The sequence below is a fragment of the Periplaneta americana genome, chromosome 5 (assembly GCF_040183065.1).
Source record: "Periplaneta americana isolate PAMFEO1 chromosome 5, P.americana_PAMFEO1_priV1, whole genome shotgun sequence".
Classification (NCBI taxonomy): Eukaryota; Metazoa; Arthropoda; class Insecta; order Blattodea; family Blattidae; genus Periplaneta; species Periplaneta americana.
This window is the reverse complement of record NC_091121.1, coordinates 38,093,874-38,165,962: the sequence shown is the minus strand read 5'-3', so window position 1 is coordinate 38,165,962 and position 72,089 is coordinate 38,093,874. Positions and strand designations below refer to the sequence as shown.

The following is a 72,089-nucleotide window of genomic DNA, read 5'->3' as shown; positions in this document are numbered from 1 at the left end:
TTGCAATAGAAAAAGCATATAATTTTCGACCCAAAATCCGTAATTTTATGGGAAATGAACCTTAAAATTGAAACTTGTGTACTCATGTCTCAGAAAATCGAAAAGTTAAAATGTATGCAATTTTCGTATAGTCATATGTGATATAAGTTCGACTACCATTTTAAAGAGGAAAATAAAATAATAAATTGCAATAGAAAAAAAACATATAATTTTCGGCCCAAATTCCGTAAATTTATGGAAAATGAGCCTTAAAATGGAAACTTGTGACTCCTTTCTCAGAAAATCGAAAAGTTAAAATGGATGCAATTTTCGTATAGTCATATGTGAAATAAGAGGAAAAGGAAATAATAAATTGCAACAGAAAAAGCATATAATTTTTGGCCCAATATCCGTAAATTTTTGGAAAATGAGCCTTAAAATTGAAACTTGTGCACTCCTTTCTCAGAAAATCGAAAAGTTAGAATGGATGCAATTTTCGTATAGTCATATGTGATGTAACATTTTAAGGAGGAAGAACCAAATAATAAATTGGAAAAATAAAAAGTAAATCAAAATTTTCACTCAAAATCCAGTTTCATTCCTTCTTAATCAGACATGGAGTTTAGAATTTAATAATTTAGAAATGATAGACTCCCAAACAATTCGTACACAATGGTACTAACCTAAGAGAACATAAGTTTGGAACGACCTAACAAATAACTGAGATCGAAACAGTCGCTCTTAAGTGATTTGGGAAGTGGATTTCCCAGTCGAAAGCCAATGTGGCACTAAGCCTCTTCGTTTAAAACACTTCGCTCTTCTTTAGGTTTTTTATATTTAACTTTTCCAGTTCCCAGAATTTATTTACAAATTTTTATACCGCGATTCGTATTTTAATGTTATGTTTTATTTAACGACGCTCGCAACTGCAGAGGTTATATCAGCGTCGCCGGATGTGCCGAAATTTTGTCCCGCAGGAGTTCTTTTACATGCCAGTAAATCTACTGACATGAGCCTGTCACATTTAAGCACACTTAAATGCCATCGACCTGGCCCGGGATCGAACCCGCAACCTTAGGCATAGAAGGCCAGCGCTATACCAACTTGACAACCAGGGCGACGCGATTCGTATGGATCCGTCTGCAGTTCAAATCGAGTTTAGAATTTTTGTGTCCCAAAACCACTAAACTAGCACTTTTCCATCCATCAATCCTCAGTTCCTATATCCAATATGCGTCCCAGGCTTTACAGAGCCATTACTAAATGCGTCCCATGAAAACAGGATACAGTTCGCTTAACATTACCAAGGGTGCACAGCGAGAAGGCGAACTGCTTCATACCCCAAAAATATTGTTAATCATATTTAAAACTGTTCATTATAAAATTACTCTTTGTCCTCTTTTTGGTGCAGCTCCAACGTTGGACGTTTATCGCTAACATTTTGTGAAATCGAAATTTGAAACCATCTATCAACCGTACAGTTTAGTTTCTATTGCTTCAGATACCTCGATCTAACGTGAACTGAAGTTTGTTACAAGGCTTAACAGTTTATTTTAAAATATCCAGTGTTGCCATCAGACTAGGCAGTGAAAATATCTTACATACAGTACCATTATTTAGTCCTGACAGTCGCTGATAATGTGCGCCTGGGTCAGGAGAATCCATTACACCAAAGGGATCTTCAGGTTAGTCTGTCGTCTGCAGTCAAAGCGATCGGATGTCACGCATGCGGTATAGCGTTGTGTTTCCAGTACAGTTAAGCTGTACTGCATTCCTTTACCGACCTCTCGCCCTTATCTCTACTCCGGAACTCTCCCCACTACTCCTATTACTTCCCCTCTTTCGCGTCGCTGAGCTGTCAGGACTAAATAATTCGGTCTGTACATAGGTATCGATCTTGTTAACACCATCTATCGATCGTATATCTTAATTATTATATGTTCTACAAGACGCAGTGTTGCCATCATATTGGACAGTAGTGATATTTCCCACTAAAGTAAACACGACACACTTCGGGTTTATTATTAAAATGGATTGAATTCGGGCTGTTTCCAACATAGAACCCCGGACGCAGGAGGGTTGTTTACATCATAGAATCCGGGACGTAGGAGGATTGTTATGATTAAGAGGTCCTACACACTGAGACGCAAAAAGGTACGATCCATTCAGATCTGATCAGTGTTGACTTTTTTAATTCCGTTTATTCACGATTCTGTATCAATTACTACATTATTTAGTGTCGATGGAGCTGGTGATAGGAATGTAGTATTGGGGAGATGAGGCCTAGGATTCTCCATGGGGTTACTTGACATTTGCCTTACAGTTAAAAAAATAGTAATAATACTTTATTTATTCTGGCAGAGTTAGGATTGTAAGATCTTCTTTTTCACTCAACTAGAGAATAAAAAAGAAATATATAATAATACATGTTTTTAGTAAGTTATTTTACGACACTTTATCAACATCTTAGGTTATTTAGCGTCTGAATGAGATGAAGGTGATAATGCCGGTGAAATGAGTGCGGGGTCCAACACCGAAAGTTACCCAGCATTTGCTCATATTGGGTTGAGGGAAATCCCCGGAAAAAAACCTCAACCAGGTAACTTGTCCCGACCGGGAATCGAACCCGGGAATATTATATGTCAACACAAACAGGTAATCAGCCCAAGCGGGATTCGAATTCACGCCCCCCATTCCCAAGTAGAACTACGGATCAGAAGGAAAACTCTTTACCGCCTGAGCTACGCCCGTGATTGTGTTGTTGGTGATACCGTGGTTGTAAGAGTGATGATATTGATGTTGAGTTTAAAAATAAAAAAAGTATGATGAGAGGGGTTTTGTCTGCATACTCACACGGAAACAAAAACCAGCAATTTCCGTCGCCCTTTTATGCGGTTTGAAGACGAAGTTTCTATCTGACTGAAATCCACGCCACACAAATTCGAAACCGAAATGAAAATGCAATCGCATATGAGTAATATGTAAACTTTAAGAGCGTATTAATCGGAAAATAAGCGTAGAGTGTGTAATTTGGTCGCGGAATATTATCAGCTGATTGCGCACATTTGCATCGATGCGAGTCGCTCTGTTCGGCCGGCTGTACGCTCGGAGCTGCTCATGTGTACTCGGAGTGGCTGGCATTGGTTACATCTGATAATGGGGAACTGCGCGAGAAATGTCAATAGCTCATTTGCATAAATGAACCATCATCTTTTAGGACGGTTTACGAAAAGAAAACAACTGTGACTAGACTCATCCGTTATGTATGTATGTATGTATGTATGTATGTATGTATGTATGTATGTATGTATGTATGTATGTATGTATGTATGTAAATGTTAAATGTTATGGTTTATTTAACGACGCTCGCAACTGCAGAGGTTATATCAGCGTCGCCGTATGTGCCGGAATTTTGTCCCACAGGAGTTCTTTTACATGCCAGTAAATCTACTGACATGAGCCTGTCGCATTTAAGCACACTTAAATGCCATCGACCTGGCCCAGGATCGAACCCGCAACCTTGGGCATAGAAGGCCAGCGCTATACCAACTCGCCAACCAGGTCGACTGTATGTATGTATGTATGTATGTATGTATGTATGTATGTATGTATGTATGTATGTATTTTAATGTATTTATTAAAAACGGCATGTTCCATTATATTGAGTAATACTACATGCATTGAGCTCTCTTATAATATTACAGTTATTTACAATCGTCTATAATAATTCAAAGTTCACAATCCAATTTGAAGATTAGGTGATTTTGTTTTTACCATTTACTTATTTTTCTCAAAATATATGCTGCATTTATATTGATTTTCTGCAATTTGAAATTTACAATTTGATTTGGATTATTTTCTTTTCCACAGTTTTCTCTTTTTTTTTTTCTCTCTATAGAAATGGTCACAATTAATTATGGCTATCTACCGTTTATAATTTACAATCTACTCTTAGACTGTGATGCTGCTGCAGATTCTAAAGTTATTGTTTTTTTTATGATACTCTAGTTTTACAATTAATGTACACAAGGATCATAAAATAAATAATTTTACACATAAATATAGATCCAAGAATGTACATATCGATGTGGGTGTTCCTCAGGGCTCTGTTCTGGGCCCTGTATTGTTTCTTTTATATGTAAACGATTTACCCATGTATGTAAGAAATCATTTTATGTGTATGTATGCTGATGATACTTCTGTCATTGTAAAAGATGGAGAGGAACTGGATTTAGAGACAACCTGTTGTGACCTGTGAAAAGATCTCAAAACATGGTTTGATAGCAATCTGCTTCACTTAAATATTAATAAGACCGGATATATTCACTTTCACAATTCTCAAAAGAGAATTTTCAAGGACATCAATATTTCTATTCAAGATCAATACTTATGTAAATGGGAAACTACTAAATTCTTGGGCGTTACATTTGATGATTGTTTGTCTTGGAGACCCCATTGCACAAGTTTAATTTCTAACCTCAATAGCATTTGTTATCAAATCAGAATTTTGAGGACGATAATAAATCACGATGTATTAATGTCTTACTATTTCGCACACGTCGAGTCAAGGCTTTCGTATGGTATTTGTGTTTGGGGATCTGGAACCATGCTGAATGATATATTTATTGCTCAAAAGCGTATTGCCAGATGCATAGCGGGTGTTGGCAGTAGGACCTCTTGTAGGGAACATTTTTTACAATATAATATTCTTACTGTTTATGGTTTATACATTTTTAATGTTTTACTACTAATTTATAAAAATCTGTCTGATTTTCACCAAAATTGTGATTTCCATACCTACGATCCGTCGGAACCCGGCCAACTACTCATAACGAGTGCACCTCAGCACATGTGTGGACTTCGGTCCTACGTTCATAGACATCTATGACGTAGTGCAGAGGGCAGCCACTAGAGGGAACCCAAGAGTTGGAGCTTAATCTGAGACGATTCTGTTCGACGCCGGGGTTGTATCCGGTGTGGCTTAGTGGATAAAGCATCAGCACGTAGAGCTGAAAACCCGGGTTCAAATCCCGGCGCCGGAGAGAATTTTTCTCCGTTCCATTACTCTTTCATCGTATGATGACGCAGAATATCATATGTACTTCGGTACATTAAAATAATATATATAAAAATAGTTTAACTATTCCAGCTCACCATCTTACAAACACTAGTAGAACATATATGGTCTTTGGTATCAAAATATACAACAGTTTGCCTGATGACATCAAATATACAAAAAATTCTCTCAAATTTAGGAATTATATAAAAACGAAATGAATAAAATTGTGTCCATACAGTCTTGAAGATGCACGCATGAGCCCTCGTAATGAATAATATTTTTTATATTTGACTTATTTTAAATTAAATTGTAATTGTATATATTCGACCATGTCTATGCATACATTATGCCATCGACAATAAAGTTATATGTATGTATGTATGTATGTATGTATGTATGTATGTATGTATGTATGTATGTATGTATGTATGTATGTATGTATGTATGTACAGACGTGGACAAATTATTAGCAAAATTGAAGATATTTATCACATATTTTTACAAAATATGATTCTTCAGCTTAGACTACAGTTGACATTTTTGCGTATTTCGAAACTTTTAGCAAAATTGAAGATTTGTACTGTATAATTTTTTTTACAAAATTTGACTCTTCAATTTGGACTACATTTGATATTTTTGCATATTTACAAATTATTAGCAAAACAAAATTTTTATTATATATTTTTACAAAATTTGACTTTTCAATTTGGACTACAGTTTTCATTTTGGATATTTCCAAATTATTAGCAAAACTGAAGATATTTATTTTATATTTTTACAAAATTTGACTCTTCAATTTAAACTGCAGTTGACATTTTTGCATATTTACAAATTATTAGCAAAATATGAAGATTTGTATTATATATCTTTACAAAATTTGACTCTTCAATTTAAACTACAGTTGACATTTTTGCATATTTCTATCTATTGTAATGATAGAAATATGCAAAATTGTCAACTGTAGTCTAAATTGAAAAGTCAAATTTTGTAAACAGATTTGTCATAAAAATCGTCAATTTTGTTAATAATTTGTCCACGTCTGTATGTATGTATGTATGTATGTATGTATGTATGTATGTATGTATGTATGTATGTATGTATGTATGTATGTATGTATGTATGTATGTATGTATGTATGTTTGTATGTATGTATGCATGTGTGTATGTATGTATGTATGTATTTTTTATTACAAGTCCTTTATCACATTTAAAAATTAGGAACAGTCATTTTGAAACATTCTGTATGTGTGTGTGTGTGTGTGTGTGTGTGTGCATACACATTGAACTCGAATCATTCGTTGAAAAACAATAATTTTATTTATAACTGGTTATAAATGAAAAAAAAACAACAAAATGAATATTATATTTACGTATGGAAACTGTTAAGTCTGAAAATTATTTTAAGTACAAAGAGACCTTGTTGCTGTAATTTTCCACAACTTGCAACATCCTTCCATTCATAAAATACAAATTTTAAAAGCTCTCCCTCCCTATTTCATCCAAAAAATGTAGGCTTCCCTTCTAAGATTTATGATAAAAAATATACATACAAGCTACCCTTTTCATACGTGGAGATTACCATATTTTATCCATAAAGTTGCCTTGCATAACCAAAGCAAATTATTGTGGTAGCTTTCTCTAGTAGCACTAGGGTTTGTTGTGGCTAAAATCACAGGACGCTGGGATGGGGCACTGCGTTGCTAGGAAGCGGCGCAAGAGGATGGGTTAACAGTTTCCATAGCAATCTACTTCACAATGGATCTGTCACATTTCTTTTCCTCACGAGTTGCTTGCCTTCAGAAGTATTTTTTTGTTAACAATGCAAAGAACGTCGGCTTGGTTCTTTATAAAATGTAGCGTGGTCATTATTTTAATTTGTTTCGTGCAGAAGTTGGAGTAGCGTGTTCAAAGAATCCCCTAATCCGTTACCAGGGGTAGACAGATCACGTGACTGCTGTTATCATATACGCTGTGCTCTTTACGTGGATGCTCGAATCTTCAGATTATGCGCACTGTCTTGGGTATAATACACGACGCTGACTGTTCATCAGGTTGATGTATGGCGTCACTTGATGTTCATTCCTCAGATCGCTGACGTCATAGCGCGTGCAACGTTCCAGCCACTTGCGGATTTATATTAGACCCTCGAAATAAACTGTAAAGTCGATAAGTTTGAGCCTTCATTTATACTGGCCACAAGCTGAGATGGAGCGTGATTGCTACTGAAATGTAATTTAAATGAAAGAATAAATGAGTAAATAATTAAATAAATATAAAAATGATGTCCACACTTGTGGAGTAACGGTTAGTACGTCTAGCCGCGAAACCAGGTGGCCCGGGTTCGATTCCCGGTCGGGGCAAGTTACCTGGTTGAGGTCTTTTCCGGGGTTTTCCCTCAACCCAATATGAGCAAATGCTGGGTAACTTTCGGTGTTGGATCCCGGATTCATTTCACCGGCATTATCACCTTCATCTCATTCAGACGCTAAATAACCTGAGATGTTGATAAAGCGTCGTAAAATAACCTACTAAAATAAAAAATATAAAAATGATTAATTGAATAAATAACTAAGTAAATAAATAAATGAATAAATAAGTTAATAGATAATATATTTTCATTTATTGATTATTATTATTATTATTATTATTATTATTATTATTATTATTATTATTATTATTATTATTATTATCAAGGCACATTATTGTGCTCACAGATTTGTAAATAATAATAATAATAATAATAATAATAATAATAATAATAATAATATTCTTTTGACAAGATTAACATCCATATGTAGATGAAATTATTGGGGATCATCAATGTGGTTTTAGGCGTAATAGATCAACTATTGACCAGATATTTTGTATTCGACAGATAATGGAGAAAAAATGGGAGTATAAGGGTACAGTGCATCAGTTATTCATAGATTTCAAAAAGGCTTATGGCTCGGTTAAGAGAGAAGTTTTATATGATATTCTTATTGAATTTGGTATACCGAAGAAACTAGTTCGATTAATTATAATGTGTCTCAGTGAAACGTACAGCAGAGTTCGTATAGGTCAGTTTCTGTCAGATGCGTTTCCAATTCACTGTGGGCTAAAGCAAGAAGATGCACTATCACCTTTACTTTTTAACTTTGCTCTAGAGTATGCCATTAGGAAAGTCCAGGATAACAGAGAGGGTTTGGAATTGAACGGGTTACATCAGCTGCTTGTCTATGCGGATGATGTGAATATGTTAGGAGAAAATCCACAAATGATTAGGGAAAACACGGGAATTTTACTGGAAGCAAGTAAAGAGATAGATTTGGAAGTAAATCCCGAAAAGACAAAGTATTTGATTATGTCTCGTGACGAGAATATTGTACGAAATGGAAATATAAAAATTGGAAATTTATCTTTTGAAGAGGTGGAGAAGTTCAAATATCTTGGAGCAACAGTAACAAATATGAATGATACTCGGGAGGAAATTAAACACAGAATAAATATGGGAAATGCCTATTATTATTCGGTTGAGAAGCTTTTATCATCCAATCTGTTGTCGAAAAATCTGAACGTTAGAATTTATAAAACAGTTATATTACCGGTTGTTCTTTATGGTTGTGAAAATTGGACTCTCACTTTGAGAGAGGAACATAGGTTAAGGGTGTTTGAGAATAAGGTGCTTAGGAAAATATTTGGGGCTAAGAGGGATGAAGTTACAGGAGAATGGAGAAAGTTACACAACACAGAACTGCACGCATTGTATTCTTCACCTGACATAATTAGGAACATTAAATCCAGACGTTTGAGATGGGGAGGGCATGTAGCACGTATGGGCGAATCCAGAAATGCATATAGAGTGTTATTTGGGAGGCCGGAGGGAAAAAGACCTTTAGGGAGGCCGAGACGTAGATGGGAAGATAATATTAAAATGGATTTGAGGGAGGTGGGGTATGATGATAGAGAATGGATTAATCTTGCTCAGGATAGGTACCAATGGCGGGCTTATGTGAGGGCGGCAATGAACCTCCGGGTTCCTTAAAAGCCAGTAAGTAATAAATAATAATAATAATAATAATAATAATAATAATAATAATAATAATAATAATAATAATAATTCTTTATTTATACTGGCAGAGTTAGAGCCACAGGATCTTCTTTTACACTCTACCAGGTTACAAAGTATACGAGAAGTGAAAATTTAACAAAAAGTTAAGGAACAGAATACTAACATATTACGAAAAAAAATAATAGCATAATAAAATCGATACTAAACAACATGAAAATAATACCATAATGGAAAAAAAAGAAAGTAAAATACATTGGAATATAGTAAAAGCAACTCATTCAGTACAAATTGTTAATATGGAAAACGTGAGGAATAATATAACAAAATAGAATGTAATAAAATAATAATAAAAAAGAAAAGAAATACGAAAATTAAATAAAATTCACAATAAAAATGGTATGATAAAACAGTAAATTCATCTGGTGATCAAGAGAAGAAAAAAGGGGAAAGGAAGAAAGAGAAATATATATATATATATATATATATATATTTAAAAAAAAACAATCGCAGAGAAAAGGGCTTATAACTGAAAGGAATCTGAATTGAAAAAGTGCAATTTTAGTTTATTTTTGAAACTAGACAATGTCCGAGAGTCTCCGACATGTTGTGGTAGAGAGTTCCAGAGATGAGTTGCAGAGATGGTGAAAGATGAAGAGTAGAAGGATGTTCTGTGTTTAGGAATGGCGAGTGTGATATGGTGTTGTGAGCGTGTATTTATTTCGTGATATGAGGACAAATGTTGAAAACGAGAAGCTAAGTGGCTAGGATTAGAGTTTTGAAGAATATTGAAGAGTAAAATGAGAGATTGCATAAAATGAAATACAGATATCTGATCACATGATTACAAGAATAAGCACGTTGCAATAATAGCACATAATCACAAGGATAATTAAATACTCCTATGACTAAGGTTAAAAAAAGTGATCAATGTGGTAAAAAGACCGGTCAACCAGCGAACCAGAAATTATTTTCCAAATAGCATTCCAGTCTAAATAAAATAATTCTATACGCCTTGATTACACAACTTTTAACACTGTATCACTTCGGAATATGTATGATGAGACTTTCTTGTGTTAAATTCTAACGTACCTTGTTTACATGTTTCGACCTATTTATGGGTCATCCTCACAACTGGTCGCTGTTGATCTTGGCGCCTTATGTTCAGTTTCCTGTGAGGGTGCGTTCGTGTAGTATAGTGTAGAGTCAAAGAGTGTGTGTGTTCTGAAATTGAGTTGTATGTTGAGAATTTCGTTGGGGTGTGTTTTCGTGTGTCTATATATTTCATATTGTTCTGGCTTTTTGGTTGGATGTGTAGTATTTCCATGTCTGTGGTGATGTATCTGTGGGTGTGCTTAGCATTTGTGATCATGTATTGATTTATTTTGTCTAAATGTGAGAATATTACATAGACCTTGTTGCCTTGTATATGTTTTGAAAAGAGGCGAATTAATGTTACATTTAAAAGCAATAATATTTTGAAAATATGCATACAAGTTAAAGTCATTATCCTTTCACGTATGAAAATGGGGTTGCAATGTTCATAAAACAAAGATTTAGTTATTATTCTTAATGTCGTCTTCTAATTTTTTTAATGTTTAATTTATTAGTCTCACCCAATATTTTGGATTTGTCTTGCGACATAGAATAACTTACAATAAAACTTAAAATGAAAAATTATGTAAGGAGGTTTCAAACAAGACAGATTAAAACCTTATAAGCGAAAATAGAACCTACTACAATTTAAATTGAGTGTACACAATAAATATGTTGGCGAAATGCTGCCTATGGCTCCGAGGAAGAGACCGGTAACTGTGATTTTTTTCAATGTTTATTTCGCTGATAAGTACAGAATCGTGAGCTCGTAGATTTTATTTTTCTCTTCGTTCACTTCAGGTGGTTGAGTGGCTGAGGTTCCAAATCTTATTGTAGAATTAATTATTTCGGCTGTGTGTACTACTTCCCCAAAATAATATTCCATATATATATATATATTAATTGAATGAAAATACTCATAATAAGCTGAAATATATTCTTAAAATTTCTTAATAACTATAATAATATAAACAATCTTGTAATTAAATAATTTACATAAGCTTTCCATGTTAGTTTTGTCTCGATCCATATACCAAGTACCTTAATCGATTTATTTTCGTCAATGTGCCAAGTATAGTAAACTACAATGTTTCTGTTTTCTTTTCATTTAATGAAAAAACGATTAGCATTAAACCAATTCTGCGCTTCTATCAATGATAAAGCAGCAGTAATTCGAAGTTAAATTTGTCCGAGATCGTGCGTATTTGCTTGGTTTCCGCACAAAACCAATCCGCGGAAAGTCTAAAATTCCACATTCAGTATTCCCAACCTAACACACACAACAATTTCCCTCTTCTTACCGCTTAAGTGACATATTGATTTTACTGCTTTAGGCTTTTAACATATTGTTTTTAGAGACGTTCAATATGGCAAAATTATAAATTGGAAACTTACCACTGCAATTTCACCTAAATTGCACTGTTAATGATTGTTTTTAAATATTTGCAAAAATTAAGTAAACTCTACAACTCCACTAAAGTTACTGTATTCGTGATGCAAGTAACATTAAGGAAGCCGTGAAAAATCAACAAGATTCCAGACTCATCATAGACTGGGGGGGAAAAAGACAGACGTATATCACGGCCTGCTGGAGTATAGTAAACATAGGAAATATTTTGAAGCAACAATGTTGAAGATAGATATTTTTGTTTTGCAAATTTGCCGTCATTGAACAGAAACCAAGATGGAGATTTCATTGCAACTAATTAGAAATTCCTCTTTCAGGTATGTAATAAACGATCTTCACACAAAATAATGTACGATACACGAGCGGTATGTTTTCTTTCAATTCTCTGAAATTAAAAAAGCTCAACTACGTTTCGCTTTTTCAAACTTTTCCTCGAACATGAAAACTTAAACATACCGCTCTTGTAACGCATATTACTATCAATCAACATGACAATTAAGAAGAATAGTGTCATCAGCAGACATCGAGATTTTGGACCCGATAGAATAAGTTTACTACGTCCGTACTATAGGCAGCTTTTTCATTGTGTTGGAGTCGGCAGAAGAAGAGACATGTGTACATGAAACCAAGTTCAGTCCAGTCTGCTGGTACTGTACAGTGACGTTACAAAAAAAAGGCAACTAATTTATCAAACATTACAATAAAATGATTGTTAGAGGAGAAAAATTCTATAGAAGCAAAAAATTAATCTTTACATAGATTAAAATAAAAATCCTATCATGCGAAATTTTCAAAATTAATTAATATGCATTTCCTTTCGGCTTCTGTCATAAGCACAAGTGCAATACTTACTCAACATACATAATAATTCTGCACAGCATACACAACTTATGAAGTACAATACATGGTACTGTTACAATGTAACCTACTACAACACACATTCTGAAGGTCTCAAAACTAAACTTTCTTCGGTAGTCGGCAAGACAAAGTTTATATTGGGAGAAGCTCCGCTCTACATCACATGATTTTATTTTTATTTTATTGGGTTATTTTACGACGCTGTATCAACATCTCGGTTATTTAGCGTCTGAATGATATGAAGGTGATAATGCCGGTGAAATGAGTCCGGGGTCCAGCACCGAAAGTTACCCAGCATTTGCTCGTATTGGGTTGAGGGAAAACCCCGGAAAAAACCTCAACCAGGTAACTTGCCCCGACCGGGATTCGAACCCGGGCCACCTGGTTTCGCAGCCAGACGTGCTGACCGTTACTCCACAGGTGTGGACCATCACATGATGTAATGGATTTATTTTAGTAGGTTATTTTACGACGCTTTATCAACATCTTATGTGATTTAGCGTGTGAATGAGATGAAGATGATAATGCCAGTGAAATGAGTCTGGGGTCCAGCACCGAAAGTTATCCAGCATTTGTTCATATTGGGTTGAGGGGAAAAGCCCGGAAAAAACCTCAACGAGGTAACTTGCCCCGACCGGGAATCGAACCCGGGCCACCTAGTTTCGCGGCCAGACGCGCTAACCGTTACTCCACAGGTGTGGATGATATAATGAATGCAAAACGAAAAAACACTAAGTCATTGAAATCTATCTCCGCTACCCCAGCAGTGTCCGTAGACTTCTTCTCTGCTAGCATGTCTTTCATTGTCACATAATATCGCATATATTCTTAGACTAATCACATAGATAACCACATGCATAGATCAAAACTAGACTACTAGCTATCTTTTGTCCTGTCTTCTGATAAAGTGAACTAGGTGTACGGGACTGTTTTTATTGTCAGAACAGTACCTCCTCTCCCTGCCTTATGAGTATGACTGAGTAAATAAAGAACATGGGACGACAGGTAGGTCGCTACCATCACTGCCCCCACCCACTACAGTCCAGGTATCCAACTTGAAATCGCACTGTTTTCATCTATCGGGTCTAAAGTCTCTAAGCCTGGTCATCAGTAATAAACCACTAATTGAGTATTGACATTGTTAATAAGATCATTTATCATTATTATAAATAAAAGAGGGCCCAATACTGAAGCTTTTAGATACTCCATATTTATTCTATTTTACTTCTGATCGCTTAGAACATATTTCAACACACTACATCCACATTGTTAAATAAAACTGAACAATTTCAAGTTCTTTATTCCTAATTACTAAGCTTCGAGACTTCGGACCCGATAGAGCAGTTCAGTGGGAAATCCGCATAACGGCGTACTGAGTATGGTGGTAAAGCGTACAGTGGGTGGGGGTACTGTAGAATGAATGACAAATACGCAAAGGAAAACGCTTTGAATTTGAAGGTTCTGATGAATAATTTGGTTTTCATACAAACCTATTTTCAAACTCTGTCTGAAACTATTACACGGTTAGGAAAGTCAGAGCAAGAGATGCCGGAAGCCCTCAAATTAATTTAGAAAATGATGCAGAGAATTAATGAGACATTAAGTACACCGGTTACTGAACATGTAAAACAGAAGTAGAAATCAATTTTATACAAAAATAACGGATATGGAACATTGTGTAACATAAACAGCAAATTAGTGGACATAGAGGCACCCGAGAATAAAGGACTGTCTCTTAGAGACTGCAATGATGTTAGGTTTTTTCGTTTTGCTCCTATAAATTCATGCGACCTAGAGCGCATCTTTTCACAGTACAAACTGTGTTTGGTAGACAACTGAAAAAGATTTACGTTTGAGGCAATGAAAATGTAGGCCTATCTTGTAGTACATTGCAATTCGGTACTGTAACTACACTTCGTAAAGACGACCAATAGGATAAATGAATAAATTAAAATTCCTACATGTTTATTTCCACCATTAACACTGTGTATAATTAAACACAAATGCTTATAAAAGACAGGAGAATAAATGATTTTCACATTCTTTTCACATTATCATTGTGTAATGTATATTTACTTTCAGAATGTCCATATGTGTGCTTCCCCATACTACCGTGCACCACGCTAAATAGCAACATTGTTACCTCAACACATCTCTACCTTTCACTACCTGCAGCGAGTCAAGAACCTATAGTAAGTGCACAGTAAACTTATTGTATTGGATCCAAAGTCTCGAAGCCTGCTAATTACATAATACTCAAGTTTACTTCCCGGTTTTTTCAAAGATTCGGGAAATTTGTATGAAGTCTCAATTGTATGAATATTTTACGACAAACAATTTTTTCTTTCTCTCTTTCTTTCTTTCTTTCTTTCTTTCTTTATTTCTTTCTCTCAGTTTAACCTCTCCCTTCTATGTGCATTTACACAACCCACGCCACCCGGGCCTTACAGGGTCGCGACCTGTTGGGAGAGGAATTAATCTATGGATCACATACATACTTTTTTGACCACACAAGGACATGGAGGGCCTCCCCGGATGAGGGATCAGCTCTATGCCAGGGCCACCTCCGATACAACATAAACATTTAAGACATTACACATCATTCACTCACACATATGAAAGGATTAAGGGAAGGATCGCCGTCCATCGCCGGACTTTCAAGAGGTACAATCCCGGCATTTGCCGGGAAATAACTGAGGAAACCATGGAAAACCTCAGTTAGGATTGCCGGCCCCTGGGATCGAACCCCGGACCTCCCGAATGCGAGGCCAGCCCTCTACCACGCCGCTAGCCCAATTTTTTCTCAAGGCAGAAATATAGATTCAGATCGGATTTTAGTACTATTAGTGTAGTGATTAATCTTACAAATACACATTAAGCTTCTGAAAATCATTGTTTTCTGACGAGTATTTTGTATGATCTAAGTAAAGCTTTTGACTCTGTATACCATGGGAAGTATTCCGGTAGCCTTATCATCAGCATTGCTAGATAAAGTTCTTGATTTTATTAAATTTTAAGCATCTTTACGTGGATTCTTGAAAGTTGAGATATATGCAGCAGTACTTTCCAACTTAGCTTTGCTAATTGCGGTTTTATAAATGTCATTCCTTTTATTTTAAACCAATTTAGCCAATTCTAGTAGATTTAAAAACAATGCCCAGTAACATGATTTTGTTCTTTATATATTCCAATTCCTTAGCCTACACTACGTTTTCTTTTAAATACGTACATTAATATTATTGGAATTCTCACGTCTTACAATAGGAAAATAATGATGAAAAAAATCTAAAAACGCATTAAAATGCTTCGAACATGCCAAAATGAAGGTTATACTTTCCCAATTCATACATGCCATATTAATATCATCTTGTGAAAAGACATATCTCATTAATATTCACGGAATTCCTGTGTTGGCAGTTATCTTTACAATTAATGGAAAACTTTAAAAGTTACATACTGATGATCTGGAAAACCAGTATCAGATACATTAAACATAAAATCTTGAATATTAAGTGATTGCTCGACTAATTAATTAAATATTAAATGCCCTTGAAGAAAAGAAAGTTGCTAAGGCCACAGTATGTGATTGATCTGGCTCGAAGAGAGTTTATTGAACTTATCCTAGTGCAATGCCCACTTCATGAAGAGTGCTATGGGCCTGAAAAGTCTAGTGATGAAATTCGAAACCACAGGTTTCCTGTTGGACAAAAAACATTCCCGAACACGAACAGTGCCTATGTATTGTATTATATTACTTCAGTTCGAGTATGGATTTTTTTCTCAATCTTGGGGATTTCCTTGAATCCCTGGCCACTTTTTAAATGTTTGTTTGGTAGAAATACGCTTCTAGAATATCGACACCAATTTAAATACACTCTGTGTACTCTATAGCCAGCCTAGCTATTAACACAACTGAGGTCAAATGAAAGTGTCAACATTGGCAGTACAGTACAAATTTGAATGTGCGTAATAATTTATTCACTTTTTACACGAACTGAAATGCGAATCTCAACGCACATCTGTATGGTAAATAACATAAAAGAGTAACGAATGGTACACCAATTGAACAATTTGGTATTTCCTACTCATGGTGGACTCCCATTACATCAAGGCGATTGCAGTATGGTGGTTACTAAAAGGACAGTAGAAAAGAAATATGTGCGATTATTTTAAATTTGTGTTATTTGCTAGATAAAGTGTCTTGTCGCTTGATGCATTTTTTTACAAGTCTAAAAAATAACTTTAGTGACTTGTTTATTGTAAAATTATTTTTCCTGTTAGTTTTATTGGGGTATATTTTAATTAACAGATAGGCCTATCGGTAAAAAAGAGAAAAAAAGAAAAAGAAAGAAAGAAAAAGCAACAAGAAAAGTTTAAAATAAAAAAACTAATTTGTTTCAAAATAATAATAATAATAATAATAATAATAATAATAATAATAATAATAATAATGCTTTTCAATTGGTTATTTAACGATGCTCTATCAGCTGCCAGGTTCTTTAACTTCCATGGGATTAGCGATAGCGAGATGGTATTTAGCGAATGAATCCGAGGATTCGCCATAGATTACCTGACATTTGTCGTACGGTGGGGAGAACCTTGCAAATATCAGGTAATCAGCCCAAGCAGGAATCGAACCACGCCTGAGCGGCGCCTTAACCGACCGAGCTATGCTAGTGGCTTACGATAATGATAATTATGATAATAATGAGTGATAATAATAATAATAATAATAATGATGCTTTTCAATTGGTTATTTAACGACGCTCTATCAATTGCTAGGTTCTTTAACCTCAATGGGATTAGCGACAGGGAGATGGTATTTAGCGAATGAAGCCGAGGATTCGTCATAGATTAACTGACATTTGCCGTATGGTGGGAGAAAACCTTGGAAAAAACCCAACCAGGCAATGACCCCAAGCAGGAATCGAACCCACGCCCGAGCGGCGCCTTAACCGACCGAGCTACGCCAGTGGCTTACGATAATGATAATTATGATAATAATAATGATAGTGATAATAATAATAATAATAATAATAATAATAATAATATATAAATAATGCTTTTCAACTGGTTATTTAACGATGCTCTATCAACTGCTAGGTTCTTTAACCTCCATGGGATTAGCGATAGCGAGATGGTATTTAGCGAATGAAGCCGAGGATTCGCCATAGATTACCTGACATTTGCCGTACAGTGGGAGAAAACCTTGGAAAAAACCCAAACAGGCAATCAGCCCAAGCAGGAATTGAACCCACGCCCGAGCGGTGCCTTAACCGACCGAGGAACGCCAGTGGCTTAAGATAATGATAATTATGATAATAATGATGATGATAATAATAATAATAATAATAATAATGCTTTTCAATTGGTTATTTAACGATGCTCTATCAACTGCTATGTTCTTTAACCTCCTCCATGGGATTAATGATAGCGAGATGGTATTTGGCGAATGAAGCCGAGGATTCGCCATAGATTACATGACATTTGCCGTACAGTGGGAGAAAACCTTGGAAAAAACCCAAACAGGCAATCAGCCCAAGCAGGAATCGAACCCACGCCCGAGCGGTGCCTTAACCGACCGAGGTACGCCAGTGGCTTAAGATAATGATAATTATGATAATGATGATAATAATAATAATAATAATAATAATAATAATAATAATAATAATAATAATAATAATAATGCTTTTCAATTGGTTATTTAACGATGCTCTATCAACTGCTATGTTCTTTAACCTCCATGGGATTAATGATAGCGAGATGGTATTTGGCGAATGAAGCCGAGGATTCGCCATAGATTACATGACATTTGCCGTACAGTGGGAGAAAACCTTAGAAAAAACCCAACCAGGCAATCAGCTCAAGCAGGAATCGAACCCACGCCCGAGCGGCGTCTTAACCGATCGAGCTACGCCAGTGGCTTAAGATAATGATAATTATGATAATAATAATGATAGTGATGTTCATAATAATAATAATAATAATAATAATAATAATAATAATAATAATAATAATAATAATAATAATAATAATAATCCGTGGCGCGACGACCCACGAAAGACCAAGACCGATCAGCCGGCTGCTGACCTCACGTCCACATTTCTCAACAGAGATAAACGATCGTCCAAAAGAAATGGGGGTATTTTGTAGTTAACACGATGATACCCGCCAATCGTTATAGCTGGTTCCCATAATGTGATTTCAGTATCTATCCATCAATCTTAACTCCCCAAATTCACCACGATGCTGTATGAGCACCGATTCCATAGATTGGCCGAAATTTCATGAGAAAATTCCTTCCCCACCAGGACTCGAACCAGCCCTTATTCCTAAAGCGAATCCATGCGTGATTGCTTAGACCACGACGCTATGGTGCGGGACAATTGAGATAATACTTCCAATTAAAAAGAGCTCTGTAATTTCCAATGTTGGTAAACGGGTACCATCCATTACATTTCAAGTGACATTTGTGGTGGACAAAGGCAATGTTTGGTGTTATGTTTTTGAGACGTTGTTCCGTTTCCCCTACCGTTATTATACTATTGCTCCATTAATCGTCATCATGCGGTGTTGTACAGGGACATCATTTTATTTTTACTAACATTTTTAATATTAACCTGTCTATACCTTTAGAGAACCGGAAACACCGCTTGCTTCCCCCTCCAAGACTGGAGTTCGATGATACTGGCGTAAAACACAAATCACTCTACTAGGTATAGGAAGGAAGAAAAGTAGTTCATCCATTTACGTAAACTAGGAAATATCGCGATTTTGAGTTTGATAATTTTCATTAGGTTTTTCTTTAATCAAAGTACAGTACTGTATTAAGAATAAGTGTTTTTACTCATGAAGTGAGTTATCCATGCGAACGTATTCATTATGCGGTGTATATTGTACTGTCTACAGCACATTAGCGTACAATATAGAGAAAGAAGTTAAATTGAAAAATAATCATAATATGAATATTTAAACACAATTTTGAAAATGGTGGCCGTTCATTTCGATACAGGCTTCAGTTGTTTTGTGCATATTATCGCACTATAGACTATTGCATCTAATTCCAATTGCCAGTTTCGTCCTTCGTACTAGTAACTCATGTTGAAATAATTCTGTACCTACTCTACGTACTGTAAATTCAATCTTCACTTCTGCCCGACCCGAAAATATAAAATTACTCAGACATGCTATCTATTGTCCGTCCAAGTGGTTATGCCGCAGGATTGTAGAAAGGGAGGAAATCACGTGACAGTTAATTACTTAACGAGACCCTTTTATTTAAGTTAAATTAAACAGCTGTATAATATTACGTAAACGCCCAATTCCCAAGAGAAATTAATGTTTTCAGAAAAGAGCTAAGACAACCCAGCTTTTACAGAGGGGCGAGCAGAAGCAGGTGGGGAAAATCGGGATGCGACGTAGGCAAACGGACAGTACCTGTGCGAAAATATGATTCAATATTGAAAGCTCTTTCGTCACTGGAAAACGCGAACATATTTCTGGAACGTACTATACTCAGTAACTCAGTACTGCTTACTATCTGCGGTCTTGGCTCTGTGTGGAGTTGGAACTTCATTAGTAGAAGGGGTGGGAGTGAAGTACATTAAAAAACTCAGGTACAATAAAAATTGAAGTAAAAATAAAATGATGTCCCTGTATAATTCACCTTCCAAGATGTACAATAGCGGCTAAAGAGCTAGATAGAGATCCTGCACGTTTCTCATAGATTGGGAGGGTCGTTACAAATAAATATAATTTACTTAAATCTATTAAAATACGGCTTTGTTGTTATTTAGTGAATAATTAACTCATTATAAGTCGCAAGTCGTTTGCTGCTGAATTATTTTCGCAGTTGTATTTAAAGTTATGGATGTAACTAATATTATCATGCAATACTTTTTGAAGTTGTTCAGTCAATTCTACTTTTAAGCTTGGTAGGTACTATAGTAGATCTAACAGACAATTGGCCAGCGTCTGAAACAAAATATATTTGTAAGAACTGAGAATTTTTACTCTCAACAGGAAGGAGATTTCTAATTAAATGATAAGTCTGTCTTTGAACATTAAATATTGACATAAAATTGCCTTCATGTATTTCTTTTGCACCAAACGGTGCCATTAGGAGTAAGGTTTTGTACTGTCTTGTATTATTACAAAAATGAGAACTGGACATAAAAAGGCTGTAAATAATGCAAAAGAGAGAAACTGTAGAAAACAGAACTTTCTTGTGAGACTAGTAATGTAATATCATGCGTTTTACGTATCTGTGGGACAAGGTAGGGCCTAAACAAAATTACAGTGGGACTTATTATTTTTCTCAGTGGATTATGCCAGGGACGTATTTTCTTTGGAAAAACTAATTGTTAACGATATTGGCACTTACATACTTTTTATGTCCAGGCTTCACTAAAATTGTTCTACCCTATAGGTTGATCCAACTTACAGAAAACTGACGTTGCTTTTTTAATAGTTATCCACATTTCACTGCCGTATAACGTAGCAGGAGCAATTGTGGAACTTCATATCGTTAAAACTCTGTATGTTAAAGTAACCCATGATTGAAATTTGTAAATCCGAAACTATTCAGTCAATCCTTATGAAATTTTTACCACACATATTCATTGATTGCAATAAAAAACTGACAAAGTTTCATCCTCCTAGGGCAAATAGTTTCTGAGTAATAAAATATTTACTATTTTTATAACTACGCTACAAATTGCCTCCTGCGTTGTAATTTTATTTGAAATGTTTTGATTTTTGGTCAGGACATCCCCCATACATATGGTTTTTTAATTTGCTATCACGGTTTTGTGTAATGTTATTAATTTGACTTGTGGAATTTTTTTCTTTTGTGATATTGCATGTTTCACTCGTGGGTTACCTTAAATAAGAATTGATATCGAGAGGCAAGAGATTGAGCTCCAATGTTCGGAAAAATCCTCACTATATTTACAATCAGACCTCCGATATGGCATAGTTGAGCCCCGCGGTCAATAGGGAGGCCTAGGCATGGCATAATTGCGCCCCGAAGAAATCAGGTAGCAGAAGGGACATGGCATAGTTACGCCCCGAAGAAATCCTGTAGCAGAATGGACATGGCATAGTTGCGCCCCGAAGAAATCAGGTAGCAGAATGGATATGGCATAGTTGCGCCCCGATAGGCATAGTACACACGAAAGTGATTGTCAATATAAAAAAATTACTTAAAAATATTACAGTGATAGCTGCATTGAAATCAGATAGGCCTAGCATGTGATCAATTTTTCTATTTAAAATAACGCTTTTTTATCGACCACACACAATAAATGAACTGCATTTTTTGTTTGTACATCGATATCTTAACCCTATGGTACAAGTTTCGAAAATTGAAACTTAGAACCATTGTGAATTATTAAGTCTTCAACCTTTTCACTAAACTTTAAATTAACCTCACTATACGCCACAGACTGTGTGAAAATCACTAATAAAATGTCAAGACTGCTAAGGCCCCATATTCCAACGGCTCATTCATTTGAATATGTCAGTTAATAAAGTACTGCCAACTTCATGGTGTTCATTTTAACGGTATCGATAATAAATATTAAATCGAACAAGAAATCAATGAGGTTGGTTGATCACGAGGCTCAAGTTTCCGTATTCTACCTATTTCATTGGGGCGCAACTATGCCATGCCCCTTTTCACTACCTGATGGGAACGGGGCGCAACTATGCCTACAAAACAGGGACCCTTTTTTACCTGCTGCATCTTATCTGACCGTGGGACGCAATTATGCCCTGCCCTCAGACCTCATGCTTTATGTGACTACATAAATTCTTGTAGCAAAGATAGTAGAGCAAGTTTAGCGTTGCTAAGATTGGGGGAATGGAAGGGTAATAAAATTGTCACCGAAGAAGAAGAGCGCATCTGTCCAATAATAATAATAATAATAATAATAATAATAATAATAATAATAATAATAATAATAATAATAAGGTTCACTCGATTGAGTATTTGTGTTTGAAAATTGTTCAATCTTTGCTGTATTCGGATAGTGTTTTTTTTCTGCTCTTGCACTTCAGGACATGATATCTGTCACATTTGTCGTTGCACAAACTACACACGCAGTTCTCCTCTGGGCTATGGACTCTTGTCGTTGCACAGATCTTGTGGTGGAATCCATGGATCGCGTATCTGGTGATTGTATGTCTCTGTTGTTGGTTTTCTTTGGTCCAGTTTCTTTCTATCATTGCGTCGACTCCATAGAATTGCATCTGTCCATTGTGTGTGGAGAAGGGTTCTTGGACACACATTCTAGCCCATTGTGAAAAAACAGAACTTATCCGTAGAAAATATCTATCACTCTCGAGAAGTCGGCCTGGTTGGTGGAGTTGGTATAGCGCTGGCCTTCTATGCCCGAGGTTGCGGGTTCGATCCCGGGCCAGATCGATGGCATTTAAGTGTGCTTAATTGTGGCAAACTAATGTCAGTAGATTTACTGGCATGTAAAAGAACTCCTGCGGGACAAAATTCCGACACAGCGGCGACGCTGATATAACCTCGGCTGTTGGGAGTGTCGTTAAATAAAACATAACATTTTTTTTCTATCACTCTCGATGCGAAGTCTGAGTAGGGGTTCGCTTGCATGTCTTGACCTCGTGGGGAATAGAGAATACGAACAAAAGACTGACTGGATTGCTCCTCTTGAAGAGAAGACAGATTAGAACTTGAGCTGTTGAAGTTTATGATGAGGACTAACGAAGGAATAATGACAACTTTTGAATTATACACTTTTATGTCTGTTTGTATGTTAGGTTAGGTATGTATTATGTGTTATATTTGTTCCATTTTCATATTAATCTGTTTTTTTTTTAAACTGATTGGATTTAATCATAGGTAAGGGGAGTGAAACCTACGAAGTAGGACTTGTTTTGTAAAGCACTTACGGTCAAAAGACCGTACATTGGATTTAAGAGCAAATTTTGATAGTGTAGTGCATCTGTATATATAATATTGCTGAATAAATCTGTCTCTGTCTGGCTGCCTGCCTGTCTAAAATAAGAAAAGTAGTATAACACACTTACTTTATTTAGACAGTACATACGGTTTCGGTCTACTGAAAAAAATTGTTAGTGAAATTTAATTATTCCTCGTAACTTCATTTTTAATTTGTTTTAAGCTTGATATTCGTCTAATACAGTCATTTCCAACTGGCCGAGTTGTGACGTCGGAGAATACTTTTCCTCTCGGAGAAGAGCCCCGGAGAAATAGTCAGAGCCAAGCTTGGATCTGTGGCGGATCGTGCACTGTCAGAGCTATTAGCTGTAGTCGAATGTATAACAACGTGTGCAATGTACAGAATAAGTAATACATACAAAGGGAAGTAGATGTCTGTTTCTTTGATCATTATCAAGCAGAGACAGCGCTGGCCGCCGTGTTGAAACCAGGCCTGCTATTCATACAAAGAAATACGAAAATGAAACAGTATGAGGTAGGCTACAGCATTAGACTTATTATACAAAATAGAAAAATATAATAGTGGTGGTAGTGGTAGTAGTGGTAGAAATAGCATAATAATTGAATCGTTTATTTTAGAAAGGCCACAAGTCACATTTTTGTGAAAATTTATGTTTTGTTGAAAGTATACTGTATTGGGGTAGCCGCATTAAGGGAATCAGGTAGTGATTACAGGTCAAAAATCCGATTCCTTATTTTGTGTTTTAAAAAAGTACAAAACTTGCCCTTTAAAACAATATAAATACTGTGGGAGGCATTTCTGGAGGTAAGACCTTTAAATAACCTCTTTAAATTTGACTGTGCATGTAATTCATATATCCTTCTGTTTTTTAAATGTAGTTTTCCATAAGTTGACATTTTTCAAACTTAAGTGCATTTTTCTCTGAAACTAATTAATCAATTTACATAAAATGTTTACAGTGTTTTCTGCAGCTTGTGTACTACATAGTAGACCTACGGGTTTAAGAATATCGCAGATATAACACGAGAAAAAAATACATCGAAAAATTGCAAAAAATGTTAAATAAAGTTCAATATTTTTCTGTTTCACTAGGGGTGAAATATTTAACTAAATTTTGCTTTAGTATTTACAATACACATTACTATATAACTTAAAAAAAATGCAAGGTATATGAGTGAAGATAGTAGCAAGTAATGTGCACCTGAAGAATGAGGTACACTTAGCAAAGTGGGAAAACAGGTTATCAGTTAGGGCCTTTATTTTGCACTTGGATACGAAACTAACTAGTTGTCTTTTATACCACTGAATTCAGAATGATTGTATCACATGGCAATTTTTATTCCACTCTGAGCACTAAAAGCATAGAAATATTGAACTAAGTTTTTGTGCTGAATTTTTTTAATCGCACAGGCATCACTACCCAGTTCCCTGAAGTTTAGAAAGGGCACATTCCTAACTCGACTCCATTTGTTGCTATGGAGGTTAGATAAATACGTTTATTTCAGAAAGGGCACATAACCTGGACATATGCCCTTTCTTCACTAAACTGACTGTAGTCAACATTCGCGCATAAAAGTTCTCAAATGAAGGGTACACGGAAAAAACGATCAAGGTCCATCAAATATCGAAATTGAGTTAATAATGCTATCTTATAGTGTAAAAGAAGTACTATCATGTGGTCTAGCTAGTAATAAGAAACCATCGTTCTTGACATTCCACTACGTCAATTTCTATTAAGTAGACACATAAGAAAGTATTAAGTGCTTAAACTTTAAAATTCGTTTTTCTCGAAACTTTCTAAAATGGACCTTGATCGTTATTCCCGTGTACCCTTCAAATGTGTAAGTGAAGAGGCAAAGTCTTTCTATGACACCATTGTGAATTGGCCAACTACAGCACAGAGTAATGCAGAGTAAACTTTTTCATGCCAGAAATGAAAATAAGAACACATTACATTTACGGATGTAAAGAAAAACAGTTCTACAGTATGATATTTCATTTCCTTTTTAAAGTAGACATTATTCTGTGCTTGAGAACGTCAAGGTACATAGTACTGCTGCTTATGATTAGGTTTTTCTCCGGAGCAGTTGTTTGCGAGCTTTCATTCGGAGTCTTCCGGTTACCTCCGATTGATGCAGCGCAGGTTGTATATGTGCTGTGGCGCAGGCATACACTTTCCGCTGAGCATTCCTTTAATCGGATCAGGTAGTGATTCGAGTCCGCTGACGTCCGCGTATCTTTTAAAATAAGTTGTGACTTGTTTATTGTCTCTTTTATGTTTCTCTCTCTCTCTCTTTCTTCGTTTTTTTGTTTTGCTTGAAGTGCTACGTTAGCTAACAGATTTTTTTCTAGTTTTGAAATTCATTCTATATGTGGAAAGGCGTATTAGTTTTATGTCACTGATCAAATTAATAACATTAAATTTAACTACAAAACTAACGCAGAAGTAAAGCTTTTCAGTCGCTAATGTAAACATTTATACTGTCGTTCTCCTGGAAATACTCGTTTATTCACAAACAGTTTTTGTAAATTATTATTCTAATCGGTTTAGTTTAAAGTAAAATATATTAAGGGAGTTTCAGAATGGAACAAAAATGTGTGGTATCATTGGGTTAAAGTTTACTGTCCAAAATAATTTAATCAGATTCTTCACCGGGTAGGATTGTGGTCATTGTGTTAAAGGGTGTCAGTATTTGAACTGCCTCTTCTAAAACGCGCCACTCTTTTCCTGTAATAAAAAATATAAGCGTATATCAACTTAAGGATAATTGTAATTATATTATTACCACATTTTTCTTTAGTTCCATTCTTGAACTCAGTACTTTAATCTAAACATTAAAATATAACCCAAGTTGTCTAAACAGTAAAATATAACTCAAGTTGTTTTTTAAATATTCCATATGTTTTTTATTGCCTCGAAAGTTACGTTTTAGAGAAATTTCAAGACTTCTTTCTATACTTGGACCTTTGGGAACAATAGCACTGAAACAGTTTAAAAAGAAATCGTATCAAATGTTTTCCTTAATTGTTCTTGTCGGCGCTTTCATCAAGTTCGCGTTTGTGCGATCGCTTCAAATGGTCTAACAAATTCGAAGTTCCACCACACTTAGAGTAAATTCGCTCACAAAATTTACAGTGTATCACCTTACTATTACCTTCAACTAAATTAAAGAATTTCCATGCGACGGTTATCCGATTTGGTGCCATTTCATTCCACTCACAACTACCGTCACGTCAGTCCGTACGCGTCGGTCGTCCTTGAGCTAACTGTCGCTTCGCTCCGAACCACCGCATCCCTCCGTATATCCCCTGTTCCACCTACGGTAGTACCGGAGATCACCGGTGGAGAGCTTTAATAGTTATCTCCGATTCCTCCGCGGTAGCAGTCACTCCGATGAGCAATACTAGTACATAGCCTACTGTTGCGTACGTATAGACGTTAGAACAAAGAACATCAAGACTTTATGAATCAATATTCCAACAATTAAAACAGTTAAAAGTTACAGGCTCAGGAACCACTCATTCATTTAGAATTACTTCACTGTCTGGCACTATATCTCGCGGAATTTTCCCCGCAACATCAACAGCAGTCTCATCAGCACCCTTTTCAATAAGGAATTTAATGATATCTTGATCACCATTCCAAAATGCATAATGGAGAGGTGTTCTTTTGGTAATACTACTTTTGGCATTGATGTCCGCATTGCTGCCAATCAAAACTTTTATAACCTCAACATTTCCATTCATGACAGCAGCATGTAGTGCAGTAATGTTGTCCCAGTTGTACATTCCCTCGTCTAGTTTGGCTCCGTATTGAATCAAGAGTCTCACTAAGTTATCAAATCCAAACCAGGCAGCATCAATCAATAGAGTGCTGCCGATGTCATTCCTCGAATCTACAGGGATTCCTCTGTCGAGCAGCCATTTTAAGACGTCAAGTTTGTCTTCTGTTGCAGCCAAATGAGCGGGTGAATTGCTGTAGAGTTCATTGCTTCGTGCTGTAATATTTGCGCCACGAGAGAACAATATTTCCATGGCTTCGAAGTTACTATTTTTGGCTGCCCAATGAAATGCTGTATACCCCTGTTCGTCTCTAGTGTTTACATCCGCACCGGAACATAGTAGCTTTAACAAAGTCCTAGGATCGTTTCCTTTAGCGGCCTCGAGAAGTGATGTTCCGTTGCTAGAAAGGTTGTCGCTACTGCACTCTTGTGACCGGTTTTGTAGTCCTGGTACTTGACTCGTCTCCTGAAATAAATTCAGGGATGAGGGTAGTTCTATAAAAATCTCACGAAAAGTAAGATATTTGAGAGTTTCAGGTACAGTGGCGGAATTCGAAATCAAATATTAGACTAAGTAAACCATTTCAAAGGATAAAGAAATACGTGTAAAGAAAGTGAATACAAATACAAAAATTGAATAAATTTAGAACACTTCCTGACCAACGTTAGCCTTAGAGAAAACTGAAAGAGGGACACATATTAATTTTAATCAAGTTATGACAATTCTTACCATTGCTATTTATTTACTTACTAACTGGCTTTTAAGGAACCCGGAGGTTCATTGTCGTCCTCACATAAGCCCGCCAATGGTCCCTATCCTGAGCAAAATTAATCCATTCTCTATCATCATATCCCACCTCCCTCAAATCCATTTTAATATTATCTTCCCATCTACGTCTCGGCCTCCCTAAAGGTCTTTTTCCCTCCGGCCTCCCAACTAACACTCTATATGCATTTCTGGATTCGCCCATACGTGCTACATGCTCTCCCCATCTCAAACGTCTGGATTTAATGTTCCTAATTATGTCAGGTGAACAATACAATGCGTGCAGTTATGTGTTGTGTAACTTTCTCCATTCTCCTGTAACTTCATCCCTCTTAGCCCCAAATATTTTCCTAAGCACCTTATTCTCAAACACCCCTAATCTCTGTTCCTCTCTCACAGTGAGAGTCCAAGTTTCACAACCATACAGAACAACCGGTAATATAACTGTTTTATAAATTCTAACTTTCAGATTTTTCGACAGCAGACTGGATGATAAAAGTTTCTCAACCCAATAATAACAGGCATTTCCCATATTTATTCTGCGTTTAATTTCCTCCCGAGTATCATTTATATTTGTTACTGTTGCTCCCAGATATTTGAACTTCTTCACCTCTTCAAAAGATAAATTTCCAATTTTTATATTTCCATTTCGTACAATATTCTGGTCACGAGACATAATCATATACTTTGTCTTTTCGGGAATTACTTCCAAACCTATCTCTTTACATTCTTCCAGTAAAATTCCCGTGTTTTACCCAATCGTTTGTGGATTTTCTCCTAACATATTCACGTCATCCGCATAGACAAGCAGCTGATGTAACCCGTTCAATTACAAACCCTCTCTGTTATTCTGGACTTTATTAATGGCATACTCTAGAGCAAAGTTAAAAAGTAAAGGTGATACTGCATCTCCTTGCTTTAGCCCACAGTGAATTGGAAACGCATCTGACAGAAACTGACCTATACGAACTCTGCTGTACGTTTCACTGAGACACATCTTAGCATTGCTACACAAATAATAAACTATTATAAAGAAAAAAAAATATATTCGTGATTTATGAAATTATGCACACTATTAAATAAATAGGAGATAAAAAGTCAGGAAAGATTTTCGACAGTAAAGAGAGACTAGAATAAGAAAGAAATATTTTATTGGAAGTGGCAGACAACAATGTTGAAACAGGCTCTACACTTTTGATTAAGGACCCTGATTCCTGGATTAACGCTGAATGACGTTAAATACTCGTATTAGACTATGTTAAAACAACTTTATTTTGACATTAAAATTAATGTTTATAGTCTTTGCCTTTCTTCGACTGGGTACATTATTACTATAGTTCGTATGAGAATTATCTTTCTCTTCACGTTTTCTTTTCCTTTTTTCATACATTTTAAGTGACTGTTTCCTGTAGACATGTTTATCTCTACGTGACAGAATTAGCGCAGAATTTCAAAGTCATTGCTAGGATGTACAGTGAAGAGAGGCAGGTGTTAATTTATGCATAAAGTGTGTAATAATTCTTGTCTTTTCTGTTGGTATTTATATAAATCTGCTGGAATCTATACTAACAATAAATCTGTAGCCGAAATTTTTCTGGTAATTTTCGATTTTACAAAAATAATTGGTCCTAACATATATAATTAACCACCCTGAAACCGAAAATCGCTTTTTTGAAATGTTTGTTTGTATATCTGTCTTGTCTGTCTGTATGTTTGTTACCTTTTCACGCGATAATGGCTGGAGGGATTTCGATGAAAATTGGCATATAAATTAAGTTCGTTGTAACTTAGATTTTAGGCTATATGGCATTCAAAATACATTATTTAAAAGGGGGGTTATAAGGGGGCCTGAATTAAATAAATCGAAATGTCTCGCTTATTATTGATTTTTATGAAAAATGTTACATACCAGAGGTTCTTTAAAAATAATTTGCGATAAGTTTTATTCCTTGAAAAATTTTGATAGGACTGATATTTAATGAGATAAATGAGTTTTAAAATTAAAATAACTGCCATCTAAGGCCGTGTAATGAATTAAAAAACAAATGACTTCGTCTATAAGGGGCCTTGGACAGCAACAATCGAAAGCTATGAAAGATAGCCTACAGAGAATGTTTCTGTGTTTGTATGAAGTAATATCGGAAGCTAAATTAACCGATTTGTATAATTAATTATTATTTCACCATTGGAAAGTGTAGTTTCTCTAGATGGACATAATGCTATAATATTACTACAGTAACTTCTGATATAATATAATATAATATAATATAATATAATATAATATAATATAATATATAATATAATTTAAGTTATTTGAAGGGTTCAGAACCATAGTGGGCCAAGCGCCATTTACTGAATACGTAGAAAACAAGGGTCAAGATACGATTTTATTAAGTTTAAAGCATTACCTTTGATTCCTAATAAGTCTAATTTCTCAATTAAGATATCATGTTTCACTGTATCAAATGCTTTTCTTATCTCGGGGAAAATACCAATACATTTGTTACCTTGATCAAATTCTCTAACAATTTTTTTAGTAACTTGATATATTGCATTATCTGTACTGAATTCTTTTCGAAAACCAAATTGATTATCACTTAATATAGCATGTTTATCAAGATAATTCATTAATCGAACTTTAATGCATTTTATCTAGTAATTTTGATATACGTGAAAGTAATGGTATTGGTCTGTAATTGTTCATATTTCTTTTGTCTCCTGTTTTAAAAATAGGTTTCACAATTTAATTTTTAAATTTATTTGGGAATTTGCCATTTAGAAAACATAAATTAAAAATATGCGTTAGAGGTTTGGCAATATAATTTATAACAATCTTAAGTATTTTAGCACTTATGTTATCAGAACCAGGGGATACATTATTTTTTAAAGTTTTGGCTATATTGATTATTTCGTCATCTGTTACGGGGTAAAGATACATACAAACATTTACTGAAGTTACATTGCTAAGAAAATTGTCATTTTTTATAGACGATACAATATCCAAGCCAATGTTTGTAAAATACGAGTTAAATTCTGTTGCAATATGTATTTTATCACTTAAGATTATACCATTTCGAGAAACAATCTCAGTAAATTGTTCTTGATAAGATAGTTTCAAAATCTGCCAGTAGAGCAATAATAGTGTAATCTAGAAGGCTGTTCTTCAAATTGAACAGTTCATTGAATTCAAAAAGCTGTGATTACTGTGCATCTTATTGTTTTCATTAATTATTCTGGTTAAATTACTAGGTACTAAGTTGCTGTATCTCGTGAGACCTACCTGCGCGTGAGGGGAAAGAAAAAGTGGAGTGAGAAGCTTTCCTCCCTCACTATGTTCACTTGTCAGACCGGCAATTAAGGTTCTAATATACCCTTAATTTTTTTATTTAAAAATATGATTTTTTATTTTTGTGTCATCTGAAAGCTTGAACTTTCTAGTTTTCAAAAGTATATCAGTTTTTCTCTATTATGTGTAGTTAATTAATTAGCTGAGTATTTATTGCTCGGAAGCACTCTTCCTTTAAACCAGAAGTGCAGTTCTGCAATTGTCAATCATCAAACTTTGTCAATTATATATATATATATATATATATATATATATATATATATATATATATATATATATATATAATGTAAGTCACATGAAAAAGTCATGTTCTATACCGCAAAAGTGACACAACTCAAAGTATATGTTCACTATAGCCTTGGAGAAATATAATAGTACATTATGCAACGAGCCTATAATGAAGGTAATTAAGAAGCGAGTATGGATATTTATGAAACGAGCGCAAGGGAGTTTCATAATTTTCATACGAGCTTCTTAATTACCATTATAGGCGCGTTTCATACGACTTTTTATGCTCGACCATATTTCTAACTTAAAATTATTCAGATGTATACATTTTATTTGTATCTGACAAGATCGGAAGTGACCTTCTTCTAGGTCGTGAATTGAATTCGACATTGAAAAACAAGATGACAAATTGAATTTATTTGAATATTATTTACAATTAACGCTAATTATTATAGTAACAGAACATAACCTTCTGCGACAGTATTGGATTTCCAGCCTCCGTGACTTTTCGCTAATTCTCTTTCGATTGCATATCCGAGAATAATCGATACTTGCGGTTTTATAACAGTAGAAAGCTGACCTGTCATTGGCTGAACAGTTGTTACCTGAGTCGTCATTGGCTGAAAGACCTGACCTTTAATGAGTAGGTGTACTTAATGACATGCATTAAAGTTCTGCTACCAGGTGTATAATTACTACATTTCGGCATGGTCGACCTTTAATGAGTAGGTGTACTTAATGACATGCATTAAAGGTCTGCTACCAGGTGTATAATTACTACATTTCGGCATGGTCGACCTTTAATGAGTAGGTGTACTTAATGACATGCATTAAAGGTCTGCTACCAGGTGTATAATTACTACATTTCGGCATGGTCGACCTTTAATGAGTAGGTGTACTTAATGACATGCATTAAAGTTCTGCTACCAGGTGTATAATTACTACATTTCGGCATGGTCGAGCATAAAGGTTTTTCGAATGTATAAAATTAGCAAGTAACTCAATTTCTAACTAAAAAAGGTACATATTGAACTAACTGTCCTTTCTAAAATATTTGCACTTTGATTTCACAAAAAATGTGAAGTTTATTTTCATTATATTGTGAAGTTAGATTTTTTGAGTGTGACATTGTTCTTGCCGGGGTGCGATTATATGTCCTTGGTTAAACAGATATCCAACTATCTATGACTATTTAATTTATCCAATGATTTACACCAGACATGCCCAGTCATGGCAACTCTAGCCTTCAAACGAGATGCGATAGTGACGTAGAATATCTTTTATGCTCGACCATGCCGAAATGTAATAATTATACACCTGGTAGCAGTCCTTTAATGCATGTCATTAAAGTACACCTACTCATTAAAGTATAGGTGTTTTCAGCCAATGACAACTCAGCTGACAGGTGTTCAGCCAACAAGAAGTCAGCTTTGTACCGTTATAAAACCGCAAGTATCGATTATTCTCGGATATGCAATCGAAAGAGAATTAGCGAAAAGTCACGGAGGCTGGAAATCCAATACTGTCTCAGAAGGTTATGTTCTGTTACTATAATAATTAGCGTTAATTGTAAATAATATTCAAATAAATTCAATTTGTAATCTCGTTTTTCAATGTCGAATTCAATAATCAAGATTATACCAAGTTTAACGGGGTTACACAAGGTCAATGACATTATTGTTCCTCGGAAAAAATCAATACTTTCGCGTCTGCGCACATCTCACAATTCACGACCTAGAATAAGGTCACTTCCGATCTTGTCAGATATAAATAAAATGTATATATCTGAATAATTTCAAGTTAGAAATGTGGTCGAGCATAAAAAGTCGTATGAAACTCGCCTATAATGGTAATTAAGACGCTCGTATGAAAATTTTGAAACGAGCTTGCGCTCGTTTCATAAACATCCATACTCGCTTCTTAATTACTATCATTATAGGCTCGTTGCATAATGTACTATTATGGGTATGCCTGCATGGTATTCTGAGATTATACGTCACTATTGCACCTCGATTGAAGGCTAGCTCTGCCCCGGTTGAGCATGTCTGATTTATACAGTATGAAGGCAACTTGAGTTCGTAGGAACACTTTTGTAGTAATTTTCATATTCAATTAAGAGGCTAAAGAGTTGTCTAATGTTCTAGAAACCAGCCATAACGACGTAAATGTAAGACACAGAAACATCGGATTTTTCTCCTTTCTGAGAAAAACATGGTTAGAAGTTTAATGGTCTATAAAAATCAATTAGCTTCATGTTCAATCCAGACAATCTAAAATTAAGAAACAGTGGAAAACCGATGGTAATTTTTAACCAGTTATTGTAACAATGCCTAAAGTTATCAACATCAGTTAAAAGAAAAGAAGACTGAATCGTCAGTTTTTTCCCTGTGCAAGCGCCATTTACATCCTTGAGTAATATTCTTTTTTTTTTTTTTTATCGCCGTTATGGAGTTCGGAACTCCTCATAGTGTCTGTGTGGGAGACAGGTAATGAAGTCTGGACATAGGACGTGACGCATATGTGCGTCGTGTTTCGGATACGATACGGTATCGATTTACTCTTAAACGGCACAAAGCCGAGTCCACTTCGCCATTGACTTCCACCGTTAGAACGCCTCGCTGCAAACATTTGCCTCATCCTGTCTTCAGCTAGACTGTGTGTTAAAACTTCAGCAAAGTTAAAAAGAGAACTAATTTTGATTCTATCATGTAGGCTTCGTTCCTGGATGTATACTTTAATTGTGACTAATTGAAACATTTGAAAATTGACATTTTAATAGTAGGCCTGCATTATACAACGAGGCTATAATGGTAGTAATTAAGATGCGAGTATGTTTATGAAACGAGCGCAACTCGTTTCATAATTTTCATACGAGCGTCTTAATTACCATTATAGGCAAGTTTCATACGACTTTTTATGCTCGACCATATTTCTAACTTGAAATTATTCATAAGTATTCATGTTATTCTTATCTGACTGAGGAGCGGAACTGACCTTGTGCAATACCTCGTAAATTGTGAGATGTGCGCAGATGCGAAAGTATTGATTTTTTCCGAGAAACAAATGTCGATATTGATCTCGATATAATCTAGAGAGTAAAATAGTTGTCTTTCGATTGCATATCCGAGAATAATCGATACTTGCGCTTTCATATTGCTACAATGATATTTTATGATTGGTGGAACACCTGAACTTTAATGAATAGGTGTATTTTAATGAGGTCCATTAAAGGGCTGCTACCAGGTGTATAATTACTACATTTCGGCATGGTCGAGCATAATAGTACATTATGCAACGAGCCTATAATGAAGGTAATTAAGAAGTGAGAATGGATATTTATGAAACGAACGCAAGCGAGTTTCATAATTTTCATACGAGCTTCTTAATTACCATTATAGGCGAGTTTCATACAACTTTTTATGCTCGACCCTATTTCTAACTTGATATTATTAATTTTAATTGTATCTGACCTTCAGCAATGTTCCGTATGTTGTGAGATGTGCGCAGACGCGAAAGTATTGATTTTTTCCGAGGAACAGATATCCACATTGACCTTGCTAGGCCATAAGAACCTACAGAGATAACATTGAAATTAAATTAGACATTGAAAAACGAGATGGCAAATTGAATTTATTTGAATATTATTTACAATTAACGCTAATTATTATAGTAACAGAACATTACCTTCTGCGACAGTATTGGATTTCCAGCGTCCGTGACTTTTCGCTAATTCTCTTTCGATTGCATATCCGAGAATAATCGATACTTGCGGTTTTATAACGGTAGAAAGCTGACCTGTCATTGGCTGAACAGTTGTAACCTGAGTCGTCATTGGCTGAAAGACCTGACCTTTAATGAGTAGGTGTACTTTAATGACATGCATTAAAGTCTGCTACCAGGTGTATAATTACTACGTTTCGGCATGGTCGAGCATAAAATATAATGTATGTCACGCTGCTCCCAGGACGATACGTCCACAGACAATTTGTCCACTATCTCACGTCCACAGCTATTTTTCCCAAGGAAATTAGTCCAGCAAACATTTCGTCCACCAAAAAAATTGTCCATTAATATTTCGGTCAAGAATTATTGTGTCCATAATTTTTTCCCAATTTTTCTTTGTTCACTAGTTTCTGTGCCAACTAAACATTTTATCCTCTAATATTTTGTTCATTTTTGGGTTACCATTACATCCAATATGCAATTTATAAAAATGGTTGCTATGGAAATGTACTGAATTATTTTGTAGCATAAAAATGTTCATTTCTGTGGAAATATGTAGTTCATTGGTTCAGTATTAAATTTTGAAGTACCGTAAGTGAAAACATTTAAAATGGCTTATATAACAACCGTAAGTAGACAGGACATGCTAGTCCACAACAATTATTCTTACCACTTTCATTCACAGTATTATTATTATTATTATTATTATTATTATTATTATTATTATTATTATTATTATTATTATAGTAGTAGTAGTGGTAGTGGTATAGTAATAATATTAGTTTGAATCCAATTATGCAAATAGACAATCAGGAATATTGGACACAATTTGACAATAAAAAGGACAACTTAATAAAGAGAACAAAGATAAATGTAGGACATGACAAAATGTGGACCAAACATTCAGAGGACTAAATAGCACAATGGACATTTAAACTATGGACGAAATAATAGTGGACATAAAACACCATAGAACGAAAAAATAAAGTGGACAGAATATCAAAGGGACGTACGAAACAGTGGACGAAATATCCGTGGACAGAGCGTTTTGGAACCGTCATGCTATATCACGTCACATCACGTGATATAGGCCAAGTATGTTGAATGAACTTTATATGCGACTGTTAATGGGATACAGAACTACATGTTGGGATCTTTATGGAATATATCAGATAAATACCTTAGAAAGAATCCAGTGTAGGTCAGCTAAATTTGTTAAAGGTAAAAGAGGACACAGGAATGATACGATAAAAGAACTGAAATGGAAGCTTTGGAAAACAGACGTAGAAAAACTAGAATAACATCATTGTATATAGCACATCTAGGTCAAAAAGTATTGTAGCAAACGAAGAACGGATTTAGATAAATTCTCATTTTTAAATCGAACTATAAATGATTAGAATGTCCTACCTGCAGCGGTCTTTGAAGGCTGTTTTTGTTCAACCGCATTTTCAAATCTTTTTCGACCATGTATTAAAATAATCTTCTCTTTCGGAAATTATTGTCGCCCATCTTGGTGAAAATAATCATTTTCAAATACAAAGTTCATCATTGGCCTCGTCATGATGAAAATATTACTGTCGTTAATGCAGGATTAATTATTTCAATGGCCAAATATATTGATCAATTAACTTAAATGTAGTTTAATGAGAGTTTAAAGTTAAGTTTTGGTGAAATGCATTCTCCATTTAAGTGTCAATTAGGAAGACTTTAAATAACAATTAAAGTTAAATAAGCTTGATGAAATCAGCCCTAAAAGCCAAAACGAGAATGCAAGGTTTTAAATGTGGCTATAAGGCATATGCCCTTTAAATACACCATTAAAAACTTTTGTTGCTATAAACGGAGTTTCAATGCATTTTCTACTGTTATTGTAGGTTATTTCAGATAATTCGGACTTCCGTTAAACCGGTCAACTTGAAAGGTGAATAGGTTATTTATGAAAAGGCCTAAGTCTTGAATGCTAAATTGTTAGCAATTTAAGAAAAACTGCTTACTGGCCGAAATTTTGAAATTAAGGCTGAAATTAAAATTGTATCATAAATTCTACTAAGCATTATAGAGTGTGAAACTTATTCCTCTTCATATCTAAATCGATGCATCTACACCCAACGAGCAGTATTACTCGTACATTACAAACTCATTTTCACAAAATTAGCAACTTAGGTCCTTTCATAAATAACCCAATCAAGTATAAAAAAAGGTGTACAAAATTGTAGTATGTGAATTGGTAGCAGGCAAAACTAAGTATATCAATGTCAGGCAATCCAACTTACCCCCCAATTAGTCCTGATTAATGAGATTTTACCACAGTATAGTATATACAGTCACGAAGCTTGAGTTTTGAGGGTGCTAGGAACAATAGACTGTGCAGGTACTATTTCGCATTGTCTGTAATGAGGCGATAGTAGCGATCCTAGTGGTTAGTAACTATCTATGGATGCATATTTATTACTTATTGAGCTTCGTGACTGTATATACTAGACTATGATTTTACTATATTGGATTCAATCGATACTTACAGTGTCTACTGAATTTCCGTGCCGCTTCTTGTAGCTTCCCAGCTCTGATTCTAGAAGGACACATTCACACTCTCGTTTTAGCAGTCTGGAAATTAACTCCCTTGATATATTCGCCTCCTTCTGAAGTTGTAGAAGACTAGGAACAGTATAATTAAGTGCGTCCATTCTGGTTCTATCTGCGTTTTCTTCTCTCACACTATCATTTCTTACTTCGTTCCTTCCCTCTTGCAGTTCCTTCTTTAATCTCTCCATATATTCTTTCTGGACATTTAACGTTGATTCTAGTTGCTCCTCGCGATTCCTCATATGTGATATTTCTTCTAAAAGTTTAATTTCGCGATTTCTAACTTTCTGGAGCTCTATTGTCTGATTTTCCCCGTATCTTTTTTGCTTATATAATTCTTCTGTTTGTTTCAATCTTAGTTCCATTTCTACCTGCAATGCTCTCTTCAACAACATCGTCAAGTTTCTGGCTTCGATCAGTTCTTCATTTATTGTGTCTAAGCGTTCCTGACTACTTTGAATCTCTTCATTCGATGTATTATTTTGTTTTTCTTGGACTTCAAGTTTTTCTGATAAGTTTTCTTCACGCAGACTGTTCTGTTCTTCGATTACCATATCCTTCTCCTCTGTTGCTTTCATTTCCGAATGTAATCCCTCATCCACAGAGACGGAAATATTCCTCTGTCCATTTGTATTGGGTATTCTCCCTTCGCACTCCGTAATATTTTCCAGTGTCCTGTTATATGTATTACAACTATGACCATTTTCTTTACATATCCTTTTCAGTACCTCTTCGCTGTTACATTCTTGCAACATCTTTTCAATTTCTTCCCTTCTTTCTTTCTCCAACTGCAATTGCTTTCTCCAGGATGCTGAAAATTCTTTCTCTTTTTTCAGTTCTCCTTTTATTTTCTCTTCACTTTCTTTATATAGATTCAGTTCTTCAGTAATATTATATCTCCATTTCTTTTCCTTTTGTAATTCTTCTTGCAGTCTTTTCTGAATCTCAGTTTGATTACCAAGTTTGATTTCCATATATGCCGTGCGTGCTTTTTCCGATTCCATTTCATTCCGCAGAAGCTCCATCACTTTCTCCCTTTCGTTCAGAATTTGGTTCGTCTTCTCGTTCAATTCTTTATACTCTTGTAAATCTCCATTGATTTTGTCAGCCAGTCTTTTCACATCCTCAAGTTCCTTTTTCAGATTTCCTTCCTCTTTTTTCATAGCTAATCGTTGTTTATCAATATATACTAAATGCTCTTTGATTTCGTGCAGTTCTTTCTTCAGCTTACTTACTTCATCTTGTTTATTCTTCAATTCAGATCTGAACTGCACAACAGTCTTCTTTTCCTCTTGTAGCTCTCTTTCAAGTCTAGCCTCGTGATCCAGTTCCTTTTTCAAATCTTCTTCGAGTTCTCTTTCGTGTTCCTGCACCTTTTGAAGTGTACGTCTTAACTCATAAACCTCGCCTATTTGTTTCTCTAATTTGATTTCTGCATCTAGGAACTTGTTCTTTTCTTTCTGTAGCAGTAACTCTACTTGCAAAGCACGCTCCCTTTCCTTCTCCAAAGCTAGTTTGTTACACTGGAAGTTTACCTGCAATTTGTAGATCTCTACTTGCTCCTTACACAGCCTTATTTCCGAAGTGGCCACCCTGTTCTCCTGACGTAGATTCTCTAAGTTTGTAGTCAGTTCTTTCTCCAGTTCTTCACGTCTACCTCGTTCATTTAGTCTTCGTTCTTGCTCACGTTTCAACTCGCCGAGGAAAGGTAATAAGCACTGCTCTTTGGGATCTTGGAATTGTTGCATCAACTGCAGCAGCTGAATTATAACAATCTGTAGAGACATTTTTGTTGACAGAATGCTATCCAACCTGAAAAACGAACACGTTTATGCTATTGTAGTGAGGAAGATTAATAATTAATGCATGAACTTCAAATAAAAATGTATTGACTTGTCGTGAATATGAACATTTAGATTATTTAAGGCCAGATTGAAGGCGTACCTAATTTCTCACATCCTCTATTCTGTAGGTGAATTTATGACATTAAACAACGCTAAATGTATATTTCTGTCTTGTATTAATTATCGATACTAACCCCTTGGGTTGTATTTGTATATTGTAAAACTCTTCTGTATAATATTTCAACTAGATTATGACTGTAGTACTATTAAGATTTTTTGACACGTTACATTTTATATCTATGAAGCGATGTACGAATACCATGGAATGTAAATAAATACAATACCATACAATGACTTTTCAGTAGCCTAAATGGGACTGAAAAGTGTGAAAAAAAAATGGGCACACGGACCTCCAAGTAAACACAAGAGAGATGAAGTATTCTAAAAGTATGAATATGTGATATTAACATTTATCTGGCTTTTTAGTATTTTGTGATTTGTAACTACAATGAAACTGAAGTAGTTTTATAGTGGAACAATGATCATAATAATAATGATAACGCTAATAGTAGTGCTACATAAATTTACCCTTCTTGTCTTGGATTGTGACGTGAACTTCATTGTATATGGTCCCTCTCTTAATCACTATGATGGTGACGGCGATGATGGAAAATGATAAAATTTTCCTACTTTGACGCATTCAGCTCTGTGATATGATGTTCAGTATAGTGATCAAATATTGAAGACAATTTCTTTTTATCTTTATGGCACAAGTAATTATAATTTTGTAGGTTCTATTGTAATTAGGACTTTGCTGCATTGTAGATAATAATAAATAAATAAATAAATAAATAAATAAATAAATAAATAAATAAATAAATAAATAAATAAGTTAATAAGTAAATAAGTAAATAAGTAAATAAATAAATAATTGAGGAAATGAATACATAAATGAATAAATAAGTGAGGAAATGAATAAATAAATGAGGAAAGGAACAAATAAATAAATGAATAAATGAACGAATGAATGTATAAATGAATGAATAAATAATAAATAAATAAGTGAATAAATAAATAAATGAATAAATAAATAAGAAAGTAAATGAATAAATAAATGAGAAAAATAAATAAATGAGAAAAATAAATAAATGAGTAAATAAATAAGTAAATGATGAAATGAGGAAATAAATAAGTAAATAAGAAATGAGGAAATAAATAAATAAATGAGTAAGTAAGTAAATTAATAAGGGAACAAGTAAGTAAATTGACCAGAGATACATAAATAGAGCAATAGATAAATAAGAGCAATATAGATCAATAGATGCAATGCAAGAATGGAGAAAGTTCACAGAGAATGGAGAAAGTTACACAACGCAGAGCTGCACGCATTGTATTTTCACCCTGACATAATTAGGAACATTAAATGCCAGGTAGCACGTATGAGCAGAAGCCGAATGCTTAAATGGAGACCGAGGTGAAAAAAAGAGACGAGAAAGGACCTTGGGAAGACCGAGGGAGACGGATGATGAATATAATATTGAGAGATGGATTTGAGGAGATGGAATAGATGATGATAGAGACTGGATTATTCTTGCCAAACCCAAAACACAACCCCACCACCACACACCCCCCCACCAACCCAAACCCAAAACAAACAAAAAATTACACATTAAGTAAATAAGATACAAGTAGAAATTATATAGACGAGTAAAAAAAAAAAGCAAAATCAAACAATATATCAATAAATATAATGAAAATGGAAATATGGTAAACAGTTTCAAACGCAATACTAACATTTACATCGATATTTTTAACGTAAATGCGTCTATATCGAAGGTTCGCTACAGAAATTCGACCCCCCCCCCCCCCCAACAACACTACCCATACACCCCCCCCCCCCAACAACCCTGCAAAAATGTCCATCATCATTAATGCTCAGTATGAAAAATGTCCCAGTTATCAAATGTCCAGTATAAAACATGTCCACAGTCAATAATGGCCATTGATTAAATGCCCACTGCCATTAATGACCAATCAACCAAATGTCACAACCAAAAATGTCACAACCATTAAAAAACAATATAAAAATGTACTACTATATTACATGTCCGACATGAATGTCAAATATTTATCAAATGTAAATTAATAATTTAACAATGAAATGTAAGCTAAATTTACAATATTCTGTAACTAATTTTATCAACCCCCCCACAATACCCCCCCCCTCCAACCACTCCCCCCCCCCCCCTCATATGAAAATGCCCGAAAATATTGTTTCACATTATTCTTGTTCTTATATTGATTGTATCGGTATATAATTCTTTCAATTCACAGTTGATTTGTAGTAATATATTTCCATACAATGCCACACTCCATGCAAAGCACGTCACTAGCACAAAGCAGATGGACAGTGTTTTACACATACCAATTTTCATTATTGTACAAGATAGAGTAATGGAGCAAAGAAATGTTGAATATTTCCAGAAATTTTACTGCTGTAAGCTGTACCTAACCCCTTAATCATTAACTGAACCAGTTTCTTCAAACTTACTAATCAGTGCACTGTAAGAAAGAACTGTACAAGGACCGTCTATAAGATGAATATTTTTACAAAATCTTCTTAATCCTGCAGTGAAGTTTATAACCACATTCGTAATAACATTGCACCAAACCAATTTTATTCTTGTTTGATGATACAAAACCATTTCCTCATACTTGGAAAATGTGTATAATAAACAAGCCAAATGGCTAAGAAACGTGTTCATTTTTCAAAGCTTGATTGTTGTATCATAACAAAGGAAGGATTAATTTGTTTCATCTATACTAATAATAAATCTGTAGCCGAAATTTTTCTGGTAATTTTCGATTTTCCAAAAATAATTGGTCCTAACATATATAATTAACCACCCTGAAACCGAAAATCGCTTTTTTGAAATTTCTGTTTGTCTGTCTGTCTGTCTGTCTGTCTGTCTGTATGTTTGTTACCTTTTCACGCGATAATGGCTGAACGGATTTCGATGAAAATTGGAATTTAAATTAAGTTTGTTTAATATAATATAATATAATATAATATAATATAATATAATATAATATAATATAATATAATATAATATAATATAATATAATATAATGTAATATAATATATAATGTAATGTAATGTAATATAATGTAATGTAATGCAATGCAATGCAATGCAATATAATATAATATAATGTAATGTAATGTAATGTAATGTAATGTAATGTAATGTAATGTAATGTAATGTAATGTAATGTAATGTAATATAATATAATATAATATAATATAATATAATATAATATAATATAATATAATATAATATAATATAATATAATATAATATAATATAATATAATGTAATGTAATATATAATGTAATGTAATGTAATATATAATGTAATGTAATGTAATGTAATATAATATAATATAATATAATATAATATAATATATAATCTTATATAATATAATTTAAGTTATTTGAAGGGTTCACAACCATAGTGGGCCAAGCGCCATTTACTGAATACGTAGAAAACAAGGGTTAAAATTAAGTTATTACCATAATTCAATGGAAACCTATAACAAGTAAAATAAAATATACACATTAAATCTAAATGATGTCAATCTTCATTAAACTATGGTTGCATGTAATAGAAATTAAGAAACAGGTTAATGGAATTGTCATTGCACCAAATGAGTGTCTCTGGACCAAAATGATCGCATTTTTATTATTTGGATGCAATTTAAATTAAGTAACATATTAAACGATTTATCCTTCTATCAAACATGAATGTTCCCTGGATCAAATGTCCTATTTTAATTATGTAATTACTTTATATATATATATTTCTAACGGGTGCAGCGGAGCGCACGGGTGCGGCTAGTTATGAAATAACTAAATACCGTAATCTTCTTCACATATTTTGTAGCCACTTAATTCATCTTCATTGCTCAATTTAAATTGAAATTCTACTAATTTAAACTGTGTTGGTTACGTACTTTTTAGTAGTCATACAGGACGAATCGTAAGTAATGTCATTAATTTCAGCGGATTATTCTTCAAAACGTTTCAAACTAAACTTTTAATAAAATTTTGCTCGTTTCTGCTTCCTTTTCGAGATAAAAATTGTTTTGTATAAATTTTAGTCCTGAAAAGAAATTTTAAAAAGTTACAATTTTTCGGATCAAATTTATTCATATCGTCGTTGTTCCTGCAATAACTCCTATGTGCAAAATATAAAATTTTTCACTAGGAAGAAAAAACACATTTATTCATTCTATGGCAGCCGTATATAAGAGACTGTGAATTCTTACATTTTCGAAACAAAGAAATAAAATTACGTAGAGGAGATTTTATTATTTGCTGTATCACTATTTAAGTTTTTTAATAAAGCAAAAATCTGACAATCGATAAATATATCACATAGGAGTTATTGCAGGAACAACGACGATATTTAAAGGACAAAACAATTCTTTTAATAATTTATTATCGTAGTACACTACTCTGAAAAGAAATTTTAAAATGTTACAGTTTTTCGGATCAAATTTATTCATATTTAAAGGACAAAACTAAAATTCTTTTTAATAATTTATCAACAGTAATCTCACTAGACGTTTTGATTTATCTAGAGAAAATCAAAACTCGAGTGGGATTTAATTGACTATTACACGATTAGAAGAAAGTATATAAAAATTAGAAGTAACGAAGTACTCCAATACAATAAAATATTAATTGACTTACGAAAATACAACTGTCTTCAAATGTATTATTGTACCATCTCAACATTACAAATATTACGCTAGATGCATGCTAGATGGCAGTAGTGTCTTTATACAGACACTGTAATGATTACTATTCAATAAATCTTAATATTAAACAATCTCTGATACGTGACTATCCATAATATCATATAGCAGAAGTTCTTTTTATCCTCTCCGAGCAGAAGCTATAACATAACCTAACTAATATACACAAGTGTTAGAAAAGTTTTAATTAACGGCGATGACATAAAAAATAAACATGACTAATTTTAAAAGGAATAATTATTGAATGTACAACTTTCAAATTTGAATGTGGTTGGTGGTTCAATTGATGGTATATTGGACGTGTGCGTAATAGAAGTGGAACTCGTTGATTTAGGCCTACATGGTGTATTCAACTTATTCAGGATTTCCGAATGGTGCTCTTTATTTATTTGTAAATCGGATTTCAGAATATGCATAGGTATGATCAGTGATTTTTATTAATTCTTGTTCTTGAATGCCAATGCGAGTCATATTTGAAACTGCTGTGCATCGACTGGAGTGGTTTGTAATTTTATATATATTTTTGACGTCCAGACCAGCGCAGTTTCAAATGTTGGCAAACAAAGAAACAAATGCTAGGGACGCGATAAAATTAAACAAATGCTAGGGACGCGATAAAATTAAACAAATGCTAGAGACGCGATAAAATTGTGCGATAAGCAGCCATGATTGGTTGAAATACGTCCTTTCGTACCGTTTTATTGGTCAAAAGTAGTATGACGTAGTAAGAGTGTAATAGTAATCATAATACACTGCTCTCTTAAACCCTTTGCAGCATAGTGGTTGTTCGGAAGAACCACAGTTTACTTTATTTCTAAATTTTATAGCACAGATACTCTACCAAGGAACTATCTCTTGAGTGTACATAGAGGTGCCATCGGTGTTTTGAACTTCTGTGCAAAGTTAAAATGTTGAAAAAAATTGATCGAAGCTTTGTTATGATCCATGATATGAAAAACATAAAATAGTAATATACGTTACAAGAGCGGTATGTTGACGTTTTCATGTTCGAGGAAAAGATTGAAAAAGCGAAACGTAGTTGAGCTTTTTTAATTTCCGAGAACATGAAAATAAACATACCGCTCGTGTATAGTACATTATTTTGTGCGAAGATCGTTTATTACATACCTGAAAGACGAATTTCTAATTAGTTGCAATGGAATCTCCATGTTGGTTTCTGTTTAATGACGGCAACTTCGGAAAACCAAAATATCTTTCTTCAACATTGTTACTGTAAAATGTTTTCTGTGTTTACTATACTCCAGCAGGCCGTGATATACGTCTGTCTTTTTTTTTCCCCACAGTCTATAAATGCGAACTTAGAACAAACGGTAAGGTTATGTAATGATTTATTTTTCATTTTAATATTTTAACAATATTATTTATATAACATATTGCAGTAATAACATCGGCATCTGGAATCTCGTTGATTTTTTCACGGCTTCCTTAATATTACTTGTATCAGGAATGCAATAAGTTTCGTGGAGTAGTAGCCTAGACTTTACTTAATTTTTGCAAATATTTAAAAACAATAATTAACATTGTAATTTAAGTGAAATTGCAGTGGTAAGTTTCCAATTTATAATTATTACTATGTTAAACGTCTCTAAAAATAATATGTTAAAAGCCTAAAGCAGTAAAAATGAATGTCGCGCTTAAGCGGTAAGAAGAGGGAAATTGTTATGTGTGTTACGTTGGGAATACTGAATGTGGTATTTCACACTTACCGCGTATTGGTTCTGGGCGGAAAACAAGCAAATACGCACGATCTCGTACAAAATTAATTTGTGCTGCAAAGGGTTAAATTCACTGAGCGTATTGGGAATTAAATCAATGGCTTTCCCAAAACACGCTATGAAACCTTTAATATAAAACAATTTTTTCTCGGAAATGAAGCAAAACACAAGCAAAATTATATTAAACTGTTCTGTTTGAAATATTTCAAAGAATAACCCCCTGAAATTAAATAAATTACTTACGGTTCATCCCGTATGTTTTTGAGCGTATGAATAGCTTAGGTTTACATTCAGTACGCTCACTTTTCCTCCTTGCTTCGAATAATGTAATATTTAAAGCTGAATAACGGAGTAATCATGCTATTACATGTTTTGTTAGTGCAGCAGACTCTGTATAATATATTTACAATGATTGTTCCTTGAGTTCTCTAAAAAGCAGGTATTGAATTACCGAGACGATCTGAGATATTCAATTAATAAGGATACGGTATTAAATTATATTAATTTTCTTCATACGAATTCAATCAGAAGCAAATTTAGTAACATGATCTCTTTGAGTAGCAATCCTAGAGAATATAATAATAATAATAATAATAATAATAATAATAATAATAATTTATTTATTTATTTATTTAGAATATTAACGTGCAAAAACAACAGCACAAGGCCAATTACAGTTTAGCACGATACAAAACAGAACAAAACAACAAATGATGATGAGAATGAATGATAGAAATGGCAATGAGATGAAATGCAATCAATATAATAGTCTACATCAATCATTGATCAAATAATAATTATAAAATTATAAATTTAGTACAATGAGATAATTGAAATAATGGAATAGTCTACATTAATCAATTGACCAAATGCAAGAAATAAAATGGACAAATAATTATAAAATTAGATCAGTGAGTTAAAAACTCAAAGATATACTACACATTAAATGGATCCAAGTTGAATCCATGCAAATTAGCATATTTAATGCATCTGCAGACCGGAGAGAGAGATTTAGAATTCTTATTATAAAACAATTTATGAAATCTTAAACCGTTAGCAGGAATACGAAGACTGATATTGCTTATGAAAGATTCACAATCAATATCACCCTTAATGACTTTACAAAAAAATAAATAATCAAGATCCTGACGTCTGGTGAACAAACTACCGCAATTGAAATAATTGCATTTAATCTCATAGTTATAATCGGAATTTGGTAAAAATCTATAAGAACACAAGGAAATAAATTTTCTTTGAATATTCTCCAATTTAGCCGAGCCAGTGGAAGTAATGGAGTTCCATACAACAGATGCATATTCAAGCTTGGATCTAACCAACGTATAGTATAAAATTAATAAACACATAGGAGTGGAAAAAGAATAAGTTATAGACCTAATTAGACCAAGCATTCTTAACGAATGGGTATAAATATATTGCACATGATCATGGAAATATAATTTAGAATCAAGTAGGACACCAAGATCTCTAATACAATCTTTCTTAGTAATTACGACATTACTGAGAGAATAGTTAAATTTTAGGGAGATAGTTTTCCGTGAGAAGGAAATAACAAAAGTTTTGGATTGATTAATTTTCATTACATTTTCAACAGACCATTGTGAAATTGAATTAATGTCATTTTGAAGAATTTGACAATCGACCAAACTATTAATTTTGCGAAAGATTTTGAGATCATCCGCAAATAAAAGGCAGCTAGAACTTATTCTTTTACTTATATCATTTATAAATAATAAAAATAAGAGAGGTCCCAATGTAGACCCTTGAGGAACACCGCATAAACTATTAAATGGAACCGAGAGAGAATTACCTAGTCGAACACAAGACTGTCTATCTGTTAAATAATTTTCAAACCTATTAACGTAGTTAGTGGAGAGACCAAAATTACTTAATTTATTTAATAATAATAATAATAATAATAATAATAATAATAATAATAATAATAATAATAATAATACCTGCATTCACTTGCAGAAAAATGAAGTCACCGAGCAAACGAACATGTTAAGTGTAACTCTTTCAGAGGAAAACTGCAGTCCATTTATCTATGTCCATACTGCTAGGTTCACGAGGTTAAATTGTAGCGATATCTAACCTTCCAGCTGATTTATTCGACCCGTAACTATCCTCATAATTTGTTGTTATTGTGTCAACAACATTTTCCTGTACTGTTGGATGCTTTAAGCTTTATTGACGTAGTACAAGGTAAAAAGTACAACAAAAAGTTCATCGGATAATAGTCAGTGTAATTAACGAGCTTAGCCTGGTTTACATAAAGAAATTGTTGAATTTTATGCATCGGTGTATATCTGCAACTTCATAAACGCTGAGAAATTATAAAAATAAAAATTATGGCAAAGTTACGACCGAGTATCATATGAAACGCAAACCTGTGACAGAAGTCTATTATGTGACTCGCAGTCTTGTGACGAAAATGTGATGTGTGACGAATTATATACATGACGTGTAATAATAATAATAATAATAATAATAATAATAATAATAATAATAATAATAATAATAGTAATAATAATAGTGATTGTGCGGACTCGAAATCCCGAAAATGGGATGCAAAGATAAGCAAACATGCAACTACAGTACAGTAGTGGAAAAAAAACCGGACCGACCCTTGTAGCTGATTTTAGAGTCACAGATTCAAATTTTGCTAGTCACAAAACACATCCATATTGTATAATTAATTGTAATAATGACATTTATTGCATTTGTTCGATTCTTACCGTCTTTTGTTTCCTTCAGTGCCTCAAACTTACAGACGAAAAAACTTTGAGGGTTTTTATATTCATCTGGCATCAATATTACATTTCTTCCTCTATTCGGCAAAGATAACTGCATATTTTTACATTAAATAGCAGTACATACCTCTGGCTTCACTATCCATATTGAAATTACCACAGTTTGACACAATACACAGCATCGGATTCTTTTGTATCAGCTACAAGGGTCGGTCCGGTTTTTTTTTACCACTACTGTACATCATAGAGTAGAGAACTGAGTCTCAGTTGCACTTAGTAATATTGCACGTAGGTAATTGGAATTACTCGCCAGACTAAAAACGTCATTTTTGCATCTTAGACCTAACATTAACTCAGCTATACAAATACTGCATAGCAACGTCAATAAAAACATTAAAAATTAATATTATTAAATTCATCTAAACTATACAAAGGTTTAAAATCAGTTTAATGTCTTGAGCTTACGCTTAAAAGCATTAATTGGTAATTCCCTTAAATGAATAGGTAAACTATTGAAAAGTTTAATTGATACTGCTTTAAAACTATTTTGAATAATGCTGAATTTATTTTTATTAGGATAAATGTTTGAATATTTCGTGTTGGATAATTATGTAAAATATATTTAGACAAATTGTTCTTAACATAAATAAGGCACTTCAAGGCATATGAAGACGTTGACGTTAATGTTAATACACCAAACTTGGAAAGTAATTATCTACAATGGGTACGAGGAGCAACACCACAGATGATCCTCAAAGCTCTTTTCTGCAAAATAAAAAGTTTTTTTTAGACGAATAATGATTACCCCAAAGTAGAATAGCATAATTAAGATGGCTGTGTATATAAGCATAGTAAACTGAAATAAGGAAATTTTGATCTATGCTACAACTGAGAATTCTAAACATAAATACGCCTTTACTTATTTTGTCTGCAATAAAATCAATGTGAGATTGCAATTCTAAGTTTGATTGTAGGTAAATACCTAAAAATCTATTCGAATTACCAGGAACGAAATTATTTTGATTGAAACTGAAATTTATATTAAAAGTATTATTATTATTATTATTATTATTATTATTATTATTATTACTTACTTACTTACTTACAAATGGCTTTTAAGGAACCCGAAGGTTCATTGCCGCCCTCACATAAGCCCGCCATCGGTCCCTATCCTGTGCAAGATTAATCCAGTCTCTATCATCATACCCCACCTCCCTCAAAACCATTTTAATATTATCCTCCCATCTACGTCTCGGCCTCCCTAAAGGTCTTTTTCCCTCCGGTCTCCCAACTAACACTCTATATGCATTTCTGGATTCGCCCATACGTGCTACATGCCCTGCCCATCTCAAACGTCTGGATTTTAAGTTCCTAATTATGTTAAGTGAAGAATACAATGCGTGCAGTTCTGTGTTGTGTAACTTTCTCCATTCTCCTGTAACTTCATCCCTCTTAGCCCCAAATATTTTCCTAAACACCTTATTCTCAAACACCCTTAACCTATGTTCCTCTCTCAGAGTGAGAGTACAAGTTTCACAATCATACAACAACAAACTTTAGAGAAAAATGAATTTTAAACTTCAAAACACTCTGCTTTAATTCGTATGCGTAATGTCATTACTTTTAATTTTTTTATTGTACCTGGAGATTTTGTAATAACAATGTAAAACCTCTATTAGTTCTCAACGTAATCCAATAGATGACACCAATAATGATGATGATGATCCAATAGATCATTAATATATATTATGAAAAGCACCGGTCCCAAAATATACCCCTGAGGGACACCATACTTGATTAATGTAGACTGAAAAATATTATTATTGATGCAATCAGATTGATAACTATCAGTTATCAGATCAATAAGAGAGTTATTAAAACCATAAAAACCAAGCTTTCTCATGGGTATGTCATGTGAAAGTGTCAAAAGCCTTAGTCTAAAAAAAATATATACTTTTTTGGAAAATAATTTTTTAGGTACAAGACCAGTTGACACTGAATGTGCGCTACACAACTGGCTTCATGTAGATGAATGACGACTGTAAGCCTATTTCTGTATGTTAAAATATGCAACATAGTCCAGGAGACATAGACTGGAACAGCTTAGTAGACTGGAACAGCTTACCTGCGGCAATCTTTCAGGGTGGTCCTCTCAAAATGAATACATTTGAGGAAAGGCTGAGAAGATTAGACTGAAAATGTAATTGTAGGTGCAGTGTAATAATCTAAGTTGTGTCATGTAATTAATTAAGTTGATATGTAATTAATTAAGATGATATGTAATTTAGTTGATATGTAAATAAATTAAGGTGATATGTAATAAATTAAGATGATATGCAACTAAGTTGATTTGTAATTAATTAAGGTGATATGTAATTACTTAAATTGGTAATAGTTGGGTGAAATAGAAGTACTTATAAGTTAGGTTTACTTTTGCTCATTGTTAGGCGTTATTATAGTATAGTTTTTATTTATAGTCCTAGGTTTATTGCATCTATTTATTTATAGTTAGAAATAAATTTAGGTTTATTTTATTTTATTTATTTTATTATTGTAAATACTGTATAATTGTAATGGTATTATTGTATATTATATATCACTGCCACCGGGTGTATACCCAATTGTAGTGTTAATAAATAGGCCTACATACATACATACATAGCATTTTAAAATAAAACTCTACATGCTTTCATAAACAATACAGTTAAACTTTGTTAACTGATAATTTTAATCATAGTTTTATTTCGTGTGTTGGCTATAGTAGGAATCATCATGTGCGCTATGTTCACACGCGTGCCTTTTTTCATAGGAAGATTCGAAGCCCGGCCTTTGGAACGAGAAGAAAGAGCTCTATCGCCATCAAAATCATTTAATACCGTGTGTCTCAAAAGTCGCGTGCCAAAAGGGGCTAATTAGTTGCTTTTATTCTCTAGGTAGAATAGTAAAAATAGAAGAATAATGCTGACATCGGAGCTGATACTTGTAGAGCTGATACTTCTTTGTGGAGATCACCATAGGACATCTCGGTATCCTGTAGACGAATGTCATCGCCGGCACCCTGATATTCCCAAGCCCTCCCATCGAAATGTGGACAGATTATTGAGTAAATTTAAAACAATGTACACGGTAATCGACACTAAACGCAGTGGTCGGCCAAAAACAGCCACTAATGGAGACCGTCGAGCCGAAAAAATGTTATGTTTTATTTAACGACGCTCGCAACTGCCGATGTTATATCAGCGTCGCCGGTTTGCCGGAATTTTGTCCCTCAGGAGTTCTTTTACATGCCAGTGAATCTACTGACATGAGCCTGTCACATTTAAGCACAATTAACCCCTTGCTGCATAGGACAGTTTTGCACACACTGGTTTAATATTCAAATAACTTAAGTAGTTCTCTCTTTCTCAAATGATGTCACATATGGTCAAATCCAGTTATTGATAGTGTGCCCTATCTGTCCCAGTATGCAGTTTGAAATATTATATGCTTATATTATAAGTTATATGGATGTAAAACCGGTATGTGCCATATCTGTCCCAGTATGCGGAAAGGGGTTAAATGCCATCGACCTGGCCCGGGATCGAACCCTCAACTGTGTAGTGAGGTCTAAAGACTTACTTCATGTTTTTATGACGTTATGTCATAGTAGATTAGATTAGATTTAACAGGGGTGTTCCTTCCGGCCCAAGCACTGCGACCTATAAGATCTATTGCGCATCCCCGTCTTTCATCCCTTTCAGTCCAAAAGTTTCAAGTTCTTGATGAACTGTATCAAACTTTGGACAGGGACCTTTGAGATCTCTTCAAGTTTTGGAAAGTGATTCCCAAAGAAGAGAGATCTTTGTTGCGCAAGCGCATTACAAACGCACAGCAGATGAGTTACTGACTCATCTCCTTGTGAACATCTTACACACAGTGGGTCAGTAATAAGTCCCATCCTGTATAAGTTTTTCTTCAGGCCACAGTGTCCTGTAAGAAATCCTGTTGCCCAAGAGAGCTGCTTTTTGCTAAGTCTCAGCAGCTCATTCGATTTTGTCCTTGCAAGACCTTTGATAAGGGCCTTGCTGTGATTACAGCCCTTAATTGAGTTCCAGTAACTAATATGTCGTCTGTGAGCCCAATCCCTGATGACCTGCTTAATTGGTCTTGAAGATAGTCCCAACACAGGTTCTGGTCCTATAAATGGGGTCTCAGCTCCATCTTTAGCAGCCTCATCCGCCCTCTCGTTTCCGTGAATCCCTGCATGTCCTGGTACCCACCTCAGATGAACCGAGTTAGTGTTTGCCAGTATGTCATATTAAGGCTAAAGAGGAATAAAGGAGAGTTCGAGCCTGTACTGTGGACGGTCCCCGGCATAGCTCATTTGGTAAGAGCTTTCAGCACGTAGCTGAATACCTGAGTTCGTTTCCTATTACCGGAGCGACAATTTTATCCTAAAATATAATACAATGCTAACAGATGAAAATCTATGTGAAGTAAAATATCGTATAACTAATAAAATATTCAGCCGTACAGCAGTATAAACTACTAAATAGTACGTAAACTGCTGGAATATCCCGGACATCAATGTCATGTGTAGTTCGTGTGTAGTGACGTCTAAAGACGTAATATGTTATGTCATAAAAGCTTAGAGTAAGCTGAAGGGGAATTGTTTGCGCATTACATGTTTCTACTGTTTTATTGTTTTTGTGTTTTTAATGTTATAGTATAGATGTCTCCACCTATATTGTTTTAGTGGAAGCAAGGCCATTTTGTTATACATTTTCTCCTATCATGTGTTACAAGCGCGTCGACCTGGTTGGCGAGTTGGTATAGTGCTGGATTTCTATGCCCAAGGTTGCGGGTTCGATCCCGGGCCAGGTCGATGGCATTTAAGTGTGCTTAAATGCGACAAGCTCATGTCAGTATATTTACTGGCATGTAAAAGAACTCCTGCGGGACAAAATTCCGGCACATCCGGCGACGCTGATATAACCTCTGCAGTTGCGAGCGACGATAAATAAAATATAACATAGCTACATCCACCATATTGTACCATTTGTTTACAATCATTAATTACTCAATATCTCAAGTTGGCCTACCACATCATCAGTGGATCTCTATGTATCAAAAAGAAGCTCCAAGAAGGCTACTGATTAAACACAAATGAAGGTAATCTTGTGCTAATTTTATTTATTAGTAAAGATGAGGAGTTTGTGCGCGGCACGAAAAACAGGTTGACTCGACAGGGAGCATAGGTGGACAGACAGGTGAACGACTACGACCAGTGCAACCAAAAGAAATGCAACTACACGCTATCCATTTGCCTACTTGCCGTCTTATCACAACAACATGGAACGAACACAGGCCTTCATAGTCCAATGCACTGCAGTGGTGAACGCACACAGTGACGGCAGCAAATGAAATAAAAGAACGGTATAAGAACATTATTCACATAACGTGCCTTGCTCATGGTCTCAATAGATTGGCTGAGGAGATCCGTGCTATGTTTAGTGGTGTTGACACCTTCATATCTGCAATGAAGAAAATATTACTTAAGGCGCTGCAAGGATACAACAATTTCGAGACTTTGCACCAGGTATTGTTCTTCCACCAAAACGAGTAATTACAAGATGGGGTACCTGGGTAGAGGCTGTGTCATATTATGCAGTAAATTACACTTCAGTTATAAAAGTAAATGATGCTTTAAAGTACTGAAAATGCATCTGCCATTAATACTGCCAAATCTCTTATTTCCTCTAAACTGTTTGAAGATATCAAGTTCATACAACCAAAATCACAAAACGATACCGGAAAGCATAACACAGATAGAAACATCTAGTTTGGAAATATCCAAGGGCATATCAATAATAAAAGAGGTGTCAGAAAAAATCAAGAAAGGACCTTCAGGACCTTGCACGCAGGGAATAAGGAATAAATAACAGGAAAATAAGAGCTATTTAAAAATTTGTAACACTGCAGAATAAAGCAAAATCATGAGACGATAGGATAGTATACTTGATATAAGCACCGTTAATGTCCTGTGACGTTGAAATAAGCTTTTCGCAGTTCAAAAGCTGTCTGAGTGAACGACGACGACGTTTGACATTCGATAATTTAAGAAAGTTAGTAGTGCAGTGTAATTCGGCTTGTGATGGCTCTGAAGCTATGGATGAATCATAAAGGCAAGTTTCTTCTTCTAACTATACTAATGTTTCAACATATTCCTCATATTCCTCATATTTGCATACTGTCATCTGCTAGACCTTAACGGAGTGTTGCATTTGTCATTTTGAAGCTGTACTCTTCGCGTGGTTTGTTTACGTCGGAAGTCAACACAGGCACTGGGCATACAGCTGCATAACGTCTATGCACACGCAACCTGACGACAAACCGCACAAATCCCTCATCTTTATTTATTAGGGTTTGACCCCTACAGGAACAAAGAGTTCGGGCTGGTGCTGTGGACGATCCCCGGCATAGCTCAGTTGGTAAGAGCATTCAGCGCGTAGCTGAAGACCAGAGTTCGATCACCATTATCGGAGCGAAAATTTTCTCCTAAAATAATGTATGATGAAAGTCTGTTTGAAATAAAATATCGTATAATCAATAAAGCTTTATGGAAGCTCAACTAGATTTTACACAAAAAATTGAAGGTGTAGGAGTTATTGAAACATCCTGTGTGTGTAAGTAGAATCATTAATCTGAGGCATAGAAAATACTGGGCTGGGGGGAGGGGGCGCGGCTCCAGCCAGATAGGAATTACGCCCCTCACGGTTGTAAATACATACCTCACTCCGGCTGGCTTGTATACAGTTTATAGGATTAGCATTATACGCGCGGTCACACTCTACTAATATTTGTTCTGGGTTACTTTGCCGCGCCTGTGTCTTAAGCTCTTGTGACGTTGCGAAGGGTTAGGGGAGGGATGCGTCTCTAAGTTAATGGGGCGTCTTACGTCAGGTTTCAAAATTAGAACTGTGTTTAAAGAGCCGCGTGACTGGCGATAGTATTATGAGATGCTACACGATGCGTGTCCTTGTAATATTTCATCCCCGTCTTCTTGAAACGTTTGTTTAACCCATTCCATCCCCCCTCAACCATAACACAAAATTTCCAAGAGGAAAATGACTCTGTAAGCCACATAAATTGTGGGACAGTGTTTTTCTTTCGTGTGCTTATAGTGAGGCCAGTGAACCTTGATCCCTGATCAGATTCCTAAAGCTGAATCATATTCGATTTCGTTCTCTTCATTACTGTAAGGTTTCTTGAACGTTACAGAAGAGGCAGGTCAAAGTGATATAGGCTCCTTTTTCTCTCTAGCATTAGATATGAAGAAAGCATAATTCTGAGGAGTTATAATAGTTTTATTTGCAAATTAATATAGAGGGTGAAAGTGAAATAACCCTGCAGAATTTTAGAGCAAATAAGTCATGTTGTATGTAACAAAAAAGACGACTAGTAGTACGACTAGCCGCCAATATGATTGCTGGTCACTTATTATTAACCTTACTAGGAAATACAGGCCCATTCTTAAATTATATAATATTGAGACTACTAATTATAACCCAAATCGCATTATTATTATTATTAATTAGCCGTACCCGTGCGCTCCTCTGCACCCGTTATAAATAAATATAAAGTAATTACATAATTAAAATAGGACATTTGATCCAGGGAACATTCCTGTTTGATGGAAGGATAAATCTTTTAATATGTTACTTAATTTAAATTGCATCCAAATAATTAAAATGCGATCATTTTGGTCCAGAGACACTCATTTGGTGCAATGACAATTCCTTTAACCTGTTTCTTAATTTTTATTACATGCAACCATAGTTTAATGAAGATTGACATCATTTAGATTTAATGTGTATACTTTATTTTACTTGTTATAGGTTTCCATTGAATTATGGTAATAACTTAATTTTAACCCTTGTTTTCTACGTATTCAGTAAATGGCGCTTGGCCCACTATGGTTCTGAACCCTTCAAATAACTTAAATTATATTATATAATATTACGTATTATATTATATTATATTATATTATATTATATTATATTATATTATATTATATTATATTATATTATATTATATTATATCAGAAGTTACTGTAATAACATTATAGCATTATGTCCATCTAGAGAAACTACACTTTCCAATGGTGAATTAATAATTAATTATACAAATCGGTTAATTTAGCTTCCGATATTACTTCATTCAAACACAGAAACATTCTCTGAAGGCTATCTTTCATAGCTTTCGATTGTTGCTGTCCAAGGCCCCTTATAGACGAAGTCATTTGTTTTTTAATTCATTACACGACCTTAGATGACAGTTATTTTAATTTTAAAACTCATTTATCTCATTAAGTATCAGTCCTATCAAAATTTTTCAAGGAATAAAACTTATCGCAAATTATTTTCAACGAAACTTTTGCTATGTAACATTTTTCACAAAAATCAATAATAAGCGAGATATTTCGATTTATTTAATTCAGGCCCCCTTATAACTCCCCTTTTAAATAATGTATTTTGAATGCCATATAGCCTAAAATCTAAGTTACAACGAACTTAATTTATATTCCAATTTTCATCGAAATTCCTCCAGCCATTATCGCGTGAAAAGGTAACAAACAGACAGACAGACATACAAACAAAAATTAAAAAAAAGCGATTTTCAGTTTCAGGGTGGTTAATTATATATGTTAGGACAAATTATTTTTGGAAAATCGAAAATTACCAGAAAAATTTCGGCTACAGATTTATTATTAGTATAGATTCTAGGATCCGCAATGGTTATTATTCAATTATATGTATTTGCAGTATTAAGAACATTATATTCTAGAGAAGTAAACTAATGACAAGACACGCAAACCACCCATTCCATTTAGTTGACCAAAGTCCATGACCATTAACAGGAGCTATTGGTGCAATAGTAACAATAACAGGTATAATCAAATGGTTTCATCAATGTAATCAAGAATTACTAATAATTGATATAACTATTATATTATTAACAATAATTCAATGATGACGAAGGTACTTATCAAGGATTACATACTAAAATAGTAACAAAAGGATTATAATGAGGTACAATCTTATTTATTATTTCTGAAGTATTTTTGTTCATGTCATTCTTCTGGGCATTTTTCCATAGAAGCCTTTCTCCCACTATTGATATTGGATCCTTGTGATCACCTATAGGAATTTATCCTTTTAATCCGCTACAAATTCCACTATTAAATAGAGCTATCTTACTAGCTTCAGGAGTTACTGTAACATGAGCTCATCATGGTCTTCTAGAAAATAATTACAATCAAGCATTACAAGGCTTATTCTTCACAGTCGTATTAGGTATTTATTTTACTGTTTTACAAGCTTATGAATACAGTACTTAGAAGCATCGTTCACTATTGCAGACTCCGTTTAAGGATCAACATTCTTTATTGCAACAGGATTTCATGGACTACAGTGATTATTGGAACAACATTTCTAATAACATGTTTATTACGACATTTAACTTTACATTTCTCATCAAACCACCACTTTGGATTTGAAGCAGCAGCTTGATATTAACATTTCGTAGTTGTTGTATGATTATTCTTATACATTTCTATTTACTGATTGAGGAAGATAATATAATTTATCTAATATAATCAGTATATTTGACTTCCAATCAAAACGTTTGTATATTAAAACAAGATAAATAATTATATTAACAACCTATTCCATCATCATAATCATATTATTATCCACAATTATCATAATAATAGCAACAATATTATAAAAAAAAAAAAAAAAAAAACAAATTGAAGACCGAGGAAAAAGATCACCATTTGAATGTGGTTTTGATCCCAAGTCAAGAGTTCGATTACCATTCTCACTACGATTCTTCTTAATTGCAGTAATCTTCTTGATTTTCGATGTAGAAATTGCGCTATTACTACCAATAATAATTATTATATACACATCGAGAATTATAATATGAATAATTATTAGAACAATGTTCTTATTAATTCTACTAATAGGTCCATATTGGTAGAAAGTCCATAGTTTTCTCATAAAAATGTCTTTTCCCAAATGCTTAACCCTCTTATCCGGTAACTATTACGAGTTGGATCATGATTTTTGTCCATAACGATAGAAAATGTAACAAAGAATCATTTATTCCTCCGGCATATTTCAATAGAGTGGCCCATAACACTGAACAACAAATTTTTACTTTTTGTCTTGCTCCGAAATAAAAATAGGTGTGAATATTACTATTATGTGTGCCCTAAATCTGAATTTAAAATCCAAATTGACCCATCACGTACCATTTTCCGGGGAAAATGAATTGAATTTTTATGACAAAGCCTCTTTGTTTTTAATTTTTCACTGTTACTGATAAAATTACAACACACCACGGATTCAAAATGCCTCATAATACTTGAAAAATGTGTACTGGATGCAAAGTTTATAGTTTAAAACGCAATAACTACAAATATTTCACGCGTATAATGATAAAAATATCGGAATTTGAACTTACATTAAAATTAATTTTCTGGATGACTTCTGTTTATAATTAGACCCGAGACTGTATTTTAAAAGCAACCAACAATAGTCTGCAAGCATGCTGGATGATGATCTTCCTTTATCTCGCCTTTTCATTTCAGATATTTCTTGATGAAATCTTTTCCCATGCTCGTCGCTTACCTCTCCAATGTTAGGAGGAAAGAAACCAAAATAAGAATGTAAAAATATATTTTGAGGGACATATTACACTCCATTTTGTCATATGCACTTAACATGGTTTCCACAACAAGTTCTATGTAGTTGTCTGCCATAGAATTTCCAAGGAAATTTGTCGATCTGGTTGGCGAGTTGGTATAGCGCTGGCCTTCTATGCCCAAGGTTGTGGGTTCGATCCCGGGCCAGGTCGATGGCATTTAAGTGTGCTTAAATGCGACAGGCTCATGTCAGTAGATTTACTGGCATGTAAAAGAACTCCTGCGGGACAAAATTCCGGCACATTCGGCGACGCTGATATAACCTCTGCAGTTGCGAGCGTCGTTAAATAAAACATAACATTTTTTTTCCAAGGAAATTTGAGCAAACGTCTTTGAAATTGCGCCATGCCATTCTTTCTGTAACGGAAAGTTTTTTCCTCAAACAAAGGGTCAGCCATTACATTGTGAATTTGTGGACCAATGAAAATGCCCTCTTTTAATTTGCCTCCACTCAAACTGGTAAACTTTTGTTTTAAATACTCAATATCACACCCTTGTTTGTTCATTGCATAGACCTCACTTTGAACTGTTATGAAATTTACTTAATAGAAGGGACCAATATCTGTTTATTTACTAGAAGTACTAAATAACTTGCCAACAACCGTAACAAACCAGAAATAAGTCATAAACTCATAAAATGCATTAGTTTTTACCCCCAACCCGCGCCAGATCTTTCCTGGAGGAGCTCTTAACGAAAGTTGAAATCATAGTATACTTAAAAACCTTATGTGATACGAAGAAAAGAGATGCATTTTCGGATTCAGCGCACATCAAACCATAAGGGACACATTGTTTTAAGTCGGAGCAAAATTCTTGTTGTTCAGTGTAGTTGAAGAGATTTTGGGTTATTGAAGAATGTCTGCATTTTCTTTTTGGTCTAGTTTTGCATAGCCGGCTGTTCGTCTCATGAACTTAATTTCGCTAGCTATTATTGTGCTCATGTCTCTTTTGCGTATGGTCCAAGCTTCACTGCCATATATGGGCATTGGTCCCGCCAAGGTTTTGTGAGCACTTATTCAGGGCTTACAAGACCTTGGGGAGACATTTATTATTTTCATTTTATTAATACTCTTGGTTAAATATTCCATTAACGAAATGGTCAACAAATATCACTTACAACAAGCACACTACACTTCAGAAGACGATTATTTTGTGTGTAGTTATATGCCATAAGAAACAAACTCATTTGAAAGATTAGCGAAATTATGGCACGATAAATTTCAAAATCAGTGATTGGGGATGAATGAGATGGAATGAAGCAATTTAAAGGGGTTGGGGACAACTGGCCACAGAGGCAACTCACCACATAATTGAAATTCGTATCAAAGACAATTCGCCACACATTAAAATTCAAGGCAATACTCAAATCCGCAACAATTTATAATATATTTCTATGGTAACACAAGGCAAATCTAGAAGCTGTGAACTAAATAGGAACTATGGCGGAAGAAATTCGCTTCACAGAATCAGAAAGAGGCTCTGACAAATTAATATATCTTGGCTACATGTACACGAGACTTAGAGAAAATAAGAATGGCGTTGTTTGGCGCTGTGACATGCGTGGCGGGTGTAATGCTACAGTCACGTTATCAGAAGGTGGAAGCATTGTCGTCAAAAACCGTCTGAACACAAGAATCATTCTGCAGACTGGGGAAGGATTAAGGCAAAGGAATGTGTAGAGAACATGAAGGCAAGGGCGGGGACTTCCCGAGAACCAACGTCTGTCATTCAAAATGAGTTACAGCGTACCGTCGCGCGGGGTGACTTTGTGCCATGAGGATGACTTTGTGCCATTCGCGAAAAACGTATGGAAGTATTCTTTAAGACTGTGACAAGGTTTTAAAGTCTACTTCCTAACGTTTAGTAGTCTTTAAAACCTTGTGACCGTTTCAAAGTCTACTTACTAAAGTTTTTTTTTATGAAATGTGCTAATGGCACAAAGTCACCCTCATGGCACAAAGTCACCCCGCGCGACGGTATTGCAAGCGAAGCCAATGTGAATCTACAGAAGAAACCATCTATTAAAAAAAACTGTGCGCCGTGCCAGGAAGCTGCACTTACCACCTGAACCAAGGAATATTGACGAACTGAACGTTATAGCCGACAGATACACTAAGACCGTACAAGGAGAAAGGTGGTTGATGTATTTTGAACCTGAGGACGTGAAAGTTACCATATTTGCCACTAATTCACGTTTAAATAAATTGTTACTGTCCCATTTTTGTATATTATTATAATGTACCGAAGTACATATGATATTTCCATGCAGATATTCTGCATCATCATACGATGAAAGAGTAATGGAACGGAGAAAAATTCTCTCCGGCGCCGGGATTTGAACCCGGGTTTTCAGCTCTATGTGCTGACGCTTTATCCACTAAGCCACACCGGATTCCACCCCGGCGTCGGAAGAATCGTCTCAGTTTTTAAGTTCCAACTCTTGGGTTCCCTCTAGTGGCCGCCCTCATACGTCATAGAGTTGGAACTTAAAAACTGAGACGATTCTTCCGACTCCGGGGTGGAATCCGGTGTGGCTTAGTGGATAAAGCGTCAGCACGTAGAGCTGAAAACCCGGGTTCAAATCCCGGCGCCGGAGAGAATTTTTCTCCTTTCCATTACTCTTTCATCGTATGATGACGCAGAATATCTGCATGGAAATATCATATGTACTTCGGTACATTATAATAATATATATGATATGCGTAAATCACTTCGTGATTTAAGACGGCGCTTATTCCGTCGGATCCCGGCCAACTAGTCACTCATTACGAGTGCACCTCAGCACATGTGTGGACTTCGGTCCTAGGTTCATAGATATCTATGATGTAGTGCAGAGGGCGGCCACTAGAGGGAACCCAAGAGTTGGAACTTAAGAACTGAGACGATCCTTCCGACGCCGGGGTGGAATCCGGTGTGGCTTAGTGGATAAAGCGTCAGCACGTAGAGCTGAAAACCCGGGTTCAAATCCCGGCGCCGGAGAGAATTTTTCTCCGTTCCAGTACTCTTTCATCGTGCCATTTTTGGATAATGGACGGTGTGGCAAATTGTCTATTTGTGGCAAATTGTCTATCTGTGGCGAATTGTCCCCATTACCAATTTTATGTGGCGAATTGTCCCTATTACCAATTTTCTGTGGCCAATTGTCCCAGTTACCAATTTTCTGTGGCCAATTGTCCGGAACCGAATTTAAATTGATGACTGTAACGGTGAAGACGGCTGCTATGACGCCAACGACATAGCGACGATGACGATGATGTGGCGACGGTATTGGTAACTGCCTTCATGAACGCTGTGCAGCCTCATGAAGGAAGTCTTACTTACGTTACACTGCCGATTCTTTTGCTGAATTCTCTTCGCGAGACCTTTGGTGCTCTCAGCGTCTGCTTCCTGTCTGCGTGGTTGAATGAAATGAGTCAGTCGCATCCCTAATAACATTATTCCACCGTGGTTCCGCATTCCCTTTGAGTTGACACCTGCTCCTTGCGATTGCAGTGCGGTTTCCGTATTTAAGTCTCCTTGCTTTTTGGATGTTAGTTCCGGTTGATTTACCCCTCGCTTCAAGCTGCAATGCGTACAAGTGAATTCTGCTTAACTACGAACATACATACAGATGTTTACACAGCTTGTGTTTCGAAGAACATACAAGGGGGCAAAGGAAACATTTCCAATATGAAAAGCAAATTAATAGAACCAGAAGTTTTATTTGGATTTTTTCTACTTTGTAAAACTATATCGGCCTTCTCTTAGTGTAAATATATTTCTACAAAGATGGAAGGGTGAATAGTAAGTATAAAGGAATATATTTTACAAGCAAACATTCTGATGGGGGGAGATAAAAATAGTTATTTATGGTACTTGTGAGGTAAGTGCATTTTTATTGCACGAGTGGAAAGATTTAAACACGAGGCATCAGCCGAGTGCTTAAATTACACGAGTGCAATAAAGATCACGCTCACAAGTACCATACGTAATTTTATCCATGACCATAACGAAAAATTATGTTTTATAAAAGAAAATATGTTGAAAATAAGTCTTCATGTAATCACATACCATGGCATGGAATTTAGAATCAATACGTGTACTAGGTAGGCCATGATGTAGGAGGCCATGATTAGTAAAGAATGGTATCTAAGGCATTGGATAAATAACAAATTATAATTAATTATATAATTTTAATATATATTTTTTCATTTTAAACGTGTATTTTCGTCTTTTTGAAGTTTCAGGGATTATTTAGAAGTGTTCACGGGACTATTGTGATTAAAATAATTTCACATTTTACTTCTGTAAACTTAAGAGGAATATTAAAACTTAATTAATCATCGTGTCTGTTTAGCTCAGTTGGCTAACGCGTGTTGTTTTGAAATCCTATAAACCCAACTTCGCAGGTTCAAGTCTCCTCGCATCCCAAAAGGTAAATTATAACAAAATTTTAAAAAGATGCATATTAGATATGGATGTAATGTACAAATTACGACGTAGCAGATAGAGAGAAGAGAAGGAGATTGAGTGTATTTATATTTAAGAAATGGTAATAAAGAAGTAGAGGTAGTGACTAATATATTAACTTCTTGAGTAATAGTTCAATGGAAAAGTATACGTGTGTACCCGGGTACTAGGAAAATACTAATGAACTGTGAGATAAAGTACAAACTGTGAGGTAAAGTCTTTATCTCACTAGTGAAATAAAGTAATGTTGAATAAAAGCCTACTTTACAAACGCAAAAGTATTTAGTAAAGGCATGTTTTTCGTTATGGTCATGGATAAAAGTATTTTTTTTTCTTGCCCCATGTTAATAATGCCAAAAGAAGTGCTTACACAAATTTTGGCCGTTCGATCGCAATTACGAGGGCCGTAAAAAATAAGTTCACCAGGAGCCGTAAACAGAAAGAAAATACAATTTCATTGGAAAAATTTATTGGAACAGACACAGCAATTGATACCATATTTACTCGAATATAAGCCGCCCCTGAATCTAAGCCGCACCTATGTTTTAGGTTAATTTTTGGGGAAAAAAGGAAATTTCAACCCCGTACTTAACCCCTCAATTATGTATTGCTATGTTAGAGAAATAGGTATCAAATGGATTAAATGAAGAGAGTAAATTACACCCAACCACTGATTTTATGCAAAATTAACTTTTATAATTAATTACAAGTTGGGTGTAAAGAACAGAGAAACAAAATATGTACACACATATTTACTCATTTACTGTCATTTTCCTCCTTTCATGAGTCTGAAACATTGTCATTGTCCCAAAAAATATTATCTTCATACCATCAAGGTGTTTGTTATACAGCACTTCTTGAAATCTGGTTGGATATTTACATTGTTCATGCCTGCATATTACTCATATCTAATTTTGAGCCGTAGATATATTTCATCGGCCTAACAAAAAAAAGTGCCCCTTATATTCGGGTAAATACTGTAGGTAGCAGATCTGAGATTGAAAAAATTACATAAAAATTAGATTCGTTTATAAAATTAATGATAGTGTTTGTAATTTTATTATTTTAAATAATCATCTACTGTGATTACTTATTATGGTGATTACACTAGAAATTCTTCAGTTAGGTCATACCTTTTTATGCGAACTTTATAGTGGAAAGAAGAGCCACGCAACTTAGTTTCATGACTTACCTCCTCCTTTTCCTGTACGCTGTTTTCTTAATGTTAATTTTTCAAGCGATTAACCTCATTTTCAACATGTACTTGCTATGGGACGATAAATTAGGCCTTGGGGAACGCAATGAACGCAATATCTCAATTTCGCAAAAAAAAAAAAAAAAAAAAAAAAAAAAGTGACTTATCCCGTTCTTCTCGTGTAGTCTTCAATTTGTGAGCTATTTTAAACATATTCCCCACCGGAATTGAGACATGTGTCACATCATGGGATCGACAGAGAGGTGCAGACGGCTGTCAAACGCTGGTTCCGATCCCAGGCGGCTGACTTCTGCGACACAAGGATACAAAAATTGATCCCATGGTATGACAGATGTTTTAATTCCAGTGGGAGATATGTTGACAAATAGCGCAACAATTGCTGTATCTGCTTCAATAAATCTTTGCATGCATTTGTGATTTTTTTCTGTAAACGGCTCCAGAGAAAATCACTTTCTGGACGGCATCGTAATTGCGGTCGAGTGGCAAAAATTTGTATAAACACTTCTTTTGACATTATTAATATAGTGGAAGAAAAAAATAACTTTTTTATCTACCCCCATCAAATATTTGCTTTTAGAAGTAATATTGAGTTTACCGAAAATACACAGTATATGATTATGTCTCGTGACCAGAACATAGTAGGAAATGGATATATAAAAATTGGAAATTTGTCCTTTTGAAAGGTAGAAAAATTCAAATATTTGAAGCAACAGTAACAAATATAAATTACACTCGGAGGGAAATTAAACGCGGAATGAATATGAGAAATGCTTGTTATTATTTGGTTGAGAAGCTTTTATCATCCAGTCTGATCTCAAAAAAGCTGAGAGTTAGAATTTATAAAACAGTTATATTTCCGGTTGTTCTGTATGGTTGTGGAACTTGGACTCTCACTTTGAGAGAGGAACAAAGGCTAAGAGTGTTCGAGAATTAGATGTGTTTGGTGGTAAAAGGCATGGATGGGCAACTCGTGCTCCCAAAGTGCTAAAAAACCTTGAAAGAGAGAAAGGCAGACGGAGTCAGCCGCAGCAGTTACAAGTTGTTTGTAGTTTCGCTGCAAAAGCCACGGTGCGCTCTGGCGGCTCATGCAGGTGGTCGTGATATCTATTCCATGATTAGAATTTCAGAATGACGCATGGTGCAATAATTATAGTAATTTTAGACAGACTATACCTGAACACACATAACAAAATTATATTATTTCCTAGCTTTGTAAATTAGTTTAGTACTGGAAACACAAACTGAATACAACATTTTGAAGATACAACAAATATAGCTGTAACACTTATTTATTATTACACTATTTGTTAGTATTTCTTATTATATGTTTTATTTGAAACATAGAACGCTAGAATTTACAAGTCTTTATACGTTAAAGAGTATTCCTGTGTTCTCAGAAAGGTAATAGTCTGTATTAGCAAACAATAACAATTTCAAGGAAATAGTTTTTACATGTCACGGTAGATGAAATAAACTTACTTCTGAGCTCTTTCTTTACTTTGAGAGCTTTTACACTTTTTTCTTGTATTAAACTCTGCCTCAAGCACATACAGTATATATGGAAGCAAAGAGTATGCTTGGAAATTCTGACTTAGACAACATTACGAACAGTTCGATTCCTGATTTTACTGGAATCTGATTGGCGTGCTGTTATGTAGATTTGTTAATTCAAGGTATAAATTTTCAGGATTTTCTATCGGCGTAAGCCAAAAAGATTTGAGAAAAATTTCGATTCCTTGTCAGTTGTCACTGTTTCTCCAAACTTACCAGTGAATTCTGCTGTAGGTCTTGAAGTAGAGTCTTATATTTGATAAGAAGATTTTCTTGTCACTCTTCAAGATAGTTTATAGTCAAAGAAAGTGAAGTTGTCTATGTTCTACATGATACTGCCACATTTCAAATTTATTCATAAAAATGTTTTTAGTTAGTCCATTATATGTCGTGCAATTCTGTAACTCGCACGCACAACGTGCTAATGATATTTGATATCAGTCTCACCTTGTTGATATCTCATTTTTACCTTTAGCTGTTCTAAAGCAGATGCAGACAGTAATTCTTTACTAAACCTTCACTGTTTATTTGTTACATAAAATGTCATGCGTAACAAAGTGTAATAGAATACAAGTATTAATACTCTTCTTAATAAAAAAAAATCTCTTTTTACTCGTAACTAAAGAGAAATGTATATTACTTTAATGTACCGAAGTACATATGATATTTATATGCAGATATTCTGCGTCATCATACGATGAAAGAGTAATGGAACGGAGAAAAATTCTCTCCTGCGCCGGGATTTGAACCCGGGTTTACAGCTCTACGTGCTGATACTTTATCCACTAAGCCACACAGGATACCATCCCGGCGTCGGACAGAATCATCTCAGATTAAGCTCCAATTCTTGGTTTCCCTCTAGTGGCCGCCCTCTGCACTACGTCATAGATGTCTATGAACGTAGGACCGAAGTCCACACATTCTGCATAGAAATATCATATGTACTTCGGTACATTAAAATAATATATATGATATGCGTAAATCACTTCGTGGTTTATTCCGTCGGATCCCGGCCAACTAGTTACTCATTACGAGTGCACCTCAGCACATGTGTGGACTTCGGTCCTACGTTCATAGACATCTATGATGTAGTGCAGAGGGCGGCCACTAGAGGGAACCCAAGAGTTGGAGCTTAATCTGAGATGATTCTGTCCGACGCCGGGATGGTATCCGGTGTGGCTTAGTGGATAAAGCATCAGCACGTAGAGCTGAAAACCCGGGTTCAAATCCCGGCGCCGGAGAGAATTTTTCTCCGTTCCATTACTTTTTCATCGTATAAAGAGAAATGATCTGGGAATTATATTGTTTTTCACTTAAAACGAGCCGCCACTTAGGCAGACGCGATCGAACTTGTGTCTTGAAAAAAACCGCACACAGACAGTACAGCTAGTACAGAGTCCGTTCTACCTGCACTGAGATTGTGTTGACACTTTGAGAGCACGAGTTGCCCACCCATGGTAAAAGGGATGAAGTTACAGTAGAATGGAGAAAGTTACACAACGCAGAACTACACGAATTGTATTCTTCACCTGACTTAAATAAGCACATTAAATCCAGACGTTTGAGTCGGGATCGATCTTTTATTTTAGAAGAAAGGGGAAGTTTTTTTCGTATTGAGACGTCTACTGTAATCCAAGCCGTTGAACGAAAGAGGTGACGCAGTTGCAGTGCTCGAACTGCTGCACCTCCACTTCTCTTCCATTTCCTAACAATAGTATGAAGGGAAGAAGTGTATTTCAGGTGTTTATTACATAAAGAGGGACTGAACTACCGAATACAGCGAGAAAGAAGAAAAGAAGCAGAGAATTGAGGATGTACTCCTAACCATTAAAGACCGTTCATACTTGTTCTATACCATGAGCCATTTAAAGTTAAACCTTTCGCAGAAATTAGACGGTCGTTTGCAAGCGGTGCACACCCAGGGTAGCGTCGCGAGAGTTGTCCAATTACATTCGATGTATGCATGACGCCCCCTCCCCGACGCCTCCCGCACAACTGCCTTCTCTAATTAAACACATATGCGCGCGCATTCGCACAAATAAAAAAAACCGAAAAGAACATGAAGCATTAAGAAAATTGCTTTGAATTGTAAAATAGAATGTGAAAAAGTACAGCAACTGGAAAAGAGAGCTGGTTTCTTTTTTATATCGATGTTACGCTTCTCTGTATTCATTAAATGTGGCAAGAGGAATGATACGTGGTTATAAAACGTATTCTGAATATGTGTGAAAGTTTACACGTTCTTTTTTTCATTACGTTAATACAGTACCTATAGAAGAATGTCCTGGAAATTTGAAACTGTTTCATTTTTGAGACTAGTGCACATTATAGTTTGACATTGTATATATTTTCAGTATTAACTCCATAATGTCGTACAGCAGAGTCCGTATAGGACAGTTTCTGTCAGATGCGTTTCCAATTTACTGTGGGCTAAAGCAAGGAGGTGCACTATCACCTTTACTTTTTGACTTTGCTCTAGAGTATTCCATTAGGAAAGTCCAGGATAACAGAAAGGGTTTGGAATTGAACGGGTTACATCAGCTGCTTGTCTATGCGGATGACGTGAATATGTTAGGAGAAAATCCACAAACGATTAGGGAAAACACGGGAATTTTACTGGAAGCAAGTAAAGAGATAGGTTTGGAAGTAAATCCCGAAAACCCAAAGTATATGATTATGTCTCGTGACGAGAATATTGTACGAAATGGAAATATAAAAATTGGAAATTTATCTTTTGAAGAGGTGGAGAAGTTCAAATATCTTGGAGCAACAGTAACAAATATAAATGATACTCGGGAGGAAATTAAACACAGAATAAATATGGGAAATGCGTGTTATTATTCGGTTGAGAAGCTTTTATCATCCAGTCTGCTGTCAAAAAATCTGAAATTTAGAATTTATAAAACAGTTATATTACCGGTTGTTCTTTATGGTTGTGAAACTTGGACTCTCACTTTGAGAGAGGCACATAGGTTAAGAGTGTTTGAGAATAAGGTGCTTAGGAAAATATTTGGGGCTAAGAGGGATGAAGTTACAGGAGAAAGGAGAAAGTTACACAACAGAGAACTGCACGCATTGTATTCTTCACCTGACATAATTACTTACTTACTGGCTTTTAAGGAACCCGGAGGTTCATTGCCGCCCTCACATAAGCCCGCCATTGGTTCCCATCCTGAGCAAGATTAATCCATTATCTATCATCATATCCCACCCCCCTGAAATCCATTTTAATATTATCTTCCCATCTACGTCTCGGCCTCCCCAAAGGTCTTTTTCCCTCCGGCCTCCCAACTAACACTCTATATGCATTTCTGGATTCGCCCATACGTGCTACATGTCCTGCCTATCTCAAACGTCTGGATTTTATGTTCTTAATTATGTCAGGTGAAGAATACAATGCGTGCAGCTCTGCGTTGTGTAACTTTCTCCATTCTCCTGTAACTTCATAGCCCTAAATATTTTCCTAAGAACCTTATTCTCAAACATCCTTATCTCTGTTCCTCTCTCAAAGTGAGAGTCCAAGTTTCACAACCATAAAGAACAACGGTAATACAACTGTTTTATAAATTCTAACTTTCAGATTTTTTGACAGAAGACTAGATGACAAAAGCTTCTCAGCCGAATAATAACACGGATGTCCCATATTTATTCTGTGTTTAATTTCCTCCCGAGTGTCATTTATATTTTTTACTCTTGCTCCAAGATATTTGAATTTTTCCACCTCTTCGAAAGATAAATCTCCAATTTTTATAGTTCCATTTCGTACAATATTCTGGACACGAGACATAATCATATACTTAGTCTTTTCGGGATTTACTTCCAAACCTATCGCTTTACTTGCTTCAAGTAGAATTTCCGCGTTTTCCCTAATCGTTTGTGGATTTTCTCCTTTCACCTGACATAATTAGGAACATTAAATCGAGAGGTTGGAGTTGGGCAGGGCATGTAGTACGTATGGGCGAATCCAGAAGTGCATATAGAGTGTTAGTTGGAAGGCCGGAGGGAAAAAAACCTTTAGGGAGGCCGAGACGTAGATGGGAAGATAATATTAAAATGGATTAGAGGGAGGTGGGATATGATGATAGAGAATGGATTAATCTTGCTCAGGATGGGGACCAATGATGGGCTTATAAGAGGGCGGCAATGAACCTCCGGGTTCCTTGAAAGCCATTTGTAAGTAAGTATTAATTCCATATGTAGACGAAATTACTGGGGATCATCAGTGTGGTTTTATGCGTAATAGATCGACTATTGATCAGATTTCTTGTATTCGACAGATATTGGAGAAGAAAATGGAAGTGTAAGGGTACAGTAGGTCTACATCAGTTATTGATAGAGTTCAAAAAGGCATATGACTCCGTTAAAAGAGAAGTTTTGTATGATATTGTTATTGAATTTGGTATTCCTAAAAAACTAGTTCTATTAATTAAAATGTGTCTCAGTGAAACGTACAGTAGAGTCCGTATAGGTCAGTTTCTGTTGGGTGCTTTTTCAATTCACTGCGGGCTGAAGCAAGGAGATGCACTATCCTCTTTACTTTTTAACTTTGCTCTAGAGCAGTGGTCATCAGCTGATTTGCATCTCCCTAGCTCGAGTGTCTGTTAATGGAACAGAGATTCCTTGCAGTAGCTGTGTCTTTGTTTTTTAAAGAGCAAGACATTAGACATGATTTGCATAAATGAACCTATGCAAGCCTCTCTATACAGCGGCAATATTTCCGTGTGTTGTTTTTATTACTTGCATTGTAATTGTACCTGCGATTGTCGTCCTCTAACATAGACCTGTCCCTGTTGTATTGTACTAGTCTCGGCGTATCGAAACATTTGGTTAGAATCTGCACGGAAAATCAATACATGTTCATACTGGAGCTAAAATGTTCGATTAAAATTTCAAATCCAAAACCATGGAAACGATAATTCCATATTCAAAACCATAGAAAAGATGATTGTATTGACGAAATGTTATGTGTTGACGAAAAGTCCTTGTGCGAATTTTCCTCTTGACTAAATTCAACGTAGACCAGAGTGCTGCATTGGAGTTAAATCGCTCGCTTGAACTCGGTCGAGTGTCGCACCCTCGAGTGAGATACGATCGGTCGTGATACGCTCGTAATAAATAGA

The 72,089-nt window shown here is 35.0% G+C and overlaps 1 protein-coding gene and 1 non-coding gene across 2 annotated transcripts; both read right to left on the bottom strand.

Annotated features, from left to right (window-relative positions):
• Positions 1-25,749: 25,749 nt before the first annotated feature.
• LOC138699526 (golgin subfamily A member 6-like protein 1) lies at positions 25,750-48,269 on the bottom strand. Its single transcript, XM_069825484.1, has 3 exons — positions 48,209-48,269; positions 37,770-39,645; positions 25,750-27,650 (listed from the first exon to the last, which is right to left on the bottom strand). Exons 2-3 carry the CDS (start codon positions 39,618-39,620, stop codon positions 26,922-26,924), a joined length of 2,580 nt encoding a protein of 859 aa, XP_069681585.1. The 5' UTR covers positions 39,621-39,645; positions 48,209-48,269; the 3' UTR covers positions 25,750-26,921.
• Positions 48,270-62,073: 13,804 nt separating this feature from the next.
• On the bottom strand, positions 62,074-62,145 carry TRNAY-AUA (transfer RNA tyrosine (anticodon AUA)). The gene has a single exon. It is a non-coding gene; the product is annotated as a tRNA-Tyr (tRNA).
• Between the last annotated feature and the right edge of the window lie 9,944 nt (positions 62,146-72,089).

Coding starts and splice junctions, on each gene's coding strand:
- LOC138699526 (XM_069825484.1), bottom strand. CDS start 39,620: ATGTCTCTACAGATTGTTATAATTCAGCTGCTGCAGTTGATGCAACAA. Junction 27,651..37,769: donor ACGGAAATTCAGTAGACACT/GTAAGTATCGAT, acceptor AATTTATTTCAG/GAGACGAGTCAAGTACCAGG.